This window comes from Fonsecaea monophora (genome assembly GCF_001642475.1).
Source record: "Fonsecaea monophora strain CBS 269.37 chromosome Unknown Scaff154, whole genome shotgun sequence".
Classification (NCBI taxonomy): domain Eukaryota; kingdom Fungi; phylum Ascomycota; class Eurotiomycetes; order Chaetothyriales; family Herpotrichiellaceae; genus Fonsecaea; species Fonsecaea monophora.
The window spans coordinates 1-55,706 of NW_019174085.1; the positions used below are offsets into that span (position 1 = coordinate 1).

Sequence of the window (55,706 nt, forward strand, 5' to 3'; positions counted from 1 at the left end):
GAGCCCCCATCCCCCCAACCCCCAAGCAGAGAGAGGGAGCGCGCGCGTGTGTGTTTGTGCAGCTCTATCACATGGCTGAACTCGACCTTGCAGCTGTATACCCATGCTTGTGAATGCTCTAGCACAACAGCAGGGCATCTCCACTGGTTCTGGCAAGGATATACGCCCTCGCAGCGTCTGCAGCGATAAGCCACATTCTCCCGAAGGCTCCAACTCACGAAGTCCTGGTCAACCGTAAGTCTACAACCCTTCGCTTGAATGCAATCTCCCCTCTTTTCTGACGGCACAGAAATTACAAGCATCTACCCCCAAAACCGGTATTATTGAGGGCTTGCGACACTTTCTTCTTGCGTTGTCATAATCAGCCATATGCATTTTTTCATGAAGCCAAATTTCGTCAGAAGCTTGAGGATGACACTTGGCCGGATTACCTGCTTTTTGCCTTTTTGGCCGCTGCCATGCGGTACTCTAGTGACCCCTACTTTCACGGCAAGCATGCTGAAGCACGAGATGGATATGCTATGAGGTCGTGGGAATTGATTGTCACGGCTGGTTATGCTCTCGATGAAGCGGCAGACACGGCAATTGTCCAAGCACTTGCCCTGGTGTCGGTGATTGATTCAGCTGGTGAGAACCCTTACCTTTTGCCTTACCGACCGTTTCTAAACTGGAATAGCTGGACGCAGACGTGCCGCGTGGGTCAAGACTGGCCTTGCCGTACGGATCAGTCAAGATCTTCATCTTATGCGAGAACCCGACCCTGCACTTCCCGTCGTGGATCAAGAGGAGCGGCGCCGATTATTCTGGTCCGTCTATCTGCTCGACCGCTTTGTTGCTTGCTCCAGACAGCGACCTTCAGTGATACTTGACGCCGACTGCCAGGTACAATTACCGTGTGATGAAACCCACTTTCGCCAGATGATTCCACAGAAGACGGATTTTCTCAACAATGTGGGCGCTCTCAATGAGCAGTCGACCTACCGACCCGGGCAATTTGCCCTCGTGGTCCTCATGGCACGTACGTTAGGTCGCTGTGCTCGGTATATGCTCGATACGCCAGAGACGAGTCACGAGGCGCCGCCTTGGAATCCCCAGTCCGAGCATGTGGCCATAAGCTCTAGCTTACTGTTCTTCGAGTCTTGTCTGGATACTGGCGCCCCATTTAACGAGCTAATTCGCCAGCATAGCCTCAAGGACGATGGGAGCACCGATCCCCAAGTGGCAGGGCACATGATCTTCTCGCGCATGATCTTTCATCTCTGCCACTGCCTCCTCGCTCATCCCTTCACCCTTCGCATGCGCAGTGATGCCACTGCAGCAAAGACACCGACGACATGGTTTGCGCGGACGTTGAAGTTAGGCCTCGAACACGCCGGTCATCTGACAATGGTATTTGGAGCGGCAAAAGATGTCGGATTTCAAGCCTCGACTTCTTTTTACGGCTACTGTCTTTTGGTGGCGGGCAGCATTCATGCACTGTACACCAACGCCGACAACGTCGAGCTTTCACAGAACTCGATGAACTTCCTCAATTCCACTCTCGCCTATCTAGATGACATTGGCAAATACTGGAACAACACGAGACTCATGGTTAGTATATCTTTTTGATCATCCCGCACTCGCACTGAACCCTTTGAAACAGGCATCGGGTCTCCGGACTTTCTGGTCCATCAGTTCCAGATACGCAGGGTTACTCGCACCAGAACCCCTGTCTACACCACTCGAGACTTCGGATCTACGAAATTTATGGTCTGTGTTGGACTACGGAGTCATGTCCGATCCAGAGAAGACGCTTTCGAGATCTGTCAATGATCCTTCAGCACGCTCGCACTGGGAAACTTCCCCAGCGGGGGCAGCGTCTCAAGCCGATTCCACTGTGACCAGAGGCACTTCACGTGGACCCCAAACATCCATCGACCACATCTCTCCGGCTAGAGATACGGTTTTGTCTTCGGATATGCACCTGCCACTGCCTCCGTTCTTCTCCTTCTTTAATGAGACGCAACATGGTGGGGATTTCATGGCTGAAGAGGATAACACTTTTATGACGCTGGCCAATGGTACATTTACGGGCCCCCAGCAGTCTTTGTCAACTATTCATTGATATATATATCACTTGGCCACCCGTCACAAGCAGCCTTGTGGCTGGGTGGCTCCGGCATAAAGGGGAAAGACGCGGCGTCAACCTAGGTTCGCAGCAACGTGAAAATTGTTATTCACAAATTCGATGGGACGCCCAATTGTCGAAACGTCAACTCCTCTCTTCTTTCCATCTATCCCTTCCTGGACCAAGCGTTGATGTATGCCGGCCTTGCCCTGAGTGCGGATTCATGAACCCTTACGGGAGATTCATACTGTGATCTTTAGTCAGTCACACAGTATTTTTGACGACATCAAAAATCGCCAGACATACTTAATAATGATGGTCTTCGGTTCGGTATAAGCTCGAAGCACCTATTCTCGTTAGCAGGCCGGCATTTGACTAATTGTGGAAGCACCTTACGTAGGAACCAAACTCTCTGCCAATGCCAGAAGCCTTCTTGCCGCCAAAGGGGACTTGTAAATTCATCTGACGCAGTGAGCAAAAACGTGGACAGAACTCGAGTTTGTGGAAGAAGGGAACTGAGACACATACCACACTGACGCAGTTGATGCCGACGACGCCAGAATCGATTTTGGCCGACACCCGAAGTGCCCGGTTAATATCTGTGGTGAAGACGCCTGCCATCAGGCCATACTCGGTGTCGTTGGCCAGGTCGACGACCTCGTCTTCGGTCTCAAAGGTCTGGACCACGGCGACGGGGCCAAAGACTTCCTCGCGTAGGACCTGCGCGTCGGGTTTGGGGTCGACAAAGACGGTCGGCTCGATGAAACAACCCGTGTTTGACAGCGTGTTTCCACCCACGACCAGGCATGCCTCGTCCTTGCCCCGCTCAATCATCTTCTTGACGCGTGTAAAGGCAATGTCATCAACCAGTGGTCCGTATGAGACATCCGGGTCCTGAGGATCGCCAAAGTCCTTGACCGCGTCCTTCAGCCTCTGCACGTATTTCTGGGTGAACTCTTCGGCCACGGACTTTTGCACGTACACCCGCGACGCCGCGACGCACATTTGGCCCGTGCGGGTAAGGATACCGTTGCTGGTCCACGTGACGGCATTGTCGATGTTGGCGTCTCCAAAGACCACGGCGGGGCTTTTGCCTCCTGGAATAGTAACAAACAGGGGTCAACGTTGTAATTTCGAAGAGAGAGAGGGGGGTGGAAAGAACACTAGGCTTACCCAACTCCAAAGTCACTCTTTTCAGATTACTCTCAGCAGCCAAGATCTGGATCTTCTTCCCCGTGGGGACCGACCCCGTGAACGAGACCTTGCGGACGCGCATGTGGGAGGCCAAGAGGGCGCCGGTGCTGCCAGGACCGGTGAGGACCTGGACGACGCCGTCGGGGATGCCGGCGAGTTTGAACAGGGGCGCTATGGCCAGCGAGCCGAGAGGTGTCTTCTCGGACGGTTTGATGATGATGACGTTGCCGGTCGCGAGGGCTGGACCGACCTTGAGGATCATGGTCGAGACGGGGCCGTTGAACGGGCAGATGCCCACGCAGACACTGTGGGCGGGTTGTTATTAGCCATTGTCTTTTTTTTTTTTTCCTCGATTCAAGTGACGCCAGTCAAGGTTGCATGCGGCATACGTACCCCAGGGGTTCATGGCGGACCAGTTTAACGAAGCCGTCGTCGGCAGGGAAATAGTCGCCGTTCTGTTTATCGCACCAGCCGGCTATAGAGACACATGATGAGAAATGAATCAAAAATTTTCTTGGACAGCTCCCTTTCCTCACAGGTATCCAAAGCAGCGCAGCCGCAGCCACAAGGACATCATTTTATATGGGTGGTCGGTTGGTGTAGGTAGGCAGGAAACGTACCAAAATACCGCAACGTGTTCACAATGTAATTCTTTTCACGCTTCGGGATCAGCGAGATGGGCACGCCCGACGACAGCGAGTCCAGCCGCAGGATGTCCTCGAGATGCTCCTCCACCAGGTCGGCCAGGCGGTTGATGAGCTGGCTGCGCTGCAGCGACGTGATGCGGCTCCATTCGCCGTTGAAGGCGGCCTCGGCGTGCTTGACGGCGCGGTCGACGTCGTCGCGCCCGGCGACGGGGATGTGCTCGGTCACGACGGACCCGTCGGTAGGGTTGAGGAGGGTGAGTGTCGCGGGCTCGCTCGACGGCACGTACTCGCCGTTGATGTAGTGGTGTCTCAGGTCCGCGACCGCGGGGACTTTGTAAGTGGTCGCCATGGCTTGTAAATTAAATTTCTCTATTGATGGGAGTCAGGGGGCTGGTGTGTTTGCTTCAGGGGGTTTCTTGGTACTGCTACACTGTAGGTAGGTACTGACTGGTATAGGTATAGGTAAGAGGTTACTGGTTACAAGACCCCCCCTAAGCAACTCGCCCGCATTCACTTCACCATTTGCTCGAGAGAAAGGGACCACAAGCCCCAAGGAGAGACAACATACACAAATACAAGCCCATATTTTCCCTCCCCATCCCCCGCTTCCACCACCTACCCATCCACGCCCCTAGGTAAAGAACTCGCAGGTTCCCAGGTTCGGTAGGTACGGTACCCTACGAGATGTCTCGAAAAATTACTCCCAACTCCCCTCCTCCCCCGGTCCCGCGCCTCAACGTCCGTAAAAAGGACCATGACTAGCCCGTCTCTGGGGTAAAGCTCGGGGGAACCAGGTACAACCGGTGGGCGATAAAAAGTCATCACGAGGCATGTGGAGACGATCGCGGGGGACAGCCTCGGAAGGTTCGGCTCCCTACAGAAAAACGAGTCGTAAGCGCGGGATCTGGGATGCGACGGGGATCGTGGGGTCCCACCTCGGTTGGCCCGAAAGTCTCCCTCCATCTGAGACCCATACCCTGGTAAGTACCGAGTAAAGTAAGGCAAGTTAAGAGAGTTTGACGCTAGTTACGCACTACTCGTACCTCGTAGTATGTGTACCTACTCGTATACCGAGTAACTCGTCGACACACGAGCGAGGTATCTGTGTTTTCAAACGCGTGCTTGTAATGCCTAATGTTGACCACCAGCGAGCAAGCACGCAAAGCTTCGAGATCCCAAAAGAAAACCCCGGAAGCCACGTATTCCCGCGTCCCTTGCATTACCACTTCCTCGGGTCATTATCCATTGTCTCAACGTCTCCAACGAGGTATTTTGCACAATCTTTGGAGATGCATATGCCCGGAACGGTCTTTTCCGTTCCCGAGAACCAAGTTACAGAGTCGAGAAAAAGTTATCAACGCGTGTGACCACCGGCCAGACCATCTTCTACGGACGGGTAGGGACAACATTGTGCACGATCACGTGACTGTGACAAGGGGGGTTGAGCTCGCTGTACCACGGTATTGTTGTTAGTTGCATGAGACCTCGTCATCTACTCTCGAATGAAATACCTCGTAGCGTCGTGGGTGCCGGGGCTCTTTGGGGATCATCTGCTCACTACGAGTAGTTTCTCACCTCTATCCATGGCATATACTCGGTAGCAATCAAGTAAATTACCGATTTGCCGGCCATCTGTCTGACGGTCATTACAATTCTCTCGGCAATACTGCCCTCTAAGGGGGTCACAGCCTTGTTTGCCGGCGCGACGACGGAGACGAGTAGACAGTGTGATTCAGTCCTGAGAAGGACGAGTTGTAGTATGAGCAACGTCCCGAGAATTTTCAAGAAGATCTTCTACCAAGAGATGATGATGTGGAAGACAAAAGGTCCAACGACCCACCAATTTGCAAACTCGGTCACGGGGAGGGGGGAGGTCCCGCCCGTATCACCCGTGCAAGAGCCGATGTTGGTCTAGCCAGCCCACCTCAGTCAAGGGGAACATTGCTCCGTGGTATGCCGAGACTTGTGGTTTCTACTCTACTGGCTGTACCTAGGTACTAATGTGACTTGGAAATTTTTTCTGAGAGAAAAGTGATAATTCGGTGGGGTGCACCAATAGAAGAGAGGTAATCCGATTTCCCGCATAATAGTCAACACAGGCAAGGACGGACAGCGAGAGACAGAGAGAGAGAGAGATCTGTGATAGAGAGAGTGTGTGTATGAAAGGGAGGAAAACAAAAGAGAGCAAAGTCACTCAAGTCACCTATCATCCATTCTAATATGGCGTCAAAATCAGTCGGCAAACTTCTCACGCACATCTCGAGGCGGAAAACGGGCACCGTGGCGACTCTCACCATCTCCCGGCCGGACAAGCTCAACGCCCTGTCCTCGCACATCATGAGGGAGATCCCCAAGACCGTGTCCGAGGTGGTGCAGCAATACAAGGACCTCCTCGCCGTCGTGCTGACCGGACACGGCGCCAAGGCGTTCGTGGGCGGCGCCGACATCAACGAGATGGCCACGCTGACCACGCCCGAGGTCGGCCGGGCCTTCATCACCACCATGCACCACGCCTGCAAGTCGCTGCGTGAGTGCCCCGTCCCCGTCATCGGGCGTCTCAACGGGTACACGCTGGGCGGGGGGCTCGAGCTGGCCGTGTCGTGCGACTTCCGCGTCGCCAGCAGGAACGCCGTCTTCGGCATGCCCGAGGTCAAAGTGGGCGTGCCCAGCGTCGTCGAGGCGGCGCTCATCACCAGCCTGATCGGCTGGGGGCGGACCCGGCGGCTGTTCTACCTGGGCGACAAGATCGGCGCCGAGGAGGCCGAGCGCTGGGGCCTCGTCGAGAAGGTGGTCGAGGACCAGGAGAAGCTGGACGAGGCCGTCGAGCAGTGGCTGATCGAGCTGGAGGAGTGCGGCCCGCGCTCCATCAAGATCCAAAAGGAGATGATGCGGCGGTGGGAGAACGTCACCATGGAAGAAGCCATCAGGAACTCGATCGACTTTTTCGGCCGCTCGTTCGAGACCGAGGAAGGCAGCGGCGACGTCTCGGAACCGCAGAGGATGACTCGTGAAGTCCTGGCGAAACTGGCCGCGAGGAAGTCAAAGTTGTAGATCAAAATGGAGGAGATGCGATGAAGGGCAGGGCAAGGCAGGCAGGGCAAGGCAGGCAGGGCAGCACGTTGGTCAATTTCGAGGAAATTCAAACCATAGCACATGGATTTTTTCCGTATGGAAGTTGATGGGTTTGAAACGGGAAACCGAACGCGACATCTCCTGCTATTAGGCAAGGAAGATCCAAATATACCTACATCCACCTATGTAGGTATATATCGAGGCTGGAAAGACGCTCTACTGCAGTATATACAATCTCTAGAGATGGGATACAGTCCCCCGATCTCATTTACTTGGGTTGTGTATACGAGGTAGAAAGTACGACAGGCGAAATCCCACTTTCGGTTCAGAAGTGGTGGAGAGCAATAGATACCCAGATACCCAGCTCTCCAGCTCTCCATCCTCTCCAGTCTCCCCCCCGACTCGCCAAGTTCATCTCGCTACGAAGTGTTTCAATCAATGTTTACAGGTAGTCCCTAGATGATTTTCCTTGGGAAGTTGTCTAGGTCGGTCTAACCAAGGGCGGGGAAAAGCCACCGGTTGCATTCCGCCGCCCTCGGCGTCTTTGGGATCCACCAGCATTTGTTTCCGAAACCCGTCGTTACCATGGGTAAAGAATGGCAACTGAATTGTCAGAAACGTGGGACTCGAACAAAAAACGGGCGGTGTGGTTTTGTCTCCCCAATAGCCCTCCCTTCCCCCTTCAATACCTGGCCATGTATGCTGGCAGACCAGTAATACTCTGGGTAGTTCGTCTCCTTCTCTTCTCTCTCTCTCCGAATTTCTCACGGCTGACAATCACCTGGGCGTGTATGGGCGCCGATGAGTTCTCTCTATGTCGGCTGACATCCATTTGCAACCTGCCGGCGTTTTTGACTTGAGAGTGTTTCACTAGACGCAGACGCGATTCCCCGGGTTTGTGGTTGGACGGGGGTTTTTTCTATCAAATCATCCTTGGCTCACCCATTCGGAGGAAAAAGAGTGAATAGAAAGAGAGAAGGAAAGAAAGACTCGTCCCTACTTTGAAGACGACCAAATCATTCTAAACCATTTACAAACTTGCCTTCTCCTTGTCACTCGAAATGTCGGCGGTCAAGTTGACCCCAGTGCCCGTCGTGGACGGCGAGGCTACAACCGCCGCGGCACCTGTATCTGTACCTGCACCCCAAATCAAAGAGAAACAGGCCACGGTGCCGTTTCGGTATCAGTTCCTGGCAGGTGCTGTCGCTGGTGTTAGTGAGGTATGTTTGCTTTGGTCTGCCTTTCACTTTCTGGGTCTGTCCTTCTAAAACTTCCATTTGCAGGTTCTTGTCATGTACGCAAAGAAAACGACTTTCCCCTTCTGGGGGGTATGTGAAAGGTATTGACCAGAGGGACGAATCCCACGCAGGTATCCTCTGGATGTTATCAAAACGAGATTGTAAGTTCATCTTCTGGGAAGGGGGAACAGGGGGGACGAAACCCTTTGGTGACCTTTTGGTAGAAGGCACGAGGCTGTCGTCAAGTCAATCTGCTGACGATCCCCCTTTTTATTCCTTTGGCTAGACAATTGCAGAATTCAGCCTCTAGACAGTACACTGGGATGATCGATTGTGGAAGGAAGATCTTGTACCAGGAAGGGTGAGTCTCAAGTACACCCCCTGCGGCGACCAAGTTTGGCCTCTCGGGTTTCTGACACAACGAGTGACCTTTTAGGATCCCGGTCTTTTACAGAGCCATTGGAGCTCCTATACTCATGGAAGCACCAAAAAGGTAAGAAGCACAACCATGTGGTTTTTTGGTTGCTATCTAACCCCCAAAAAGGGGGGTTGGTTCACTCGATCCTCATCACGTTGTTTTTTCTTGGATGGCTTACCGATATCATTCTTTGCAGAGCAACCAAGTTCGCGTCCAACGCCGCCTTCGGCAGCTTCTACCAGAAACTCTTCGGGCAGGAGAAGATGACGCAGCCGCTGTCGATCGTGACGGGGGCCAGCGCGGGTGTCGCCGAGAGCTTTGTCATTTGCCCCTTCGAGGTGGTCAAGCTGCGCATGCAGAACCCGGCCAACGCGAGCCAGTACAAGAACGTGGTCGACTGCGTGGGCAAGCTGGCGCGGAACGAGGGACTGTCGGTGTTTTTCCAGGGGTTCGAGTGCACCATGTGGCGGTCCGTGGTGTGGAACGCCGCCTATTTTGGGTGCATCTTCCAGATCCGCGCGTTGCTGCCCAAGGCCGACACCAAGGCCGGGCAGATGACCAACGACCTGATTGCCGGCAGCTTGGGCGGCACGGCCGGCATCTTCGTCAACACCCCCTTCGACGTGGTCAAGTCGCGCATCCAGAGCGTCGCCACGTCCACGCACCAGGTCCGCAAGTACAACTGGGCCTTTCCGGCATTGGCCACCGTCATCCGCGAGGAGGGCGTCAGCGCCCTGTACAAGGGACTCGTGCCCAAGTTGGCCCGCTTCTGTCCCGGCGGAGGGATCTTGTTGGTCACGTACACGACCGTGATTGACTTTTTGACGACCATGAACAACAAAACGAGGTCTTGATAGCGAGCAGGGGGAATGGGTAGATAGAATATATTTATATCGGTTTCACCAAATGTTGGCGCTTTACAGATATATATACATTGATGCCATGCTTCATGTATATACATACCAAGGTAGTCTCTCAGCCTTGTGCCCGTTAGTCAGCAACCCAGCGAGCCAGCCAGCCATCAGCTCCTTCGGCTTCAACCCCCGCTCAAAGCCACACTTCTACTTGAATGTGCGTGTCAACAGTGTCGTACACGGAATGGACGGGTATCGTGAAATGAGTGACGGGTGACGGGCCGGAGACATCCTGGGTCCAGAGACACCGACCAGGCATACCGTGACAATCAGCAGGATTTTGCACCGCATACTTTGTACTTTGTAAGATTCTCAACTAGTTATGCTGTGCTGGGATGGTCTACGTTGGAAGTCGAGTCGGGAGCATCGCACGGGTCGGGAGCCGAGTACTCTCATACCTCAATACCTCATAGTCGGTTAAACAGAGTAATTCCACCATAAAGTAGCATCTCTACGTACGTACGTACGCACGCGAGCGAAATTCAAACAACCTCCCTCCTCCATCACCAAGAATGAGTCCGTCCAGAAGATAGAATCCGTCATGACCACTGTGCTGTCTGTTCGCAGCTCACCTGACCACATTTACATACATGGTGGCACATCGCCAGCTGTTTATCCGCGTATTCTGTCTGTCAGTCTACCTACTCCGACTTCTCCACCTCTGCCTCTGCCTCTTCGACATCCCGCTTCGCCACCCCCAAAGGAGACTTCTGATCGGCATGGATCACCGTCTCCTCGTCGACAAAGCCCCGCGGACGCCTCTTGGACAATTGCTTCGCGACCTTGACACAGTCGAAGATGTTGTTGGAGCGGGTGAAAATCTCGTCAATCTCCTCGAGTGAGCGCCCGTTCGTCTCGGGGAGGAGGTAGTAGACGATGGGGATCCACGAGAGGTTGAGGACCGCGTAGGGGATGAAGTAGCGCCAGTGGACGTGGGTGAAGCCGATCGGGGTGACCTCGACGACGAGGAAGTTGAACAGCCACGACACGGCGGTCGAGACGCCGCAGATGGCCGCTCTCAAGTGCACGGGGGCGATCTCGCTGGCGTACAGGAAGGGGATGCCCAGGAACCCGATCGTGTAGGTGAAGTAGTAGAAGAAGAGGAAGAAGACGGCCGCGTTGATGGCGGCCTTTTCGGTCCGCGACGTCAGCCCGGCCAGGCACGACATGCAGACGGTCATGCCGCAGGCGCTGGTCAGCATGAGCGCGCGGCGCCCGAACCGGTCCACCGTGTAGGAGCAGACGACGCTGCCGAGGACGATGACAAACATGCTCGAGGCGGCCAGGATCTGGGCGACGGTCGCGCTGAAGCCGAGGTTCACCTCGTAGATCAGCGCGGCGTAGTACGAGACGATGTTGACCCCGGACATTTGGAGCATCATCTGCGTGAGCGCCGCGAGCACCAGGCGGTGAAAGATTCGCTCGGGCCCCATGGTGAACATGGCCGCGAGGGAAACCGACTTGGCACGCTCGAACGAGGCCAGAATGCCCTGGATCTCGGCCTCGACAACCTCGTTGTGGTCGTCGGTGTCGTAGCGGAGATGCATGACCTCGCGGGCTTCGTCGATCCGGCCGACCTTGATCAGCCATCGCGGCGACTCCGGCAGGGTGAAGATGAACACCATGACCACGGCGGACAGGATGATCGAGGCCATATAGGGGAACCGCCACGCAAACGACGACGACCGCGCGTAGGACGCGCCGAAATCGACCCAGCACGCGAGCGCGAGGCCGAGGCCACCAAAGATGCCAAACGCCGACACGTGTTCTCCGCGGCTCTCTGCCTTTGCCAGTTCAGCCTGCCACACCGAGACGGTGGCCAGGATGCCCCCGGTGCCGAGTCCGACGACGATTCGCGACACGATGAACTGCGCAAACGAAAACGACGTGCCCATCAGGATCTCCCCCACGATCTGGACGCCACTCGCGAGGAAGATCGTCCGTCGACGCCCGATGACATCGCCGAAGACGGTGCAGGCCAAGGCGCCAAGAGTCCCCGTCAGGGTGTAGAGGGCCACAACGGTGCCTAAAGACTCATTTGTTTTTTGTGTTTAGCATTAAAAAACTAATTTCCCCAGGGGGAATCTGTAACAAAGCAATATCGAACGCACCCTGGATGGTGGAGTTGTGCTCCTGTTTGCCGCCTGTGGTATGCAGCGTATCCATCTGCGGGAACTGCCTATTGAACGAGTCGTTGCCCAGAACACCGCCAGCCACGGCCTGATTGTAGCCGAAGCTCATGAGCGCAAACATGGCCAGCGTCCAGACCGCAGTCCCAAGCCGCCGCCCACGAAGGCCCCAGAATCGAGCCATGGCTTTCTTGGCCAGAAAAGGAAGATGATTGGTGCGCGAGCTTGCACGAGGACGAGGACGATGGCTACCGAGGAGACTTCGGTCCTGGCACTGTCTGGGCGTGCTGGTTCAGCCGGGGGAGGCGTGGTAGAGAGATGCTTAACACCAGAAACAAGGCGCCAAGTACCGGCCCTTGGGCCTTTTAAATACGAAGTTTCAATTCCTCACTGCTCGGGGATGAGTTATTGCCACGCGCTTGATTCTCCGCTAGAACCCCCGGATGGGGGAAACATCTCCCCGACGTTCATGATCTCTAAGCGCGTTGGAATTCCTGGGTGAAGATCACAAGACCTCAAAGGGTTTACGGGCCCCGTGCCCGGCATCATAGTTGGAGGGTTTGATCATGGCCCTTGACGGGGGCCAAGCGATAGCCGGAGAAGACTGATTTGGTTCGGTGTTAAAAGGCCGATCTGGATAGTATTATTAGGCGACCTGGAGACGACCCTACCTACCTAGTGATGACCTTGTCGCCAAGCCCACCCATGTACATGTACCTCGTATTACTTGTATTGTTACGATTCACCTGCCGGCCGGGGCCTCGGATGTTTGCCGGGTCGATCCCGGAGCCTGGCAGTGTGGTCAGCTGAAATTAGACTAACTGTTTTTGGGAGTAGAGTTTTGTCCTGAATAGGAAATATGTGGGGTCACCTATTTCTCCGTACAAGGGGGTTTAGGCCAAGACACCTACCTGCCCGTCAACCAGTATGGATGGGATGTTCTCGAACTCTGCTGTCAACAGATCTTGATTTGGCCATTTGTTCTTGTGTGAGGCTTGAAAAATAAAAACACCGGGGACTCTCAAGTTTTTACGAAGAGGGCGGCTGCGGCTCAAGAAGCCATGGGAATGGGACCACCGATGCGAGGTCTACTACAGGTTTTCACCCGCCACGCCTCAACGCGACTTCGCCCACAGACAACCAGACCATGCCTCAGCCTCGGTCGGTCGTCGTCACGTTACCTGTCAAGTCAGGGTCAAGGGAAGGCAGGCTTGATCAATAACATCAAAGTACTTGATCTCTCTCGAGTGATTGCTGTAGGTTGGAATCCATCCAGGCCAGGTCCTACCCTATCGATCTTGAAGCGTGCGGCTCAAAGGAATTGTTTTAGGGTCCTTTTTGCGCGCAGATCCTGGCAGACTATGGCGCCACGGTCATCAAAGTCGAGCAGCCTCAGAAAGGAGTACGTCTCTACCTTCTCAGTCTCTGTTTATCCCTAACTCTACTCGTCCCAAACGGCGGGCGAGTGTCCTCCCTACTTCACACATCTAACCAACCTCCCTGCCTGTATAGGATGATCTCAGGCACTACAAGCCCCCAGTGGAAAAGGACAACTGGGACCCCAAGCTAGGTCCAATGTCCAACTTCTTCGCGGCGTGTAACCGCAACAAACGCTCGATATGTCTCGACCTGAAGAGCCCCAAGGCGCACGAAATCCTGTTCGAACTGGCAAAGGACGCCGACGTCATGTATGAAATCCCGACATTCACCATTCCTGTCCAGTTACACCCCGAGTCTACCATTGGGTTCCTTTGTCTGACGTGATGATTTACAGAATCGAGAATTTCGTTCCCGGCAAGATTGACGAGCTCGGTCTGGGATATGACAAGTTGAAACAAGTCAATCCCCGGATCATCTATGCTAGTATTTCAGGTATAGCTATATCCTTCACCTCACTGGCGCTGGTTCCCCAAGTCACTAAGCGGAGCTGCATAGGATACGGATCCAAAGGACCCTGGGCCAAACGAGCCGGCTACGACATGATTGTAGGTGCGGAGGCTGGACTCATGCACATCACCGGCCCACGCGGTGGACCGCCGACCAAACCCGGCGTCTCGATCATCGACTTGTGCACGGGGCTGTACCTGCACGGGGCCATCCTCGGAGCATTACTGGCGCGCCAGGAGACGGGTCTGGGCCAACGCGTGACGGTGTCGCTGTTCGAGTCGATGGTGTCGCTCCTGATCAACGTGGGCATGGACTGGGTCAACTCGGGACAGGAGGCCCAGCGGTGGGGGACGGCGCACCCGAGCGTGGTGCCCTACGACGCGTGGAAGACCAAGGACTCGCACGTCGTGACGGGCGCGTCGACGGAGCGCCAGTGGCGCCGGCTGTGCGACATTCTCGGTCGGCCGGATCTGGTCGACGACGAGAGGTTCGAGAACAACTCGGCCAGGGTCAAGAACAGGGAGGTCATCACGCCCATCCTGCGCGAGTGCTTCGAGAGCAGGACCACCGACGAGTGGCTCGAGCGCTTCGAGGGGAGCGGCATGCCCTACGGGGCCATCAACAACATGGAACGCGTCTTCAAGCACCCGCAGATCGAGGCTGGCGAGATGCTTCAGCCGGTCGAGTACGAAGGGTTGAAGTCGGGCGTGCTCAAACTACTCGGTCGGTCTATTTTCCTTCTTTTCTTCCCCGTCTCTTTTACTCACTTCCTGCCTCCCCCCCCCCCTTCCCCTTTTTCCCTCCTCCTCCGGCTTCTTTTCCCCGACGGAACCCTCATTCTAACCACACCTCTCCCCCACGAAACAGGTCCGCCCGTGAAGTTCTCCGAGGCCGCCACGCCCGTCAAACTCCGCCCACCGCTTCTGGGCGAACACACCTCGGAAGTCCTGAGGGAAATTGGACTTTCCGACGCGGCCATAGAAGACCTCCAGAAGACGGGTGTCACGCAATAAATAAAAAATAAATATAGTGGCGACATCACCCCCCTACCCAGCAGGATCTACGATGTGGTAGGATCAGCCGCATAAGGGTATTCAGTGGGCAACCGGGGTTATATAAATACAGGTACACTACACGACGGGCATATCTCGATGGGTTGGTGGGTGAGTGATCACCACAAGCATTAGCAGCATTAGACGTGATCTCGGAACAGAGGGCCAGAGTACATTGTAGCCGAGTCTTTTTGTTTTTTTAATGCTCTTGGGCTAAAGCAAAGAATGGTTCGTGCTATATGTGGTATATGCGTGTGGGAAAAGCAAAAGCTCAAAGAGCCAAAGAAAAACATCCGTCGCCACGCCTCATGATGATAGTTTTCTGTTTCCTTTTTTTTTTTTGATCAATGATTCGAGCCCTGTTCCTCCTCACTCCCAATTCCAAGTCCCTTCCTCCCATCAAAACAACGATCCCAAGGGACCCAAAACTGATCGATGCTAGAACGTGCAAGAGTAGTAATTGGTAGCAAGCAAAGAACTTTTCCAACAGAAACCCCTGCGTTGTTGTTGACTCTTTCTACTGTGGCACGGATCCCTCGAGCGTGATGCGGTGCAGAGACCTCTTGTACCCGTGGTAATCATTGATGGGGTTATGCTGGACGCAGCGGTTGTCCCAAAAGGCCAGCGATCCCACCTCCCACCGGAAGCGGCAGGTGAACTCGAGCCGGACCTGGTGCTGGAAGAGGTACTCGAGCAAGGGCTTGCTCTCCTCCTCGGTCCAGCCGTCGAACCGCAGCGTGTGGGCGACGTTGACATAGAGGGCTTTGCGGCCGGTTTCCGGGTGCGTCTGGACGACCGGGTGCGAGGCCTCGAGGTCGGCGGGCTTGACGCCTGGGTTCGCGCCGTCTTCCTTGACCCGGTCCTCGCGCGTCTTGCTCACCTCGGCTTTAGCCGAGCTGCTGATGGCGCGGAGGCCGTCGAGCTGTCTCTTCAGGCCGTCGCTCAGCGCCTCGTACGCGAGGTACTGGTTGGCGAAGCAGGTGTCGCCGCCGTGGGGAGGGAGCACGCGAGACACGAGCATGGTGCCCATAGGCGGGCTTTTGAGATAGGTCGTGTCAGCGTGCCACACGCCGCCAAAGTTTGTCTTTTCGTGCTCGCGCTTCAGCACCTCGGTAATCAGTGGGTAGCCAGGCAGGCCGCTGATCATGGGGTACTGCATGGGCTTGCCAAAGTAGCGGGCAAAGGCCAGGAAGGTGTCTGGGGTCAAATGTCCCTGGTCGCGGAAGAAGATGACCAAATGGTCGAGCAGGGCCTGGTGCATCGTGTCTCGGACCTTGGCGTCTTCGAGGTCCTTTGCTAGGTCGACGCCCGAAATCTCTGCCCCACAAGCTCCCGCGATCTTCTTCACCTTGATCGCCGTGTCGTTGACTGTCGCTATGGTTCTTGACTGCGGACGAAGCCCGTGAGACGGTCGACGTAGCGAAGGCGTGAGGGTTAGGCAGCGAAGGAAACTTGACCCCGATGCCATGGGGCTCGTGGCGGAGCTAACATGGCGACACAGCGTCGACATGGAGCTGTGTGTGAGGGTCGAATAGCAATTCATGATCGGGACGAGCTTCACGACTTCTGCGGTGACTCAGCCCTGCAGCCTCGCGGTACAGGATATGACGGTGAGGGTGGTTGTAAGATCTAATCTGATAAGGAATGAAATGTGTCTGAGTGTGGAACTGAAGAACGAGCCACACAGGTTGAGTAGAGTTTGAGGTTGGTGGTTGATAGAACGGACCTTCACCAAAGGACCAGCTCAGCGGACGCCCTTCACTCTTCTTTCCTTCGCTTGTATAAATCTGTGAAACATTAAAGACATACTCCAAATACCCCAACAAACATAATAAAATCCCTCGCCACAAACACGAGACAAAACTCCAACCAAAAAGTGGCGGGATAGTCCGGACCGTTCTTTATCGATCAGCCGGACCGTCTGTATGACCTTGAGCCCCGAATCCGGGATCCACAAAAGACTGAAATTCCATAAGGCAAAGAATACATGAGACTTGATCCCAGCTGTCACCGGGTCTCTGTCCGAAGGGGCAGAGGAAAATGCACAAACCTCAGGCGATCGAGTCAGGCAACGTCTTGTTACCTTGAATGCTCCATCACCCCATATTAATGCATTGTGGGCACAAAGCAGCACATTCTTGTTCGTTCCAAGTTCCAAAGTATACTTTTGGACCTTGGAGCGAGGCTCGATTGATAATTCCTGGGGATGGAGGGAACCTCGGCTTCGCTCTGTGTGTCATTGGCCATGTGTATCCCTCGGCATCGTCTTCTAACGTTTTGGTCGTTATAAGGCAAAGGCTGTGAGACGCTGAATTGCGAGTCCGAGATCCGTCAGGTTCGAGATACGCTTCCTGTCTGTTCTTTTTAAACTTTTTCGCTTCAAGGGGGACTTGGGAAAGAAGCTGGTGCTCTTTATCCCCTCCTGCTCTTCTTCCTCCAGCGTTTCCCCCATACTCCCGCACTCCCCTATTTCCCCCATCCCCCACCCCCATATCCCAGATATTTTGGTGTCCAGTTTGCAAAGATGATCGCCAAAGACGTCGACGTCGAGGTCATCGAGGCCAAGTACGCAGAGGAAAGACAAAAGCGTCTGCGTCCTGACGGCACGGCCCAATATGTCGATGTGCTCGAGTCTGACAAGTTCAAGAACTTTGGTGTCGATCCCTGGGCCTGGGAGGGCCACTCGGCACCCACGCATCCCTTGGAAGATGGGGATCACTATAAAGTCGTCATCCTTGGTACCGGGTTCGCCGGCATCCTCTATGGCATCCACTTCCTCCGCGCGGGCTTCAAGCTGAGCGACCTGTTGTTTGTCGACCGCGCCGGTGGCTTCGGCGGCACCTGGTACTGGAACCGGTACCCAGGCATCATGTGCGACGTCGAGAGTTATATCTATCTCCCTCTGCTCGAGGAGACCGGTTATATGCCAAAACACAAGTACTCGTATGGGTACGAGATCCGAAATTACGCCAACGAGCTAGCCTCAAAGTACAACCTGGGCGAGAGCGCCTCGTTTAACACCGAGATGGACTCGGCCAGCTGGGACGAGCATGAAAAGGGCTGGAGCTTTGAGCTCCGTCAGAAAACCCCCGACGGCAACGCGCGCAGAGTCCATGTTCGTTCCGATTTTTTTGTGTTGGCCCCGGGCCTTTTCACCCATCCTAAACTGCCAGGTATCCCCGGCATTGAGGATTTCAAGGGTCATTGCTTCCACACCTCTCGATGGGACTATGCCTACACGGGCGGCTCCCCGACCGACTGGACTCTCGATAAGTTGCAAGATAAGCGAGTAGCCATCATTGGGACGGGCGCAACGGCCATCCAGGCCATCCCCCAGCTTTCCAACTGGGCTAAGCAGCTTTACGTCGTTCAGCGAACCCCGGCTGGCGTCGATGTTCGGGGCCAACAACCCACCGACCCAGAGGTCTGGAAACGAGAGATCGGAAATAAGCCCGGTTGGCAAGAGGAGAGAATCAGAAACTTCCTCGAGTGCATGAGCGACCCGTATGAACCTCCGAGCGTCGACATGGTGGACGACGCCTGGTCCCACTTCATTTCTGGCGCGGTTCTGACCGGCGGCCCTCGCGCAAAGGGGCTCACCATGGAAAACCTCCCAGAATTTCTCAAGAGGTATCGCTCCATGGACCTGGAGCGCCAGGAAAAGGTTCGGGAGAGAGTGGACAAGGTAGTCCAGGACCCCGAGATCGCAAAGAGCCTCAAGGCCTGGTACGCCAGCTGGTGCAAGCGGCCTTGCTTCCATGATGATTATCTCCCCACCTTCAACAAACCCAACGTCCGTCTACTCGACACCCAGGGTGCAGGCTTGACCAAGATCACCAACGACGGCATCATCGTCAACGGTGAAAAGATCGAGGTCGACGTCATCGTCTTCAGCACGGGATTCGAGGTCGAGGGTGCCAACTCTCCTGCGGCGCAGGCAGGCATCCCTGTTACGGGACGCAATGGACTCTCCTTGAATGAGAAATGGGACCGTGGCGTGGGCACCCTGCACGGCATAACCACTCGGGACTTCCCCAACTTCTTCTTCACCGGGACCAGTCAGACTCTGACGTCGCCCAACTTCATGGTCGCCCTAGACTACCTGGCCAAACACTCCGTCTACATCATCTCCACCGTGGTCAAGAAGGCCGAGCAAGAAGGCAAGTCCAAGGCTGTGGTAGAGCCCGCCCAAGACGCAGAAGAGGCCTGGGCCGCTGCAATTGCCAAGGGTGCCATCTCTGGCGCCGCAATGGCCGGTTGTACTCCCAGTTACTACAACCGGGAGTGTGAATTGGAGAGCATCACAGCCCCCGAGGAATTGGCCAAGATGATGAGGAAAGGCATCTGGTCTGGTGGCCCTTTGGATTTCATAGATTTCGCCAATGCCTGGGAGAAGGACGGTAAACTGGAAGGACTTGAGGTCTCTACCTTTTAGAATAGACCGCCGAGGAGCTTGTGTCGATGCTCAGGAAGGGAGTTTCATGAATTCACGCTCTTTGTCGCCTTTGCACAGAAATTAGAGAGACTTGCTGCATAAGCCTGAGAGTTTAAGGGGCAGCTTTTTCCCCATAACTGCATATCGAACACTCCCTCGTGGATCCTCTCTCCCGTACAATGTAGATGAATCCGTCGGAAGCGGAATTCTGCTTGCCGCGGCATATCTAAACATCGTCATATTGTGTCGTAAAACATGCTCTGCAAGTGAAATGCCGTTCAGATGTGCATAATGTGCCTCGGGGAAGGACAGACCGTGAAGCCGCGCGACGATAGTGAACTCTACAGCGAGTATAAAGTCGTAATGGCCCCCCAGCTGTACCTTTCCCTCTTGGCCACCTGCTGCTCAACATCCCGAACTGCAACGATTATCTGTAATCCGAAACACGTTTGCTCTCTCCAAGTGCCGATTATCGTTTTCACCTAGACAGTCTTGATCGTCGTCCCAGTCCGCCAAAATGCCGTCCAAGGAATCCGAGGCGCTTGCCGAATTCTACAAGTCGTTGACATCGACAATGACGGCGAACCCGACCCTCCCCTTGGATATACTTCGGATCATCACAGAAGAATGCCACCAACTCGCGTCCGAGCCCACGGACGTCACATATGAGGAAGCACACTGTGCCGGAACCGTGCGTCCTGCGATCTGGTGTCGACCCCTTGGTGCCTCTCCGAAACATGTGACGGTGTTTTTCCACGGCGGAGGCTTTTTCAGTGGTTCGCCAAATGCGTACCGGAAGCTCGGGGGCCACATTGCAAAGGCCTTTGGCACACAGGTCCTCGTGCCTGACTATCGAAGGGCTCCCGAGGCGACTTTTCCCAGCCAGATCGAGGACGGCGTCGCCGCCTACGACTGGCTCCTGCAGCAAGGCTTTTCTCCCGAGCAGGTCATAATTTCAGGAGACTCTGCTGGGGGGAATCTCGCACTGACCACCACACTTAAGATCCTAGAACTGCAGAAGCCGCGACCAGGCGGTGTAGTGGCTTTCTCGCCTTGGGTGGATATTGAATGCAAGGGCAAGACCATGGACATCAACAAAGAAAAGGACTTCCTTGCCAGTCGCGAATCGCTGGGTCAAGGCCGTCTGTTGTGGCTAGCAGGCCAGTCTCCTCAAAATCCTTTGGCCAACCCGTTTTATGCCGACTTGTCCGGTTATCCGCCCTTGTACCTCGTTGCCGGCGGACATGAGGCACTGTTGAGCGATACCGAAGATTTGGCAGAAAAGGCCAAAAAGGCTGGTGTGGACGTGGATAAAGAGGTCGCGGAGGGCATGCAACATGTTCATATATTCATGGCTGGCAGAGCTCCTGAAGCGGATGCTACTCTTCAAAAAGCAGGCAAATGGGTTCAGTCCAAGCTGAAGCTGTGAGTATCGAGGATTGAAGCCACCAGATGACCATGAGGTTTCGATGTCTAAAGAGGTCTTGATTTCTAGAGGCGCCGCGCGCCCATGGTATCAAATCGTGTTTGAGATCTCTATCCCAGAAGCTGGACTCATTGGCTTGATAGAGGTGTCAAGTCACGGCCGAAGGGCCAAGTGACAGTCGACGAGACGCTATAGCATCCATTCAAGGGACATCTTGCTGTTGCAGTGGTCATGGTGGTTGTGACAGCGAGCTCCAGTTATCATTCCAATACCAGTATTTACCCAGTATTGTCATTACACTTGTGTGTAAACAAAACCCCCGCCTCTTTTTTTTTCTTGTGTAACATTGCTGGTACATCTTTGAATCGCAATCGAAAGACCTTATCCTCGTCATCCCTTGCGCTGTATCGAATGCGGTTTTCGTGCCCTCCATACAGAATGTCGAAAGTAGAGTCGGGCTGCACTGGGTGTGTCAATGCACTCGCATGGAGGACGGGTTGAAGCTCGTTGTCCAGATAGATGCCAAGCGGTCTCTAGGACCGGAGCAGCAGAGTTGGGAGTCTCGGGAACGCAGTGACCGGCCGTCACCGTTGTGGTGACAGTCGTGGAATTAGGCGGCGTATAATTCAGTCCTCAGAATTCCTCAATCACAGCTCCGAGATCACAAAGAGGATGGATAAGAGCGCCTGGCACGGTAGGTACTTTGCAGGTCGTGATGTTTGACGAAGCAAATGCGGACGAGGAAGGTGAACGAGAGCGAGTCGGAGGTTTCTGAGGAGGAAGATGACTTTGCGAAGATGTCTCAACCCAATTGAGTCTGTCAATGTAGTGCCGACCTTTGAACCTGCGGCCGCGGAATGACGTTTGATAGAGAGATGTAGTCGTGTGACCATGACTATGAGGCACTCAAGGCTCTTCACATTTGATATCCAAGTCTTGGCATGAAAAGAGAAGGCAAATCAACAACGAGCGCACCTCGACATTCACCTTCAACTCACCACCTCTTCCCTACTCGACAATGACTTCTGCTCCAGCGCAAGACCAGGATATCGCCCCTAGTGCGAGATCTCGGGAGGTCTTGCGCGGAGGTCCGTCTCTTCCGTACTGTCACCGTACCACCGCCGAAGCCATCACCCTAGCGATTGGACCATTGAATACTATCTCACTTTATAGAATTGAACAGTGGGAGTACGAATACCACGAATGTCCGGGCTCGTCACCTAATGGAAAGAAAAGACTGGAGATTTCCGGATTCGGGATTATGGAGGGCCAGGCTGAGGGGGTGTGGATACGACAATTTTCAGGTCGAAAACAGTGAGCCACAAAAGGCCTGGGGTACTGCCACCCCCTCCTATGAGAGAATACACCATCAGAAGTAGGTTCTGACTCCAGGACTCCTGTATATGCCGCTTACCGACTACTAGACTACAGAGTAGACCACTGACAGACGCTCTTTCGACACTTTGCAAACACCCCCCACGTTAGCCGATGCTAACCAGGTCTTTGCCAGCTAGTATGTCGGTATACAGAAGAGTCGGGTAGGTGCAATTTTGGAATGAGGTTGTGATCTGTGACGGAGTAGATGGTGTGTACTCAGGATGGACTATAGGCGTAACCAACCTGAGACTAAAATGAGAACCAAGGGAAAGTATGATATAGCACGAGTGGAATCGCGGTCTACCTCGATATCCATGTGAACCTAACCCTCATTTCTACCGTCTACATCACAATAAACCCACTTGATTTTGGAAATCTGTCATCTCATTCTCCAGAAAGTGGTCACACTCGCTTTTACTTCTTCGCAGCATACTCTTCATCTTTCACAGGCTCGTACCAATCAATCTTCCCATATGAGACTGCTTCGTGGACCATAAAGCTCGCGTCGTCAGCACCGTGCCAATGAATCGCACCTGGTGGACACCAGACAACATCTCCGACAGTGATCCGCCGAGGCTCGCTGCCTCTATCACAGATCCAGCCACTGCCACCAGTGATTTTCAACAGCTGACCGCCATCGTGCCTATGCCAGTTTGTTCTCGCGCAAGGGGTGAAGTTGACATTTGCGACGGAGATATTGTCGGCCCTCAGGACAGAATCAAGCCAGACGTCGCCCGTGAACGTGCCCATCGCCTTCCCGGGAGTCGAACTTGCCCCAGTTCGTGCGTTGTTGGCGAAAATGCTTTTCGGATTGATGGCGTTTGGATCTTGCTTCTTGATGGAAAGATCTGAGTAAGACATGCTGGGCTATTGAGTTGCAGGCAAGGGTCTGTAGTAGCTAGTGGTACTTTGCCTGACAGTCGGGTGTGTTTAATCTGAGAATGGAGAGAATGCTGGGATCAGGAAATGGGAAAGCTTTTCGAGGTCTGTGCCGAGATCGAACGTGGTAGTTAAACTGAGAGTCCACCCTCACCCCCCCCCTTCTCTCCTTTTGTTTCTCGTCTTCCGGCGCCTGCTCGGAAAACTCTGGATCTCGTCAGCTTGGCTAAACGACTTGCAGGAGCGAAGCACCGAAGCGAAAATACTCCGTAAGTCTCGGTCCACTTCAGTGCGCGCCAGGCGAAGACGGAATACTTTTGCGTAGGTATGCAGCCGGTGGTCGGTACCCGGTATTCGGTACATACAGTCAAGCGGCAGAATGTGTGGGGTCTCGACACACTAAGACCCTACCTAGAGTTGTGATGTACAGGGTAGGGAGTAAGAGCGGATGTAGTAAGGAGTACAACCTGGCCGGCTTCCCACACCGCCAGCCGAAGGGCCGGTATAACAGGACTCACCTCCGGAGCTGCAGGAGCCTCGAACTGGGCCGTTTACCGTGACAATCCTTCTATACTTGGATTGCGAGTAGAGTGCAAAGATTGTCTGTACTGGTGCGAATCGAGCCAGTCTCTGTGAATCCATAATCATGTACCAAGATGGCACTCAACATTTAATGCCAGTCCGACGTCAACTTGGACCACAAAGTCGAGAAAAAATGGCTTTCAGTGTCGTGATATGATACCCAACCTCCTGGTGAGAAGAATCTGCCAAAGAAGTTTGAAAAGGACGAGGAGTATTCCACACTTGATTCTACTATATGCAATTTAGTATCTATAAGTCCAACGAAGCCATCAACCTCCTTGACTCCTCAGAATAAAACATCTGGGTGATCCAAGTACCATGTCTGATCACCTCCCTCCATTTCTCTAATCGAGAACCCATTCCCAAGATATGCATAACGGTTTCGTGTCCGTCTGACATAGTCAAAATCCTCGCCCCTAAAATCTTCCAGCATATGAAACCAGTGAATGCGGCTGCCAGGATGCAGAGCAGTAACCGGTCCGGTAGCCCTGCCATTTTTGAACCATGACCGACAATTGCCTGACCATGCTGTTCGAGGCATGAACTTTTGAACATGTTCCAAGAACTCTTCTACCGCATCCTTCTTGGGAGATATGGCTTTGATGCCTTGAGTTTGGCATTTTCGAATAATCTTGATCATGAATTTCGCGACATGTTCCGTTATGGTGAGGACACTTCCGTGGCCAATGGGGGCATTCGGACCAAGAAAGACTGGAAGACGGGGTCAGCTACTTAAGACTTCATACACCAGGCATGAACCAAACTTACCAAAGTAGTTAGGCATTTCAGGAATCAAGCATGACATGTAAGCAGCAGGTAACTGCTCTTTCCACAAATCTTGCAAGTTCTTTCCGTCTCGACCGATGACGGGGAAACGTGGGCAGAAAGATACATCAAAGCCGGTGGCACACACAATAACATCGACTTTGAATTCCTCTCCAGTCGATGTCAAAAGGCCTTCGGGGTTGATTTCAATAATGGAATCAGTCACAACCTGGACGTTTGGCTTGCGCAACGATTCGAGATACCCCACCCCTGGCGTGATTCGTCGGCAGCCCACCGGAAAGTCCGGTATCAGGAAGTCAATGAGACGCCTGTCATCGCCCAGCCGCTCTATCATATGTGCAGTCATCAATTCCTTTGCCATGGTGGCTTCAGGGAGATGATTCACCGTCTGAATCGATGGACGTCAGCAGAATGATAGAGACCCAAGTGAAACGTAGGTAGTACTCACCCCTTTGAACTTCGCATTGGTGTACGCTTCGACTGACTTGACAAACTCGTGATAGTAGGCTGGATCCTTTGTAAATTGGTCAATCTGCTGCTGCGAGAATGCCTCTCCTTGTAGCTCGATCTCAGTCAGAACACTCCCTTTCGGCGAGAGACTCATCCTCTCCAGGTGACTCGGTGCGATCCAAGTCGGCGACCGGATGAAGTGGATCAGCTTGCCAACCTCGGGTTGAATAGCTGGTACTATCTGGACACCGGAGGAGCCATTGCCAATAACGGCAACCGTCTTTCCTGTAAAGTCGTACTCTCTAGGCCAGTCTGCGCTGTGGATGAGCTGTCCTTTATACGAGTGGAGGCCCTTAATATCCGGCCATTTCCAGTTACTGGCATTTAATTAGTATACGGAGCCATTCAGTTATAGCCGGAGTCGATCCTTACTTGAGAATACCAGATGCATTCAAGAGAAAGTTGCAATGGTCGTCGATGATCTCTCCGGTCGCCAAATTCTTGACTTTGACATTCCATAAGCCGTCACCTTCGTTCCAATCCGCGCGAACCACCTGGTAGCCCAATTTGATTGAAGTTTGAAGTTGCTCTTCTTCGGTCAAAGTCTTGAGATATTTTTGGATTTCGGGGGCTCCGGCAAAGAAGGCAGACCAGGTGGGGTTAGGTCTCCAGGAGAACTGATAGTTGTGGGAAGGGATATCGCATTTGCAGCCAGGATATCGGTTTTCATACCATGTACCGCCCACTTCAGGGTTCTTCTCATAGACGGTTAATTCAAAATTCTCAAGGTGTTTTCTCATGCTTCGAATCATATTTAAGCCGCTTGCACCGGCACCAATGATGATAATGCGCACGTGGTCGCACGTGCCCAGCGGCTGTTCCAAAATGTCTTCTACAGAAGGAGGTTGTGGAGCAGAACTCCCACTAGCAGTGGTAGGCGATTCAAATTTTAGTTCTGAAATAGCTGAGTGCTTGGGGTGGACCAGGTCGTCGTTAGGAAACTGGACTTTGACAGCAACATCGGGCTGCTGCGACTCGACCTTGTTGGCCATCGGAATCTGTTCAACGGTAAGGGCCATCGTAATTCAAGTTCTCCAGCGTTGTTGAGCTGTTGTTCACCCCGGAGATGCTGTGCAGTAATCTACTAGATTTTTATTGCCGCGAGATATACCTGTGGCAGAAGTACTCCGTATCTCCCTGAATCTTGAGCACCAAGCCTCGGCCGAAGATGATCGCCACGTCCCCAGAGGTTTGATAGTATCATGCCATCCTGTCCAGTAGCCTGACGTTGGGCTACTTGTGTCAGGAGCCTCAACTTGATGTTGGATTGTGCCGATGCTTTCTCGAAATAACCGAGCTGTCTACCGAAATGTACCGAAGCGAATGTGCCGGAGTGAATGTGCCGAAGCCTCTAAAGGTTCCTAGCTCTCAGGTCGTAAGAAAGGGCGCCGAGCATACTTAAGTCTAGTGGAGGTGCTGTTTGGCAAGACCCCAAGACTAGCAACACTCGAACTATGATACCCCAGGAATACTCTGCATACCCTGGGTGTGAGCTATGGGGTGCTCCTGCTTCAGAATTGCCAGGAGAGACTGGGATAGACGCCAGTCAAGGGCTTGGCCCTTCAACAGGTACGAGAACAATCCAAGCCCTTGGCCATGCTGTCGGCGCTCGAGAGCCTAGGAACCAGAAGCTTAGAGCTGACTAATTTTGTACTATTAAAAGGGCCTGAACTCCCACGGTGGGCCTAAAGGTCAAGCACTGGTATGAGATACTGCTCCTCAGACTCCTACTGGTTGCCTTTGAGGCTGGAATATTTCCGGGAGCCACGAACCTACTCTCGTGCTGGCACCCGCGATATGAGTTGCAGAAGCGAAATTCCCTTCTTCTACCTTGTTTGATTTTCCGGGAGCAGGGCTATCCTGAGTATCATCCTGGGCTCTATGTCTCGTTCACCTGCATGTCACTGTTTATCATCTTATTGATCGCAATGGTCATGTTCTTCCACCACAAGAACAAATAGGCCGATGAGAAGGGTATTGAAATTGTAGGGGGGAAATCCTGAATTCCGATATACTCTCTAGATTCGGAGCAAAAGGGTGGTGTAGCGCGGTCTGAACCCTGGATGTTGAGATGACGAAGATCATTTCCCTTGGTGCGGGAGAGGAGGAAGTAATAGTAGGTAGGTAAATCGAAATCCCCTTCTGCATTGACTCAAACAAATATTCTGTACTTGGTGACTTGAACGACCAACCCTAGGCTTCGCTTCACCCCATAAGGGATCCCCAAAGGACGTGCTTGCCTGGTGCAACTCTACCTAGCGAGCACCCACTAGCAGTAGGAATATATGTACTCTTTGTCTCGGTGGCCAACGCCACCTGTTGCATGTCTGTTCCCCATCTGGACACCCGCCATCCTCTGTACTCCGTACTTTGCATGAACCTGACCTCGGCTCAATGTAGGCTCTAGCCATGCTTAAAGAGTGCTTATCTGGTAATCCGCGACCCCAGTCAAGTCAAGCTCCGTTTCTTCCAGGCGGTTCTGAAATCCATTCTTCAGGGTTAACCCGCTGAGCACCTGGCACCTCGCACTTCCGCCTTGCGCCTCCCCTTGCCCCGTTTGTCCCATGAGCGTCGGTGGTCTATTTTCATAATGCTTGACATGACACAACATCGTGATCGTGCACGAATTGTCTGCAAGGCTTGTCATGCCAGAAAGGTCGGTCTGTTCCATCGTGGGGGTTATTTCGAATGAGGCTCTGACATTTCTGAAAAGGTCAAATGTAATCTCGAGGATTCATTAAATGGTGCTTGCTACAACTGCATCAGGTACAGTGAAGTCTGCCAATTGAGAGAAAATGTACGTAGGAAAAGGCACAGGCGCAAGTTATCGACAGCCCTCAATGATCCTTCGTCCCAAGAAGACCAGTCTCCCAACACTGCACATCTTCCCTCCCCGAAAGGGCAACATGACAATGGCACTGTTCCGCCAGTCCACGCGCCCGCTGCATCCGTCATTTCGGAAACAGGCGATCGTTCCGGCTACGTGGGAGATGAATCTGCTTTGGCCTGCGGGCCAGACTCGACCAGCGAGATCCAAGCTCTGGAAACAGACACACCTTGTGGCTTGGATGAGATATCGCAGAACATGCTCCGAGTTAGTGGAGCCTTGTCACTTCCAGGGCACGTCATGACTCAAGCAATGATCGACCTGTATTACACCCACGCTTTCCATCGCATGCCTGTGATTGACAAGGCAGACTTACTCCCCGATGGCACCTCGGCCTTGCTCACCCACGCAATTTGTATGCTGGGCTTGCTTCTGCGACATCCACAGAACACATCGAACCGAATCCTGGCGTATCCGCATTACAGAAATGCTAAGATACTCATCACCCTCAACTATGAGCAGGACAATCGGACAGCCCTGAAAGCCATGTGTCTTCTGACCGCTTGGAGCATGCAGCCACCAAGTGGTGTCTCGCTTGACAGTCCATGGCACTGGAATGGAGTATCACTCAGACTGTCGCTGCAAATGGGCTTACACCGTGAATCGACGTACCGTGGCAGGGCTGATACACGTATCACTCGTCGAATATGGTGGACAGTATACGTGAGTCCGATCCGATCCGTTCCTACTACTCTTCGTCTTTCTTCAGTTAGCTTACGTAGCATCAGGCTATCCTCGTTCTCCAGGCGGCATGCTTTGGTCGGCCATTAGGCATCACTCTGGATGGCTTCGATGTCAACCTACCTCGGCCTGAAGATTTTGAAGAGCCAAATGACCAAGCTCTAGTCTTTATTGAACATTGCAAACTGATTGTGATCATGGCCCAAATTCTGGAGGCTAATGTTAAAAGGCGACGTCAACACTCTTTCGATGTCACGTATATCATGGTGGCACTCCAGGACTGGATCCGACAGGTGCCGGCACAATTACAGCTTTACGAGGGGAACAGAAGGAAGCCATATTACCGACTCGCCTGTGAACTCAATGTCATCTACTGCGTCTGCGTCATTCTGTTCTTCCGCATGTGTGCCAACGCATATCATCAGCCGATTGCCGACCAATGCAGTCTGATTGCTGCATCTCGCATTGCCCGGCTGTACGAAGAGATGGCCTTTAGGGATGACATCAACTTTCTACTACCCATCAACAACTACTTCGCTATGGTTGCTGGAGCGCAATTGATTGCAAGGTTGAAGTCGCTTCCCACCCCTTCCGAGACACTCAACGAGGAGGTAAAGATTATCAGAGTCAATATGCTGGAGAACATGAGCATCAAATGGCCAGCAGCCGGAGCTGTGCTCACTCGCTTGCGATACCTCGAGCAAGCATCTGTCCGAAGCACCAATCATGGGACTTCAGGTCCCAACTTCGACGAGGGTGGCACCGCCGCCCCCCTCAGCAATGAACAGTCCGACAATGTTCTCGCCTCGTTGTTTCCCTTTCCTAATACTACGTCCTCTGAATCGGAGCCATCGCAGACCTACGATCGAACCCCTACCATCACCGCTACAGCAGATTCTTTGCCCATGAATCATACAAATAGTAACGCAATGCAATGGATCTTGGGTGATGATTATCTTGACCTTGGAATGTTTGATATTGTATTCGAAGAGAGTCAGACTTGGGCTGATTTTCATACTTTGGCGGCTTTTTAGAAGCTGGGAACACGATGCTAATCATGAGAGCTAGTCAACGATTTTCGAGTCTATAAGAGCTTCTTGGAGTTAGAAGGTCAATCTCAACAGCTTCTTCTCCCATTCAGCCTTGCTGCTCCAGGAACTTGTTACACAAAAAAGAATTTATGGCATCAGACCTGAACTCTGGCTGTTGTTTGCAGGATATGTAATTTGTAGGTAATTGAGCTCGAGCGAAATCATTGACATCGGAAGCCTTCTGTTCGCAGGCTTTGATGACATCTAACCTTGACCCGCATCCGTTGATACGCGGGCCTGGACTTGAGAGACCAACATCGTCGACATAAATGGAGAGCCAGTCGCAGGATGCCCATCTAATGGATCCAGAAAATCGGCCTCGGATGCGACTGAAACAGCACGCCGAGAAAAGAGCCACCGCTTACTGTATGATGGATGTTGGCTTCCCTCTTTCAGTCTTATCGCAGAGTTTGTCTGCCTTTTAACTTGCTAATTGATGGTTGATGAGCATTGCGATCCTGCTCGCTTGGACTGGCTGGTCCTTCCCCTCAACAAATAGTCTTGGTCAACTCACCATATGAAACATTTACATCGTGGTCAAGATCAACGAGGTGAAGGAATCACCACATTGGGACCTCCAACAGGTGCTCTTCTTTGATAATCTTCTAACATCGGGACTGGTGGTGTGACGCAAGATGATGCAGTTGACTCGGATCTGGAGGGCACAAGAGCAAGAGAACAGAGACCAAGTGCAAGCACCGGGAGCAAGAACGACGAGAGACGACTGACACATCTTCTTGAATGAAAGACAGTGATATCTGCCTTTGAGCTGCTAAAGGTCTCTCGGATTTTCTCAATTCGACTTCCCATTCATGACTGGGGTCAAGACACCCAGTTAATCCGAAATCTATCATAAGTCATGAGATGGCTTGAGCAGCCTGCTGACTGTCATGTATGGCCCACACCAGCTTGCGCAATCTAGAGCTTTGCTTGAATTTTCCCACGAGCTAAGAGGAGTCAGTCTAGAGAATGGAGCGTCAGGGATTCAAAGATGGGGCCATACAACCAAGTTGAGCATTCTTCTGGAGGAATCTTTTGGTAGAAACTCCGTCAAGGAATTTTTCCGCCAGCGCATCGATCGAATCATAGACTGCCAGCATTCTTTCCCTCCTGAGCGGCAGGTTCTGTAATCTTTTCGTCTCCATCATGCTCTTCCCGTCGTTGACTTCCAATTGATCCTCCAGAAACTTGTGGACAGCACTGTGGAAGCCATCATTGGGGAAGATGAAATTGACCAGTCCCCACTCTTGCAGTTCTTCTACCGTGACCCGCCGACCGAACATGAGGAACTCGTTGCTTCGGCGAACACCAATGTGATGACTGAAAAGTGTAGTCGATCCGTTTTCTGGTACCAATCCCAGCGCGTTGAATGGAACCTGGAGCCAAGCTCCCTGGGCCGCGACGATGATATCCGCGACGCCTTCGAACCAGGCGGCACCGCCACCGACAGCGGGACCGTTCAGGGCTAGGACTAGGACTTTTTGATGGTCGACCATGGAACGAAGCATTTCCAACGCTGCTCTCGCCGAAGGGGGTGGTCAGCATTTGTCCCTTAGTACTGAGGTTGTCTGTGCCTTGTGATTGGGCCGGACAGTTCCCTTACCTGGCACCAAACCTGTCAGCGAGGCAACTTTCTTTTCAGCAAGACTTGCAGTCTGGACTGGCTTGCGAGCGGATATCGCTATAGAAGATCGGTTCAGTGCTGGATTGCCTGGAGAGTTGAGCTCAGTTGTTCGAGGTCTGCCTCACCCTTGACGTCAACCCCCGAGGAGAAGAACCGACCCTCGCCGGTGATGACAGTGAACACAGTATCGGGGTGTTGATTGAGCTCTCTCAGAGCGGTAATCACATCCATCATCATGGTGGTAGTGAAGGCATTGAGAGCCTTGGGCCGATTGAGCTGTCAAGAGTCAGGACAAAGCCAAACCTCGTCGGAAGAACGATCATTACTCGAATGGTCCCGATTCGGCCTTGGACTTCAACAACCACATCAGTGTACTTGTAACCCGAGGCCGCCATGGTTGTGGAGATTATAACTGGCACACAGATAACATGCAAAAGCAGTGTGATATTCCGACTTTTGAGGAGAAGTTGGACGGGACCAGTGGTGGCTTCGAAATGGCAGTCAACGCCTGTTCAGTGAGTGTGCATTCTAATTCTCCGTCTTTCTGACCCTCGGTACATTCTGGTATCATTAACGTGTCTGGGGAGAAAGGAGGGGAACCAGTAACCCCCCGTGGGGGGAGAGGGGCTGAATTTCTGTCCCCACTATTAGGGTATTCTGCCCGGATTTCCTACCTCACCAGGGACGGAATTCTGTCACCCCCTGGGTGCATGGATACTGTCCATGATAACCGAAGTCCAGTTAAATCTCGTCAAACAGCCGAGACCCAGTACGGCTCTGCTCCGGCCCCCTGCGGGGCCAGCGGTTTCGCCAGAACGACTTTTGCCGATCGTCTGCCAGTATTGGGAGATCCGTGCACAATTCGTCGCCAGATGTGGAAGCAAACCGCCGAGACTAAGCAAATGTGCCGAGAGACGGTGCCACCATTTCCACCACGAAATCTTTATTCCCACCACCTCAATCGTCCCATGCATCCTTACTCGGTATCGACCTAATCACACTGTCCAGCGATTTTTTTTTTTTTTTTTTTGATTCCACCATACATGTCGAGTAAGCGTACTTGTGACCAATGCTATCGAAGAAAGGTGCGATGTCGACTTCTGCCAAACGCTCCAGACTGTTTAGCTTGTAAGCGACAGGGCACGCCCTGTACGAATGTTCGGGCTCGACCACGTTCCGGACGACGACCAGACACAATCCTTTTCGGTAACAAAGGCTCTTGTCATGTGTTTGAGGTTGATCGCGCTCGACGAAGTGTCAATGGGGGCTTGCCAGGTTCGAGAAGCGCCACTAGTGAAGAAGTCTCTCGAAGGTTTCTAGTTGACTCTGAAATTCCGACCGAGTCCAACACCACCACAATGCGCACCAAGCAGCCCTTGGTGCTATCATTTATGCCCTCGCCCTCGTCGAAGCTGCAAATGCTTCCACTCAAAGAACTCTTCAATGTTCAATTATCGAGCCTGGGGGTTTTCTATCAGATCAATGACATCTTCATGATCGGTCCGAGTTTCGCCCAGGACTTTCACCGCATTCTTCGGAAATGCTCCTCGACTTCGAGGGCTGTGCGAGATGGCTTTCGCGCCATCTTCACAGCGTTGATATGGAGTAGACACAGGGCGGCCAGCTGGAGTGACATTGACATCTCCAGGGGGTCTTTGGCCCTGGAACGACTTAGAAACGCGCAACCATCGACCCTGGAGGAAGCAATTTCAATCGCTGTTCTTGGCCCTACCATTGCAGCATTCGACTGTTTGACCATGTGTTCCGGGGCACTGCTGGTTCTGCGCCACAGTTTGTCACTGATCAAACCATGGTATTCCCAAATGTCGCAAGACGCCGAGCTTGATCCCATTCTGATATCCCCCATCTTGTGGGACACGGTGAACTGCCTGGTCACCGGGGATGTTCCTGTTCTCGAATATCGATTTCGAAATTTGTATCTGGTGGACCGAGTGGCTGGCATGTGCACAACCTTGATGCCCATGCTCTACCAGCTCTGCCTTCTTGGTCACAAGATCAGGGACTCGACTGTGGAAGATCACTTTCAATCTCTGCGAACCTTGCAACGAAGACTGACGCTGTGGTCACCGGTGCTCCAACAAGAGTCACCGGGAAGGTTGACGGGCGACGATATTTCGGCCATGGTCTCCCAAGCACTCATGTATCGCTCCGCGAGCCTCCTCGTCATCCACAGGCTTTCAAATCCTCTGGGGACTGCTGATGCTACCGGAAAAGAGCTCGCTGACGGAATCATTGGGCTCCTTCAAAACTATCTGACTCAAAGAGGTCCAGAGTCAAAGCTGCAGCACGTCAATTTTCCCGTCTTCCTCGCCATGCTTGAAACCACCGAGGTGCCCAAAGCTATCTTCAAGGTACTGACAGTGCTCAGCGTCACATCAATTACTGAACTGAAGCTAAAGTCTGTCATCGATCGTGTTTGGGAGCAAAGGACCAAGGGATATTCGGGCATGTTGTATGATTTATTACGCAGTGGTACAGATTTTGTTGTTGTCCCATGATGTTCAATCTAGTTTACTAGCAGATGAGCCTGGTACAAACGCCAGAACTTGTCTTCTGCGTCGCATCTCCTGCTTGATTGCAGTTGTGACATGCCTTCATGACTTGGGATGTCGAAAAGACCATGAACCGAAACTGTCATGCTGGACACCCTTCTAGAGGTTCGTTCAGAGCGCCGCTTTTGTTCACGACTCATCCAGGCAGTGACATGTATAATTTCGAAAGGCGATTATGGGTGTTGCAAGCAAATGACCCTCTCCTTTCAGACAGAGCCCAATCTCGTAGTCCGAAAATGCATCCCCCTTGGAACTTGTCGGATCTCTCACTGGTTCTTCGCCTTGCCATTGACATATCGCATGCCCCTCGTTATATTCCCATACTTGGCCCAAAACATGTCCGAAAAGTAGCCACCGCGCCCAGTCCACGGAGCCACCGCCGCGGTTTTGGGCAAGCTTTTCGCCCCGACCGCCACGTAAGTCGAATTGAGGTTGAAGGCAGGAGAAGCGGTCAACGAGTCAGAGTTCGGCAAGTAGGGTTTCGCTTCCACGTAGCCCTTGCGTGACATTGACTGCAGCAGTCGACAGACAAAGTGTGCTGTGGCGTCGGCCCCCAATGTCCAAGACGCATCCGTGTAACCGATAACGAATGCGGCATTGGGGATGTCCTGAAGCATGACACCATTCCAGAGAAATTTGGTGTTGAGGGCGACTTGTTCCCCGTCGACTTCAAACTGGACGCCACCCCCCACACACAGCTTGAGGCCGGTGGCCGTGACGATGATGTCCGCCGGCAATTTCTTGCCCGAGGTCAGCTGGATGCCATCCGAGACAACTTCATGAATGACTCCCGTCTCGACCACTGCCTTTCCGGACCGGAGAGCGCTGTAGAAGTCTCCATCAGGGCAGACGCAGAGCCTTTGCTCCCAAGGAAGATAGCGTGGTTTGAAGTGCGGTTCGTAGGAGATGGTGAGAGGAAGCAAAGGTGTCACACTCTTCTCGATCAGTTGCTTGGCTCGATTGGGAAACCGTCGACAGTAGCCAACAAACAGTCGTGAGAAGATGATCCAGGAGAGTCGCTTCAGCTTGTAGTAGACAGAAGTTGGGAGGAGATAGCTCAGCTTCGACCGGCTCTGGTCCCGATTAGGCATCGGGAGGATATAGCTCGGACTTCTCTGCAACATGGTGGTGAGCTTTGCTTTCTTGGCCAGCTGAGGCAGGAGGGTGACGGCTGTCGCACCGCTTCCAATGATGACGATCTGTTTGTCCGCGTAATCCAAGTGCTCCGGCCAGAATTGCGGGTGGACGGTCTCACCCTGGAATCTGCCAATGCCTGGGATATCTGTCTCAAGAGGCGTGTGATAATTATAGTAGCCGGTGCCAAAGACCAGGAACCTGGCGGTGTAGTAGGCAGCTTCACCGTCCACGTTGACTGTCAAGGACCAGGCGTGGTGTTTTGACGACCAGGCGGCCTGGTCCAGAGAATGCTTGTAGCGGATGTGCTGATCGATCCCAAACTTTGCCGCCGCGTCTTTCATGTACGCCATGATCGACTCTCCACTGGCGATGGGATTCTCTTGTCGCCAGGGATACCATGGAAACCCAAACGTGAACAGATCTGAGTCGGACCGGATGCCGGGATACCGAAAAAGGTCCCAGGTGCCACCCAAACTCTGGCGGGCTTCGAGAATGGTGTATGTGCATCCTGGAATCTGGGTCTGCAGTCGATATGCCATGTTTATACCAGAGATACCAGCTCCGATGATGATGACATCAAAGCTGCCCCCGTTGGCAGACATACGAGAGTCACCCATGGTAAGACTTTGGGTTTGTGGTCGCGTCTCACTTTTCTTCAAGGTCAGACTCCCTCCGACGTTCGTCTTACGCAGTCGATGGGAGCGAGGTCTTCGTCCATGTTTATGGGTTTTGCAGGCGATGACACAGCCCAGCACTACGTCCTTGATAGCCGAGGATTCGGACCTTCACGCAACAGACCCCCGGCCGAGAACCTGTTAGTCGAAAGCTTGATGGTGGTGCTGTTTACGAAAATCTTCCGGCCATGTGAACGTACTCGTAGTGGCGAGACATGGCGACTCGTGCGTTTGTCAACACAGATAGTCGAAACAGAACGGGGCCGAGCTACCCAAAACAGGAAGCAAACCTCCGCGACATGCCGAAAAGGGGCTTGACAAGTCTTTTTGGTGGAGACACGGGCGATCATCTACCCACCCCCGCGGCATACGCCTTTCGCGTTCTTTTCGTCAAGAGCGCACGAACCTAGGTAGCAAGTAGATGTATGTATATGGACAGTAACATATGTATTGGGCGCAGCTTCCCAGCATCCGAGCACTGCCAGCTAGGCGATTATTTGGCTGGTCAACACGCGTGCAAAATGTCGAGCCTTATCGATAAGCTACGCATCCAGAAAGTCCTGGACCACTCGGAGAGTCTAATCAATCGCCTGCCAGGACTCCTTCAAAGGGTGCTTCGATCACCTGTGGCGCAGAAAGGCTTTATCGCTTGGATAGTCTGGCGCGTTCTCAAAAGTGCCAGCAACAAGTATTCGCAGCTCAAAGTCAATAACTTCACTCTGCAAAAGCCTTGGGACCCAACACGGGAGTTGGTAGTTCTAACGGGGGGAAGCAGTGGTATCGGCTACTGCATAGCTCAAGATCTGGTGGCGATAGGACTGCGGGTGGTGATTCTCGATATCCAGGAGCCATTGAGAGGACTGCGTCTGTGACCCCCTTCTGCAACATGTTTTTTTTTAGCCATACACGCTTGTCAGCAGGCCAGAAAGCTGACCATCTTCTCCAGCGACAAATGCCTACTTCTACCGGGTCGATCTCACCTCAAGCGCAGATGTCAAGAAGGCCGCAGGACTGATCCGGAAAGACCACGGCCAACCAACGATCCTTGTAAATAACGCCGGCGTGGGTCACGGCGGAAGCCTTCTCGAAGAGCCAGAGGAAAACATCATCCAGACCTTTGAGGTTAACACCATATCCCATTTCTGGACTGTGAAAGAATTCCTCCCCAACATGATTCTGGAAAACCATGGGCACGTTGTGACGGTGGCCAGCATGGCGAGCTTTGCCGCCATGGCAGGAGCCGTGGACTACTGCTGCAGCAAAGCAGCAGCATTGGCTTTTCATGAAGGATTGGCACAAGAGATTCGGCATTACTACAAAGCACCGCGGGTGCGTACGAGGTATGTCATCTCGCCCTGCCAACAAGTCCTGTCAAGCCGCCTGGGACAGACATTAGTCGATGTTGAAACCCCCCTTGACGGCCACCCTCTGACGAGACCTGCAGCATCATCCACTCCTTCTGGGTCCAGACTCCAATGGTACAGGAACTTGTCAATAAAGGCGCGCTGGTCGGTAAAAAGATCCTCAAGCCAGAGCATGTCTCGCGAGCTGTTGTCAAACAGATCCGCTCGCAGTGTAGTGGCCAGGTGGTGGTTCCATCTACCCTCTCCAGAGCCTCTGCGCTTCGATCATATCCAGCATGGCTACAGGAATTCTTCAGAGACAGAACTTCCAAGGAATTTGTTGCGTTTGGCAGCAATCCTGACTTTGTTTCTCTCCGAGAGTCGGTTTCCAACAGCCACTAACGAGGTTTTGGTGTCTCAGCCAATGGCTCTAGGCTAGCTTGTCATGCTGGGCAGTGGTAATACAGACCGGAAGGTAGGGGACATCTTCAGTCTAGTATCTATGATCGAAGGTGAAGCTGAAGGCATTTTCGTTGTTGAAGGAGACTAGTACAACAGTTTCCACATGATGCTCCTGATAATTTCTCATTCTCCGACAAAGCGTTTGAACTCATTTGAGTGGGAATATTTTCCAAGCTCTAGGTAACATTCAGTCTCGCCCCTCGGACTCCGAGAGGCCGAGGGGTGGAGGATGAAGACGAAGAAGTAGTGGTGAATGTCAATTCGCCCACTTGAATTTCTACCTATCTTTGATCGTTAGGGATGATATGCAATTTACACCGAGTATTGCCTCGTCGTCACGACCCCTACCAACAATGTTCCGCCAGCCCTGTACCTCTTGTCTTTTGATCAACTCCTCACCTTCCTCCCCAAGACATTCGTCATAATCACTGCACGTTGGCAGCGATATGGTCATTCATGTATGTGTCGATGCTGCCGAGAAACATGGAGCACACTATTGCTAGTCCACCAAATGCAATCGACACATAATAGACCCACTTATAGCTTTCCGAATATGCCAACTGTCCCGCGGTAACCACGAGCTCAAAGGCTGTGTCGTTGTTCCCAATGCTGGGTAGGAGCCGAAGGTCTTCTATCAGAGAGTTGGAAGTTGCGGTAATGGCACTCAGAATCTCATTGGGGTCCTGAACCCCAAGTGTGACCGTCATGACCCCCGCAATCTTCTCGACAACCTGAGTACCGAAATGATTGACGAACACGTTGTAGTAGATTGCGTATCCGATGCAACCGCCGACAACGCGGATGGACAATGTCAGCGCAGTGACGGTGGCGATCACATCATCAGGACAGATAATGGTCGTGATGATGGAGGCTGGGACCACGATTCCGCCAATTCCAAGACCGGCCACGACGAGAATCCCGTATATTTGGTGGATATTGTGTAGATTGGCGGTTGCAAGAGCCCCACAGCCAGCAGTCATCAGAATGCTCGATCCGAGAAGCAGAGAGCGAATTCGGCCATTGAGAACCGAGAGGAGAACAAGAACAACTACACAGCCGGCCAGAATTGCGAAACCGATGGGAAGGGTTCGTAAGCCAACACCTAGTATATGGCACGGTAACGTTAGCTTATAGGTCCGAACCTCTTCACACCAAAGGCAAATGGGGTCATCTCACCAACAGGATCGTGACCATACACATTGAACGCCTGTGTGGGCCAAAACATAAGAATTGAAAAGAAGTTGGACCCGGATATCGCTGTAATAATAAGCGTCAATGTAAGCAGCCTCGTCTCCTGCTTCATCCTGGACGGAAACATTGGAAACTTCGCAAACTTGACTTCCCAGATAGGGAATGCGACGAAGAGGAGTAGAAACCCGAGAATCATTGGCAGCAGGACATGTACTGATGTCCATTCGTACTGGTATCCGCCCCAGACAAGACCGGCGAGGAAGACAATCGTGCCGGATATGCTGAGGAAACCGCCAACAATGTCGACCTCGCTGATGATCTGTCGTTTTGTCAAGCCTCGCGGGTTCGGCCGAGGAGCTGGGAAGTAAAAGAAGAGGACTCCAATGAAGCCGATCAAGGCCCAAACACCGGACAGTAAGCAGCAATACTTCCAAGATGCATAGCCCGCGATGAGCTCAGCGTATAACGCCGAAGGGCAAAATGGGATAATCGTCATGATCAGGCCAGCAACGTACTTGCCACGTTGTCGAGTAGGAGCAAGCTCCGATGTTCCCGCCAGGCAAGTCAACTCGCAGATACCGGCGCCGGCACCTGAAAGCGCCATTCCAGCTTGAAAGATCAGTACCGTCAACGAAACAGACAGAAGGAGCAGTCTTTACCAATGAATTGGTCCATATTGTTGGCCGTGCCGCACACCACCATGGCAACGACCAGGAAAGCTGCTCCCACTAGGGCAACGTATCTGCGACCAAACAAGTCGGACAACGAGCCAACAAATGGGCACACTGCCGCCAGCGTGAGGAGGTTGGCCAATATAAACCAGACCCATCGATCAATGCCACCAATGTCCCGATAGATCAAGGGCGGAATGCCGCCAAGCAAATACGCTGGAATCTGGGAGCCCGTCCATAGGAAGGCCATGGCGACCAAGCTCGCGATTCTCTTGTAGTTCCACTTCGCAGGACGATCAGCCTTGGAGTGGAGACGAGCTGACAGTTTATGCTCACCACAATCTTGACGTCGTCCTCTGTGTTCTCGATTGGCACTACTACTCCAGCACCATCTTTGTCGTTGTCATGGGGTGGCGTGGCACTCATATCTGAGTCATGTGAGTCATGGGTTTGTTCTACGTGAGTGGAAAGATTCTTCGGCACGCCCGCTTCAGCAGGTGCCTGGGTCTGAAGGATTCTCTTCTCACTCATCACGAAAAGTCGAGGATCGAGCTTGATGAAGCTGACGTAACAAAGAACGATGGAAGGTAGTTTTGCGTTATCGACTCGAGTAGCACTAGGATGCATGGGAGGATGGTGTCAGGGCAAGGGATGGTACAGGCGTTCTTATATTTTCGGCTGCCTGTTCTCAATCAACACAGTCCTATCCCATGTCGAGCGAGTAGACCGAGGAGCAGCGGTTATCTCCTGGATACCCCGGGGCCCAAGAGCTTCCGAGGCGAACATCAAAGTGGATTGAGCTTGAGCTCGAGATACTTCTGATCCCTGCTGATAGGCATAAGGACAGAAGATCATTGTGTCGAGCCCTGCAAAAGCGGTTGCGATATCCATACCATCGCATCGTCTACAGAGAGGAATGCGGAGGGTATGTCTCGGCTCCACGGAGAGCCGGGGCTCCTAGTGGGGTGCCCCAGATTCTTACCCCCTGGCAAAGGGGGCTGGGGTAAGTAACCTGTTTTGGGGGATACAGTTACGACAGCCCGGCCGAGCAATGCTGCCGTGTTGAGACACTCGCATGGCAACGAGTCAGTGGCAGGGCCTCAACGCAGACGGATTGGCTCATGATTGCCGCTCTGATGCCTGGTCAACCCCTGCACACGAACATTCGAGTACTCATCACAAGACTTCTGTTGAGCCTGTCTCATACTACGCATCTAGCATCCCATCAACTCTGTCTTCTATTCCTTGAAGCCGCGGATAAGTCTCTCGGAAGGTTGCTTCCAGAGTAGGACTAGGTCGGAATTCCTTTAGGTATATCGGCAAAATGGAGCGAATTGGATCATTTCACCAAACAAAGAGAGGCGTGACGATCTTTTGCTCGTACCGCAAATTCTTGTCCAACACCTTGGTCGGGTGACAGTCAGTTACGATCGGGAGAGGCCCTCAGTGTTGCCTTTCCATATACTTTACGAACCTGTAATCAGTCATCGGGGGTCAAAGGTTTGAATTTTTGCGAAGGGAAAGTTGTGGATTCCAGCTTCCTTCTCCATGTCCTTTTGTAGCATGCATCGTCTTCAGTACATTCGAGGCCATCTTTTCAGAAATAGGTAGCTTTCTCTCCAATGACAAGTCTAAGGAGCCACACAGTGGAGGTTCATGCTCCCTCCGATTTCTCTTGCTTAGGCTGCCACATTAGGTTGTCCAGGGCGACCAGAAAGAGACTTGGTATTCTGAACCATTCGGAGGGAAACTTCCCAACTCGTCATCAAATCCTCGGCACCTGAAGGCGCGTTCCACATTTCATGTACAGTGCTCCGATTTCCCGCTCATTTTCCGGACAGCTTGACTGGGATATGTCCTGTCTTGCCTGCTACTATCCATCTCTATCGCATCTGTATTTTATCCTCGAGTGCTACTTTCAGCAAGAGTGCATTTGGGCAACCGGGTGCCCTTTTCCACATCCGTGCAGCCTTCCCCATAGCATAACCAACGTCCAAAATGAGCTGGATTCTGTCCAAGTAAGTCATGCCAGCTCCTGGCCTTCCTCTTGACACATTGACGCTGTCCTGAAGACTCCTCCAGAGGAACGCTGCTTGTGTTCTTGAGGATATCAATGCGTCAAGGAACAACCACTAGCCACCACAGGCTCCCAGTATCTGCAAAGTTTTCATGGGGAGCCAAATAAATTCTGTTCACTGACTCGAACGAAATAGTCTTGCCCTGAACGGATGGTCATGGTCGAAAAAAGGCGAGCCTTGGGACTTCTCCGGAACCAAGGAGATCGTTGTCGTGACTGGAGGTTGTTCAGGCTTTGGGAAATTGATGGTAGAACGCTTCGCAGGCAGGGCGAAAATTGTCGTTCTTGACGTTTCTCCTCTGCCAAAAGATCTGCAATCAGGTACGTGACATCATTTCACGTGAAGAACCCGCGGCGGCCGTGCCCATTCTAATCGACACTTTCAGTGCCAAACTTGAAATACTACCGTTGCGACTTGACGAACCGGAATGAGGTAGGAGAGATCGGAGCCTCCATCAAAGCGGACGTGGGCGATCCCTCCATTCTAATCAACAATGCCGGCATTTCAAATACGGCACCCATTCTCAAGTCACCTTTGGAAGTCGTGGAGAAAATGTTCAAGGTGAATCTACTCTGCCACTGGCAGACTGTACAAGAATTTCTCCCAAAGATGTTGAAGAACAAAAAGGGCCACATTGTTACCATTGCCAGCATGGCGAGTTTCGTCTCCATGCCAGGATCCAGCGATTATTGCTCGAGCAAGGCTGGTCTGGTCGCTTTCCACGAGGGTGAGTGCCATTGGATGGCGTGGTCCGTCGCGGCAACTGACACCTTTCCCAGTGCTGACCCAGGAGTGCCGACACGGTTACGAGAATGGTGACTGTATCCAGCTGACCATCGTGCATCCGTCGTTTGCCAGTACCCCAATCCTGAGGGGCCACGAAGGGGAGCTTCGCAAGATGGGCGCTTCGGTCATGGACCCAAGGGTGGTGGCAGACGCAGTGATCAACCAGGTCTTTAGTGGGCGCTCTGGAAGACTGATCGTTCCATCAAGCTTCAGCCTGTTATCTTTCATTCGCGGCTGGCCGATTTGGCTCCAGGAAATATTCCGCAATCATCTTTCGCGGAACATGATGAGGTTCCGGAAAAGTGTGGGTGCATGACCCAGTATCTTAGAAAAGCTCAAAAGTACGGGACAGCTCCCTTTTCCTTGGGACGTGCATGACGGATGATTTGGATTCTTGCACATATGGCGTGACCCAAGCGGTATACATGGGGCTTTCATCTTATGAGTCTTTGATTCCGCAGCATTCTGAGGCGGAAGTGCCACTACCACACTACCACTACCCTACCATGTGTACCTGAAGTCTGCCGATCCTTCGATAAGTCTCTTACCAGCGTCTGCCTGTCGGTGGACCCACAAACATGCTGTCGAAAGACGAGAGCCGAATAAATGCCTCCAAGAGCGGCCATAATGACTTGGATAACTGAGGTGACACACTTCCTCGCGTCGCTTCCGGCATTATTCTGACCCCAGGCGAGAACAAGTGACAATCAGCCCACTCGTGCGACTAACACCGACGAAGGAACCGACATGGCGAGGCCCACAATGGCCAACGTACTTGTACAGTAGCACAAGAATGGACCTCGAACACGGTACTTGTCCGACACAGCCACGAGACACCAAGCGTATATACAACGGCAAAGGGCCGAAGGCGGGCCACTCAGAATAAATGCAAGCTCCATAGAGTATCCCAGTCCTCTGTGTAAAATTGATTAGATGGAAAAAGAGGAAGCTATAAGTGCCGCTAAAAAAAAAGAGTACCACTGTCACTCTTTAAACATGGAACACGAATGGTCTCGAGACTAACATGCTCCACACTTGCCAATCAGGGGGAGGGCAAGAGTGGGGCTCCACAGAAAAGGTAACTCTGGGGTATTATTACATGGCGGCATGGCGGAGAGGGCGGCATCTCGGTTCATCGGCTCTGCATCGCCTGGTCGGTAAACAGAATCCTTGTCCATGTAACCGGCTATTACCGGTTCCTACTCGGCGCTCATCGCTAGACAGAGTCACGGAGGTGGTTCGTATGAGCCTTGAAAAAGAATGTCGTTGTTGAGAAAATGGTGCCAGAGCTCCCTCTCCACAAGTTTGAATGACCAAAATTCCGCTCAATCTCAAACTTGATTCTTGCTTTATCTTTTCTCCATTCACAAGATGGCTTCTCCCAAGGTCGATTGGCTTGTCTTGATTCCTGACACTGAAGGCGCTTTGGAGAAGCGACTGAAGGCAAGGCCGTAAGGTTCAGAGACTTGCCGCGCAAGAATTATAGCTGACGATGAGAAGTGAACATATGGATGGTCTCAAGCCACGTGTTGACAGCGGAGCCTGGGTGCTGGGAGGTAGGTTCTGTCTTTACGTGTAAGGTGATATCTCAAACGGAAGAACTCATCTGTTTCTAGGAGCAACCTTGAGCACTCCGCCACGCGACGGTGAGGATAAAAAGTATACCGGCAGTTGCATTGTGGCCAGAGCCTCGTCTCGTGAAGAGGTCCTCGAAGAGATCCGCAAGGATATTTACACGAAAGAAGGAGTCTGGAATCTCGAGAAGGTTTGCGAATCTCTTTGAAAGGCGTTCTTTCGTATCCTTGCTGCTGACTTACCCGTCGAAAAAGATCCAAATTCATCCAGTAAGTCATCGAGGCGTACTTCGGAAGCATCTGTTGACTTGTCTTGTAGTTGGCAACCGCTTTCCGTACAGCCTTGTAGAACAAGGTGTTGGTGAAAATACCAGGTGCATTAGTCTATACAAATCAGAAACGCTTCGAGTCCGTAGTTACTGGCAGAAAATGTGATGTTGTGTCAATAGTGCTAGATCAGTGGCACTTGAGTCTCATCCCATATCTCCTGGACTGTAGTTCGGGTCCCTGGGCATTGCCCCGTACATCACAACACGTAACAGGTTGGTTTGTGCGTAGAAGCCATCTCCTCGTACAATACATGTCCATTTTCTAGCAGACTCGTGATGCCACTCCCCATGGCGCATTAGCGATTTCCGGCCAACTAATAACGGGCCTGAGCCGGTGGCTCAGCAAAGCCATCCAAGGGGTGGAATCATTCTTGCCGAGGCGCGGTTAGCAAACAGCCAGTTCTTTAACATGGCTATGGGTACCACGGCTGGTGTGTCACCCCCGACACGACATATCCCAAAAATCGCACTGAATCTGATAAAAATCAACTTGGACGGTGCGTACCTATCCCACCAAGTTCTAAGTCCCGTTCTTTAACCGCATATCCTAACTATTGTCAACATTGAGCCCATCAATCATGAAACTCTTCGATGTTCCCGCAGGCGCTTGTGCTGATATCAGCATCATCGACTCGACGACGAGAATCAATAAACTCCCCACGGAGTTTCTGATGAGGCCACCGCTCGAGGGTATGCCTTTCATGCCGGAGGTTCCAACTTGGTCGTTCTTGATTGAGAGCGCTACCGGCCGCAAGGCTCTTTTTGATCTCGGGGTACCGCCAAACTGGAGGGACTTCGCACCCCCAATTTCAGACAACCTGAAGAACCGTAGCTGGGATATTCAGTCAGAGAAGCATGTGGCCGATATCCTCAAAGAGCACCAGATTGAACCTGCGTCCATCAATCACGTTATCTGGAGGTAAGATACAACGGGCTACACCGCGCTACCGAGGGTATCTCCTACGTGGCTGACTGGCCGCGCTTTAGTCATTGGCATTGGGATCACCTGGGTGATCCATCGACATTTCCTCCGAGCACGGAGCTCATCGTAGGACCTGGATTCAAGGCTGCTTTCTGGCCTGGCTGGCCTACAAAAGTCGACGCTCCTGTCAGAGAGACTGACTTCGCGTAAGTCCACTACCACTCTACTGTACTGAATGTATTGTTCATGGTGATCTTACTGAATATTCGGGGTCAATAGTGGCCGGGAGGTCCGTGAAATCAACTTTGGCGAAGGCCAGGGGCTCCAAATTGGGAAGTTTAAAGCATTGGATCTATTCGAAGACGGGTCATTTTATCTTCTCGACACACCAGGTCATGCAGTCGGCCATCTTAGTGGACTAGTGCGGACAACTCAAGATCCAGACACGTTCATCTTTCTTGGAGGCGACTTGTGTCACAACGGGGGAGAGATTCGCCCGTCCGAATACATCCCTCTCCCCGGGGAAATCCACGTCGAGATCCCCTCTCATCTCGGCACCGTCATCTGTCCCGGCGCAGAACTTGAGGCGTTGAACGACAAACGAGGCCGCGGCCCAAAGCAGCCATTCTTTGAGCCCTCGATGGGTCTTTCCATTGAAGAAGCAATCAAGACTATCACGAAAGCTCAGGAATTCGACGCCGACGACAACGTATTGTTCCTCTACGCTCACTCTGGGGCGGTCAGGTCCCACGCTGAGCTCTTTCCGGCCAAAGCGAATAATTGGAAGGAGAAAGGATGGCGTGAAAAGATGTTTTGGGACTTTTTGAAAGATTTTCAGGTGGCTTTGCAAGGCATGAAAACTGCTATATAAACCTGTGGAGACGACGCGCCGAGAGCCTGATGCCCACTCGTAGACATTATGTGAACTATGAAAATCAGCTCTTTCGTGTCTGCCATCGTCTCCTACCTCATGCGCTTACACAGGGATCGGAGAGTATCTCCTTCTCAACGTCCAAAGCCGGGATTTTGTGGCCGCCTGACTTGAGAACTATGAAATGTTTGAGTCAGTAGATCATTTGCGTGCCGGAGAACTTTGAGCAGTCCAGGCTTTCTTTCCCAGTGAGAAAGTTCTCAGCCATGCTCTGGGTGAAAGTTTTCACACTCAAGAATGGTCCAGAACTGAGTCTCTTCTCCCACCCCGGCAAAGCGGTTAGTCGGCAACAAGGCTAGGGGTAAGTGTGACTCTGCTCGAATCACGGTTATCAGGGTGTACTCGCGTCCGGTAGTCGGTTCAATCGTCTGGAGCGGCACCAGCAGGCAAGATTGCCAATGCACAGCACTTGTATCAGAGACCGCCCACTCTTTCTGCTTGCCAGATGGCTGCTGCCATACTCACCAGGGTCCTTACTGGTCCATTTTTGTCTGGGTCATGCACTCCGGCTCATTCGGCCATGTGGAAAGAGTTTCAGGGGATGAGGGATGGGAGCAAGCCCAAACACCCCCGCGTCGTGGACATTGCTACCCCCAGAGGAGACTTAACCGACAATTTGCACTTCCCGCGTTCCGTAACCTAGCTTCTGAATCATTTTCCTGTTGAGAACCGAGCAAGACTAGTAAGTTCTTTTTTTTTTCGGTCAAAGGCATCGGTGGAGACAAGATTGTTGGACAAATGGACAATCCCCCGTCGCGCTCATCGCTCGTAAGGGACACGAGTAACGGCAACGATGATTCCCTGGGCCATACGGGCAGCACTCCTGCGCGGATAAAGCCGCGACGTGCTGCAAATGGTGAGTCGTCCACAGTGCAAGCAAAGAGGGTCTCCTGTACTGAGACAGTTTCTCACCAGCTTGTCTTTGGTGTCGCTCTCGAAAAGTGAGATGCAACGCCGTCACTCGTTTCCCCGACCGGTGCAACAACTGCGTGCTTGATGAGCAAGAGTGTATCGTCAACGAGAGGAGGTAAATAAGGAGTTAGTCCATGATATGAGACTGCAATGTTAATATTAAGAAACCATGCTAGACGTCCTCGCAAGTCCAGCAGTTTGGCTGGCGTAGGCCCGAGGCAGCATGGCTCTCTTCAGGAGCAAATCTTGGATTTGGACATGGCCAACGTCAGCACTGACTGTTTTCTCGACCTGGTGAATCACACCTCACCGAACAGGCAAATTTGGCAGGTCGAGAGCTCCCAGGACGTTTCCAACCGGCAGTCAGAGCAATCTCTGGCTATGCTGGATATTTCGGGTCCTCTACCAGAACTCAACACCGATCCAGCCTTCGAAAATTCCTTGTCCACCTTTTCGACCCATCAGCCAGTCTCTAGCGAAGACACTAACCCTCTCCAGGGCTCTGACCCATCTCCCTCTGGAATCTTTGTCTCTAGTTCAGACGTGAACACGGCCAGACACTACTGCTGCGACTCAAGAAGGGCCTCAATCCCCTTTTGGATTGCCGCGTGGTGTTTATGTGGCAAGCCCTCCCACACAACGGTGTCTGTGGCTGAAGCACACGCATTGTCTGTTCCTCCCCTTGCAACTATCGAGCTCCTGCTTGGCTACTACTTTAGCTACAGCTACTGGGCGTCCCCAATTGCAAGTGAATGGGAGATTTGGGCCCTCCTTCATCCCCAAGAAGTAACATGGGCAGAGGAACAACGTCCAATGAGCTTGGCATACCTCAATGCTCTCCTTTTCGCTGGTAGTGCACATGCCACGGAAGAGGAATCCAAAGCCGCATCCTTTGCCAGTGTTCGCAAGATGCGGGATACCTTTTACCAGCGCGCCAAAGTGAGTGACAATTTTTCGACATCAACGTACATCTCCCACTGAGATCGTTCCTACGCATTTAGGTCCTGTACGAAGCAGACTGTGAAAATGATGACTTGAGTCGGGTACGATGCTGTTTGTTGCTGAGTTCTCAGCGAAAATACCCAGACGCTATGTTTGAGAACGAGTACTGGATTTTGAAGGCCCACGATATACTTCAACAAGCAATCTTCTCGCCAGATTCTGCATCACCATGCCAACAGCAACGCATTGGAGCGCAATGGAAACGCCTGAGGGCTATTTTCTCTACGAGGATTGGATACATCAGACTTGGGAACCGCTCCAACGGCGTACCAAAGCTTCAGGACGTTGTCCCTCGGCTTTCGGTGGAAGATCTGGAAGAAGACCTTCGGTTCTCTTGGTTTGTCAGTTGCGAACTGAAACAAAAGCTGATTCAGGTGCTCCTGGCATCGTGCGAGCTCACCGCAGACTCTGAGCCTCTGTGTAGACTTCTTACCTGGCGGAGCGCCCTGGCACAGACCGTGACTCTGTCATCTGGCTATAGTAATCACCCGTTGATGGGAGACGCAGAGCGAATCGAGCAGCTACTGGGCGATTGGAAATCGCGTCACCAAAGATTACTCATGGCCGACGCTGTGGATGACATTTCGACGAATCCTCTTAAATTCCCACTGTTTGTGTCTCAAGCGATGTTGAGGTTATTGTTCGAGTAAGCTCCCTTGTTGCTTCCCTTGTGACGTTTCCTGACCCAAACTTGGAAGATATGTCGTTTCAGCCCTCCACAGAGCCTTAAGTTCGGCCGAAAATTCCCATCTAAGCTCGTGGGTGGCGAAGATATGCGAAATATCACACCAAACTCTCAAGGAATCGGCGTTGAGAACAACACATGTGATTTCAGACGTTCTAAAGCGCAAAGCCATGCGATTTTTGAACACACACGCGTAAGATGGTCATCACGATTCCTTTCCTGGCACACCGGTCTAATGCCATTTTTCAGGGTCATATGTCTATCAGTACCATTGACGATGAATTACCTGACGATAAAAACTTCCATGCAATGCTCACCTCAGGCCGTCCACGACCTATCTACTTGTCTTCAAGCAATGGACGAATTAGCGCTTCGATTTGACGTTGTCGACTTCTTCCGGGCTTTGAATGATCAATCACTGGCACTGGCTCATCAGATCTTGGCCAAAGAGCTCCCAGCGGCCAAGAGCAACAACTTTGTCAACTTGTTTGCGGTCGCTCCAGTTGACGTATCCAACCAGCCCGACGACCAGATGGGCAAGGACGTTTACAAAATAGTGTCCAGATTCCAGGAGCATGCTTTGGCACGCGGATGTGTCGAAAGGAGCTAGTTCTTGCTGTCGATCCATTCCTGATCTCTCACGTCTGCGATGAGCGAGACATGAAATGAAGATAAATGGTGTCTGATACCCATCAATGGGAAAGTGGGGACTCGCTGCACGCACCTGTCTCTGGTAATCAGCCAAGCAGGTTTGGAATAATCCCGCTCTCATTGCTGGACGACATTCAATGTTCGTTATCAAGAGGGACCTGAATTCGTCATCCACCCTCTGACATCGTGGTTCTTTGGTCCAATATGACTGAAGACCCACCCCCAAGAGGGAGGTCGAACACCTGGTTGCGGGGGAATAATCATGTCCTGGTCTGCCGAGGTACGAGTAATTACATAAAAGGCTTAGTACACTACTACTGCTCTTCCGAGCATCCCAAATGATTTTTGAGCTGGTGTGGGGCATCTCTCCTGCGTGACAATCGGCGTAGCCTGTGGCTCCATCATCACCCTGGCGGCCCTTATATGCCTATCAAATGATAGCCGCTTCGCTGCTCGTCAATTCAGCCATGACTGGTTGTCTGCCAAGCTATCTGATCAACTTCACAACGAACGTCAACATTCCTGACACTGTAGACCTGCCACCACCACATTCTCAAACATTGGGCGGACAGGCACGGCGCGACACACCCACAGGGTCGCAAGAGGCGTCCTAAGATCGACGTACACGTTGGCGTAAAGATGGGCGGAGACCAGCCCCCCCGAGAACGAGCACGAATAGTCTGCAAAGCCTGCCACATGCGAAAGGTCAGTGTCAAGTCGTAATGGCGCGTCGAGATTGGTGAGGGGCTAAGCTGATGGACGAAGGTCAAATGTAATCTTGGAGAGTCGCGGCCTAGTAGCTGTCACAACTGTGTTCGCAACAACGAGACTTGTGAGCCTCGAGAAAGTGCTCGAAGAAAGAAACGGAGGCTGGCTCCTGTGCCCGACAATCCCTCCATGCGCTCGGATGCCCAATTGCCATCACCTGGATTGTATGAGATCCGGGGGCCAGACAGGCCACACAATGCTGCACCTCTTCCTGACGAGGCTACGACGTCAGCCTCCACCGAGACGCCGAGTCGCACTGGCTTCGTTGGTGACCAGTCTCACCTGGCCGTGGAGTCATGTGCGAAAACTCAGGTTGACGCTCTTGAGGCACATATTTCTGAATTGCCAAACAGCCTAGACGAATTCACGCAAAACATCCTCAGGGCCAGCGAAGCCTTGGTCCTTCCCGGAGATTCCATCATTCGAGCAATGCACGACTTGTATCGCGATCACGCCTTTCATCGGCTGCCGGTCATTGGAGAGACGGACTTATTGTCTCCTGGCCACCGATCAACTTTGCTCTGTCTGGCGGTTCTCGTGGTAGGGTCTCTCCTTCGACATCCTCACAACAACAAAACGCCCGGTACGCTCGCGTTCCCATATTACCGAAACGCCAAGTTACTTCTCAACCTCGAGGTCGAGCCTGACAATCTCAACAGGCTGAAAGCCATGTGCCTTCTTAGCTCTTGGAGCATGTGCACACCAAGTAAGGTCACCTTGGACAGCCCGTGGCACTGGAATGGAGTTTCATTGAGGTTGGCCATCCAGATGGGTCTACACCGTCGTACGACATACAGTGGCAGATCTGACACCGGCGTTAGTCGACGAGTATGGTGGACAATCTATGTGAGTTACTCGCCAGATCACTGTCGCTTTACAGCTGACACCTAAGCAGGGAAATAATGTGCTGCAAGCCGTATGCTTTGGACGTCCTCTGCCAATTAGACCCGAGGATTTTGACATCGAGCTACCCAAGCTGGAAGACTTTCAGACTTTGAATGATCCTGCCCTATGCTTCATTGAGTTCTCCAAGCTTGTGGTGATCATGGCGAGCATCGTGGAAGCAAGCATAAAGCGACGCCATCGAAGTCACTTTGATGTCACAGACATTGTCACTAACCTTCAAGCGTGGGTCCGAGAGCTAAATCCACGGTTCAAGCTCCAAGATCAAGGTAGGAGACTGCAGTACTCTCGCCCAGGCTCGGAACTACATATCATGTATTGCGTTTGCGTCATTCTTTTTTTGAGTCTACCTGGGAATCTGCATCAGAAGACTGTTGCAGACCAGGGGAAACTTCTTGCAGCCTCCTGCATTGCTCGCCTCTACGAAGAAATGGGACATCGAGACGATATCAATTTCCTGCTCCCAATTCATGACTATTTCGCGATGGTGGCGGGAGCCCAATTGATTGCGGCGCTACGGCTACCTTCGACGCAATCGGACAGGCTACGGGAAGAGCTGGGCATCATCAAAGACAGCATGTTAGCGACTATGAGTCTGAAATGGCCTGGAGCGAAGGCTGTATTGATTCGTCTACAGTACCTCGAGCAGAATGTGGCTTCCGCCATCTGTCCAGAGACAAGGTCGAACGATGTAATGGGGCATCGGGAGCCTGAACGTCCTATTCAAGGAAGCCACCTCTCCAACCACATCCTGCAGTCGTTGCTCCCTTTCTCTAACCTCTTTTGTGGGGTTCAACTACCGACCAGCAATGTTTCCGTGTTTCCCAGCTTGGCCGGACAAGCTGATCATCCAAATCCAAACATCTTTGACATGGTCACTCCATGGATCCTGAATGACGAGTGCCTTGACATGGACGCTTTCGACTGTACGACTTGGGTCAATTTTGACAATCTAACGTCTCTTGATCACATTTAATCATCAATGCTGCCGAGCAGAAATCCCGGATATCGACCAAGGAACTTTTGCAATCGGCCACCATTGAACTTGTCAACAAGATGACATGAGATCGCCGTTGTTGACGAGACTTGGACGTACCGAACGCAGCTTCGCAGAAAGCAGGAAGCACTTTTGTCATGCATCCATGTATTGCAAGGCTCTACTTTTCCTTAGCTGCGATTCGTTGCGCAAACTCACTGGGGAGGCACACAAGAGATGGGAGGCGGAGTAGCTGTTGCGGTCGAAACGGGGGGCATCGACACCACCAGCCACGACATCAAACTTTTGATTTGCTACATGAGATTGATGTTCTTCAAATGCTTCCTTATGGTCCGTATCATGTTCAAACCACTGGCGCTAGCGCTAATAATGATCGCTCGTACATGGGCAGAGGTGCCCAGCGGCTGCTCCGAGATGCCCTTCCGACTTGGCCGTTGACGTGGTGGATATATCGTGCAACACTTGGTGGTTTTCACGAAGTGATAGCCATGGCTTCAGCTTCACATGGCGGACTGGCTAGAATTTGAACCACCACTTTGCAGGCGTGAGCTTACTAAATACCGGGGTACGGTCCTCGCATGTAGCCTTGGTCGGTTGTCGTTGGAGGAAAACCGGTCCCGTCGACAATGCAGTTGAGCCAGTCTGCGTGCTCGATTCACTTCGGCTTGCTTTGCAGTTTTTTTGAAAGAGCCGACTGCCGAGATTTAGGCGGCTCGGTCATGGTCGCTCGAGAAGCTGTTACCCAAATGGCTACCTGCAAACAACTGCATGTAGGGCTCGGGTTATCCCTGGTAGTGGCCAGCTTCCAGTAAGGATGATCACGATTAGCACACTTCTTCCGTGGGACGCAATGCTGCTCTTTCCCACTGAGATAGGAGAAGGTTCAAACCAAGCTCATCATGTATGCTGTTTGTATATTAGAGACACATCTTGTTCAGATATCGAGCAGGGTCTCTAGATAATAGTCGAAGTGTTCGTAGTCGGCAATCCCTCGCGCAGCAGCCAGAGGGTGCCTTGTCGTGTACGAAGACTCCCCGTATTCCCTGTCGGTAAGAGCAACAGTTCCTCTGCCGCCCTGCCCACCATCTATTTCGGCCCGAGTCTGGAGGCTTAATCACCGCTCTGGGAAGCGTCGAAACTTTGGTTGGTACATATATGTTAGGTGTTTGGAAGTTTGGGTCTTGATCTCTATCTTTATAGCGGCACATCAACAAAGAAGCTGTGAGCCATCGAAGATGGGCCTGACCGACTTTCAGCGCGTTGGTCTTATCGGCCTTGGGGCAATGGGATATCCTATGGCCCAAAATCTGGCAAGAAATCTTCCAGTTGAAACTAAGCTCGTTGTCTTCGACATCTCATCGCCTGCGGTGGAAAAGATTGCAGGAGAATTTCCTGAAAAGGTGGAAAGGGGGAATAGTGCCAGGGAAGTTTTCAGCAGATCGGTAAGATTAACTGACTCCGAGCCAGGCGATGGTTGAGGAGCTGAAAAAAAGATCCCCCTTAGGATGCAGTCATCACAATGCTTCCGGAAGGCCATCATGTAAGATCAGTCTATACGGGACCTGACGTCCATCTCGATTCCGAGTGTCTCGAGGGCAAGATCTTGATCGACAGCTCGACCATCGATGTCGACAGCAGTCTCGCTGTCCGAGATTATTTGAAGGGAGTCGCGCCAACTGCGTCATTTTATGCAGCACCGGTCAGTGGAGGAGTCTATGGGGCGTCTGCTGGCACACTTGCGTTCTACGTCGGCATCACAGACTCTGATGGCAACTTTGAGACCGTAAAGGAATTACTTTGTTGCATGGGCGACAAGGACAAAATCATTCCCTGCGGATATCCCGCATCAGGGCTGGTTGCAAAAATCTGCAACAACTACCTTTCTGGCGTTATGAACATTGCAGCGTGTGAAGCAATGCACCTGGGCGTGAGTGCCGGACTTGATCCTAAAGTCCTGCATCGTGTCATCTGTGCAGGAGCAGCCAGGAATGGCATTATCGAGCGAAGTCAGCCTGTGCCGGGCATAGTCCCAACTGCTCCGTCCACCAGAGGCTATTCTCCAGGCTTCAAGGCAAGCCTTATGGCGAAAGATGTTGCCCTGGCGGTGAAGCTAGGTGAGACATCAAAGGCTAATTTGGTTCTTGGATCAACCGCCTTGTCCACTTATCAAAGCGTGCTGCCCGAGTCCGGAGATCTCGATTTCACGGTCTTGTATCGGCATATTGTAAGGGGGGCGTCACACCAGCAGGAGACAAATGGAAGCTAGCGACCGACCCTCGGAATGCGACAGGAGATGCATAAGATGCATGGGGTTTGAAAGAGGAGGCGAAAATACTCGACGCTCGTGTATAGTCCAAAAATGAGCGGTGGTCGTGATTTCGATCACAACATCGCGGGACCTATTGACCCGGCTATTGCAGGGCTTCTCTGGAGCCACGGATCAAGGGATGTGAACAGAGAGATTACTATATTACATCTCAATTGCCTCTACGTCTTGGCGACGGGAATCTAATGTACTGACCGATCAAAAGCGGTACGTTTCTCCAGTTGAACAGTATCAGGTCCCTGGGACTCCCCTGAACGTCCATGGTTACACTTGAGGGTGTAGATCAAGGAGAACGTTGCTCAAGATGGATATGACCATCGCCCTCTGTCCGTGACTTGGCTTTCCTTGGCCTCAAGTGGCAATGTACCTTTTCGCTACTCTGAAATCCTTAATAATGCTAGCTCGCTCTTGAGATCGTGAGTATCGACTTTCGCAGAGCTCCACACCTATTTGGCGGCCGCCGAAGGAGATTGAATGTTCCTGACTTCAAGACTGGGATTGGCCTCGGCGATATTCGGCGTGTGTGTGTTCGGGGATATTCCCTTTGTTCACGGTAATTTCAAGAACCGGGTCACTATAGTGGATATGTTGAGCACGAAATGGTCGCCGGCAACGCACGTCACCCTCCAATGCGTAGTGAACTCGGCTGAAACGACAGTTGTTCTCTCGGCGACAGGCAATATCCTGCTCATTCGACCGCAGAGTTGCCGACAGAGCATAGCTAGACAGAGCTCGGTTCATGGAGCCTGTCAGAATATGGTTTCCCGGCACATATACTTTTCACACTTTGACTGCGACCCCAGGCAAAGTACAATTCCTTCCTCTATACACCTACCTTGACTAGCTTTCGGCCCAATCAATCACGAGAAAACCTGTTCGGAAAGTTATCCAAGGAGACATTCGGCAATCAGAGCCTCCCTAACACCTCCTCAAGAGAATGACAAACCGAAGAAACTTGCCAATCGGCAGCCAGAGTATACGATCACAAGTGCTCGGCCGCTTAGCCTCGCTCTGGCGGACCAGAATGAGCACCGAGTCAGAAAGCAAAGGGCTGCATGACCAATTTTCCATCTAGTGATCAGCAGGCAGAAGCTCTGTCAGTGAAGGCCGTGTTCGTGTTCGTATCTGTGCCAATTTGTCCTCGAGCAAGGAGAGAAGGAGCGGCTAATGCTCGGTTATCGGCATCTAACACCTTCCTCTTCGCCAATCTTTCTCGGTAGATAGGTTAGCTCTCTTAGTCATTAACCGAGCTCCACATTTCCCTCTCGCAGGATTGATCTGATTCGGCTTGCTAGAGTGACAGCGCTATACCTGATCGGTCTGCGACCTGCTTGACACTAGCGCATCAGATGACCTTGTGGCGTTATCTACTTCTCCGCTGCGATATTCAAGAACGTTAAGATATTGCTTTTAATAGGTATTTTTTTCGTCAAATTTCGCTACCATTGACCCGCCTATGGCTGACCACCCGAGACCCTTTGGGTCCGTTGTGACGCTGACTTCTAACCGGGTGAACGGCAAAATTGCTTGGGCTGAAGGTCAGAAATCTGGCAGGCTTGCCTCGGAGAGATGAAGTTGACAGACGCGGGTCGAGTCCCAGGGTTCCTGCGCCGAGGCGTTTCGGTTCTGATGGACGGCACCGTCAAGAGCCGAACGACGAACTCGGCGATATACCATAGGGACTCCGGTGAAATTCGACGACAGAACGGGACTCTGTACTGGCCGAACCGTTTTGAGGAGAGCGGACCATCTGCGGAGTCCCCCACGGGGATCTCTATACCGCTATAGAACCAAAGCGGAAGCCTATAAGCAGTGGACATGTATATATATATATATATATATATATATATATATA

General features: G+C 52.4%; 23 protein-coding genes across 23 annotated transcripts; 15 read left to right on the forward strand and 8 right to left on the reverse strand.

Moving 5' to 3' along the window:
• Nucleotides 1-103: 103 nt before the first annotated feature.
• AYO21_11321 (hypothetical protein) lies at nt 104-2,104 on the forward strand (the record flags this gene model as incomplete). The annotated part of the gene is made up of 4 exons (XM_022661217.1): nt 104-234; nt 290-627; nt 677-1,590; nt 1,643-2,104. The coding sequence occupies 4 exons, from the start codon at nt 104-106 to the stop codon at nt 2,102-2,104; spliced, it is 1,845 nt and encodes a 614-aa protein (XP_022506451.1).
• Nucleotides 2,105-2,338: 234 nt separating this feature from the next.
• On the reverse strand, nt 2,339-4,297 carry AYO21_11322 (hypothetical protein; the record flags this gene model as incomplete). Its single annotated transcript, XM_022661218.1, has 7 exons — nt 2,339-2,354; nt 2,414-2,454; nt 2,504-2,569; nt 2,636-3,204; nt 3,281-3,606; nt 3,695-3,776; nt 3,922-4,297. The coding sequence occupies 7 exons, from the start codon at nt 4,295-4,297 to the stop codon at nt 2,339-2,341; spliced, it is 1,476 nt and encodes a 491-aa protein (XP_022506452.1).
• A 1,871-nt stretch (nt 4,298-6,168) lies between these two features.
• AYO21_11323 (hypothetical protein) lies at nt 6,169-6,999 on the forward strand (the record flags this gene model as incomplete). The annotated part of the gene is made up of 1 exon (XM_022661219.1): nt 6,169-6,999. One exon carries the CDS (start codon nt 6,169-6,171, stop codon nt 6,997-6,999), a length of 831 nt encoding a protein of 276 aa, XP_022506453.1.
• Nucleotides 7,000-8,081: 1,082 nt separating this feature from the next.
• On the forward strand, nt 8,082-9,530 carry AYO21_11324 (hypothetical protein; the record flags this gene model as incomplete). The annotated part of the gene is made up of 5 exons (XM_022661220.1): nt 8,082-8,240; nt 8,304-8,348; nt 8,555-8,619; nt 8,695-8,751; nt 8,873-9,530. The coding sequence occupies 5 exons, from the start codon at nt 8,082-8,084 to the stop codon at nt 9,528-9,530; spliced, it is 984 nt and encodes a 327-aa protein (XP_022506454.1).
• A 701-nt stretch (nt 9,531-10,231) lies between these two features.
• Nucleotides 10,232-11,903, reverse strand: AYO21_11325 (hypothetical protein; the record flags this gene model as incomplete). Its single annotated transcript, XM_022661221.1, has 2 exons — nt 10,232-11,616; nt 11,702-11,903. The coding sequence occupies 2 exons, from the start codon at nt 11,901-11,903 to the stop codon at nt 10,232-10,234; spliced, it is 1,587 nt and encodes a 528-aa protein (XP_022506455.1).
• Nucleotides 11,904-12,780: 877 nt separating this feature from the next.
• AYO21_11326 (hypothetical protein) lies at nt 12,781-14,619 on the forward strand (the record flags this gene model as incomplete). Its single annotated transcript, XM_022661222.1, has 5 exons — nt 12,781-12,975; nt 13,050-13,121; nt 13,232-13,407; nt 13,494-14,329; nt 14,474-14,619. 5 exons carry the CDS (start codon nt 12,781-12,783, stop codon nt 14,617-14,619), a joined length of 1,425 nt encoding a protein of 474 aa, XP_022506456.1.
• A 556-nt stretch (nt 14,620-15,175) lies between these two features.
• On the reverse strand, nt 15,176-16,168 carry AYO21_11327 (hypothetical protein; the record flags this gene model as incomplete). Its single annotated transcript, XM_022661223.1, has 1 exon — nt 15,176-16,168. The coding sequence occupies one exon, from the start codon at nt 16,166-16,168 to the stop codon at nt 15,176-15,178; it is 993 nt and encodes a 330-aa protein (XP_022506457.1).
• A 1,014-nt stretch (nt 16,169-17,182) lies between these two features.
• AYO21_11328 (hypothetical protein) lies at nt 17,183-19,093 on the forward strand (the record flags this gene model as incomplete). Its single annotated transcript, XM_022661224.1, has 1 exon — nt 17,183-19,093. The coding sequence occupies one exon, from the start codon at nt 17,183-17,185 to the stop codon at nt 19,091-19,093; it is 1,911 nt and encodes a 636-aa protein (XP_022506458.1).
• A 517-nt stretch (nt 19,094-19,610) lies between these two features.
• Nucleotides 19,611-20,522, forward strand: AYO21_11329 (hypothetical protein; the record flags this gene model as incomplete). The annotated part of the gene is made up of 1 exon (XM_022661225.1): nt 19,611-20,522. One exon carries the CDS (start codon nt 19,611-19,613, stop codon nt 20,520-20,522), a length of 912 nt encoding a protein of 303 aa, XP_022506459.1.
• A 1,788-nt stretch (nt 20,523-22,310) lies between these two features.
• On the reverse strand, nt 22,311-22,757 carry AYO21_11330 (hypothetical protein; the record flags this gene model as incomplete). Its single annotated transcript, XM_022661226.1, has 1 exon — nt 22,311-22,757. The coding sequence occupies one exon, from the start codon at nt 22,755-22,757 to the stop codon at nt 22,311-22,313; it is 447 nt and encodes a 148-aa protein (XP_022506460.1).
• An 886-nt stretch (nt 22,758-23,643) lies between these two features.
• On the reverse strand, nt 23,644-25,672 carry AYO21_11331 (hypothetical protein; the record flags this gene model as incomplete). The annotated part of the gene is made up of 4 exons (XM_022661227.1): nt 23,644-24,068; nt 24,126-24,531; nt 24,592-24,970; nt 25,026-25,672. The coding sequence occupies 4 exons, from the start codon at nt 25,670-25,672 to the stop codon at nt 23,644-23,646; spliced, it is 1,857 nt and encodes a 618-aa protein (XP_022506461.1).
• Nucleotides 25,673-27,243: 1,571 nt separating this feature from the next.
• On the forward strand, nt 27,244-29,255 carry AYO21_11332 (hypothetical protein; the record flags this gene model as incomplete). The annotated part of the gene is made up of 4 exons (XM_022661228.1): nt 27,244-27,309; nt 27,367-27,419; nt 27,471-28,203; nt 28,269-29,255. 4 exons carry the CDS (start codon nt 27,244-27,246, stop codon nt 29,253-29,255), a joined length of 1,839 nt encoding a protein of 612 aa, XP_022506462.1.
• Nucleotides 29,256-30,230: 975 nt separating this feature from the next.
• AYO21_11333 (hypothetical protein) lies at nt 30,231-31,331 on the reverse strand (the record flags this gene model as incomplete). Its single annotated transcript, XM_022661229.1, has 5 exons — nt 30,231-30,259; nt 30,316-30,789; nt 30,916-30,993; nt 31,062-31,212; nt 31,263-31,331. 5 exons carry the CDS (start codon nt 31,329-31,331, stop codon nt 30,231-30,233), a joined length of 801 nt encoding a protein of 266 aa, XP_022506463.1.
• A 963-nt stretch (nt 31,332-32,294) lies between these two features.
• On the forward strand, nt 32,295-33,455 carry AYO21_11334 (hypothetical protein; the record flags this gene model as incomplete). The annotated part of the gene is made up of 1 exon (XM_022661230.1): nt 32,295-33,455. The coding sequence occupies one exon, from the start codon at nt 32,295-32,297 to the stop codon at nt 33,453-33,455; it is 1,161 nt and encodes a 386-aa protein (XP_022506464.1).
• Nucleotides 33,456-33,775: 320 nt separating this feature from the next.
• On the reverse strand, nt 33,776-35,263 carry AYO21_11335 (hypothetical protein; the record flags this gene model as incomplete). Its single annotated transcript, XM_022661231.1, has 1 exon — nt 33,776-35,263. One exon carries the CDS (start codon nt 35,261-35,263, stop codon nt 33,776-33,778), a length of 1,488 nt encoding a protein of 495 aa, XP_022506465.1.
• Nucleotides 35,264-35,841: 578 nt separating this feature from the next.
• On the forward strand, nt 35,842-37,065 carry AYO21_11336 (hypothetical protein; the record flags this gene model as incomplete). The annotated part of the gene is made up of 3 exons (XM_022661232.1): nt 35,842-36,184; nt 36,267-36,660; nt 36,765-37,065. 3 exons carry the CDS (start codon nt 35,842-35,844, stop codon nt 37,063-37,065), a joined length of 1,038 nt encoding a protein of 345 aa, XP_022506466.1.
• Nucleotides 37,066-37,550: 485 nt separating this feature from the next.
• AYO21_11337 (hypothetical protein) lies at nt 37,551-39,614 on the reverse strand (the record flags this gene model as incomplete). The annotated part of the gene is made up of 4 exons (XM_022661233.1): nt 37,551-38,227; nt 38,302-38,907; nt 38,976-39,270; nt 39,324-39,614. 4 exons carry the CDS (start codon nt 39,612-39,614, stop codon nt 37,551-37,553), a joined length of 1,869 nt encoding a protein of 622 aa, XP_022506467.1.
• Nucleotides 39,615-40,985: 1,371 nt separating this feature from the next.
• Nucleotides 40,986-42,167, forward strand: AYO21_11338 (hypothetical protein; the record flags this gene model as incomplete). The annotated part of the gene is made up of 4 exons (XM_022661234.1): nt 40,986-41,005; nt 41,201-41,385; nt 41,451-41,792; nt 41,845-42,167. 4 exons carry the CDS (start codon nt 40,986-40,988, stop codon nt 42,165-42,167), a joined length of 870 nt encoding a protein of 289 aa, XP_022506468.1.
• A 1,055-nt stretch (nt 42,168-43,222) lies between these two features.
• Nucleotides 43,223-43,774, forward strand: AYO21_11339 (hypothetical protein; the record flags this gene model as incomplete). The annotated part of the gene is made up of 5 exons (XM_022661235.1): nt 43,223-43,302; nt 43,352-43,407; nt 43,468-43,616; nt 43,681-43,695; nt 43,745-43,774. The coding sequence occupies 5 exons, from the start codon at nt 43,223-43,225 to the stop codon at nt 43,772-43,774; spliced, it is 330 nt and encodes a 109-aa protein (XP_022506469.1).
• Nucleotides 43,775-44,332: 558 nt separating this feature from the next.
• Nucleotides 44,333-45,547, forward strand: AYO21_11340 (hypothetical protein; the record flags this gene model as incomplete). The annotated part of the gene is made up of 3 exons (XM_022661236.1): nt 44,333-44,673; nt 44,742-44,882; nt 44,956-45,547. The coding sequence occupies 3 exons, from the start codon at nt 44,333-44,335 to the stop codon at nt 45,545-45,547; spliced, it is 1,074 nt and encodes a 357-aa protein (XP_022506470.1).
• Nucleotides 45,548-46,777: 1,230 nt separating this feature from the next.
• Nucleotides 46,778-48,816, forward strand: AYO21_11341 (hypothetical protein; the record flags this gene model as incomplete). The annotated part of the gene is made up of 4 exons (XM_022661237.1): nt 46,778-47,458; nt 47,521-48,167; nt 48,234-48,346; nt 48,560-48,816. 4 exons carry the CDS (start codon nt 46,778-46,780, stop codon nt 48,814-48,816), a joined length of 1,698 nt encoding a protein of 565 aa, XP_022506471.1.
• Nucleotides 48,817-49,754: 938 nt separating this feature from the next.
• On the forward strand, nt 49,755-51,504 carry AYO21_11342 (hypothetical protein; the record flags this gene model as incomplete). The annotated part of the gene is made up of 2 exons (XM_022661238.1): nt 49,755-50,471; nt 50,521-51,504. 2 exons carry the CDS (start codon nt 49,755-49,757, stop codon nt 51,502-51,504), a joined length of 1,701 nt encoding a protein of 566 aa, XP_022506472.1.
• A 1,256-nt stretch (nt 51,505-52,760) lies between these two features.
• Nucleotides 52,761-53,791, forward strand: AYO21_11343 (3-hydroxyisobutyrate dehydrogenase; the record flags this gene model as incomplete). Its single annotated transcript, XM_022661239.1, has 2 exons — nt 52,761-52,967; nt 53,030-53,791. 2 exons carry the CDS (start codon nt 52,761-52,763, stop codon nt 53,789-53,791), a joined length of 969 nt encoding a protein of 322 aa, XP_022506473.1.
• Between the last annotated feature and the right edge of the window lie 1,915 nt (nt 53,792-55,706).